The sequence below is a fragment of the Manis pentadactyla genome, chromosome 2 (assembly GCF_030020395.1).
Source record: "Manis pentadactyla isolate mManPen7 chromosome 2, mManPen7.hap1, whole genome shotgun sequence".
Classification (NCBI taxonomy): Eukaryota; Metazoa; Chordata; class Mammalia; order Pholidota; family Manidae; genus Manis; species Manis pentadactyla.
Genome location: NC_080020.1, coordinates 62760291 through 62832379, shown reverse-complemented (window position 1 = coordinate 62832379; position 72089 = coordinate 62760291). Strand labels below are relative to the sequence as shown.

General features: G+C 36.1%; 1 long non-coding RNA gene across 1 annotated transcript; it reads left to right on the top strand.

Moving 5' to 3' along the window:
* Positions 1 to 26319: 26319 nt before the first annotated feature.
* LOC130682699 (uncharacterized) lies at positions 26320 to 50953 on the top strand. The gene is made up of 3 exons (XR_008995989.1): positions 26320 to 26400; positions 48374 to 48461; positions 50857 to 50953. It is a non-coding gene; the product is annotated as an uncharacterized LOC130682699 (long non-coding RNA).
* The last annotated feature ends 21136 nt before the right edge of the window (positions 50954 to 72089 follow it).

Genomic DNA, 72089 nt, shown 5'->3' with positions numbered 1-72089 from the left:
TGGTTATCTAACTATACTCCTATTATGTTAATGTGTGTGCGCAATTTAAGTAGTAGTTTAAAACCTATACATGCTGAAGTTACTCTACAAGAAGATATGTCAAAGAAATAATCAATCTTCCCATGTTTTCTTCCGCCTGCTACTTCTATAGCTTTTCTTCTTCCTTCCTAATTACAGCCCTTAAATAGAATTCGTGCCTCATATCAAATTTACCGAGTATCATAATTCTTCCAAGTGGTAAAGATACCTCAAGACAAATGCTGGGCATAGAAGCTACAGGGCATAAATATGCAAAGAAGTAAAAAGCTAACCATTTCAAACAATAAGGCTTCTCTCTCACTTACCAACTTCACATTTCCCTGTATGGCCCTGGAAGATGACTGGTTAGCCAGAGACGGGTAAGATTCCTCAAGGGAGGTACAACCTAAGACAGGCACAGTCGCAGGGGGGCCATCAGGTGAGAAATTGGGGATCAACAGAGGTGAGGCTTAGAACCTCACACCCCCTGTTCTGAGAGAATTCTTCTGCTTCCATGGATGTTTTATTGCCCTTGTCTAGCTTGGATTAACACATAGTCTACAGGCACACACCTGATCATCTACATTTGCTCTCTTACAACACTAAACTATGTTTTCTACCTTTATCTTCTACCTACCACTTCAGCATTTTATTAAAAATAATTACAATAAAGGGAGAAATGTGGTATCCACATATAAATCTAGTATAAAAATCAAATGAGTATTCATATTTGAACTGTTTATAGTTCATAATGCATGAGCAAAACTGAAAGTTTCTGTGATGACTGCCCTTGTACTGTTCACCATGTAACTTATTCACTATGTAAGAATTTGTTCTCCATGTAAGAACTTGTTTGTTATGCTTCAGAAGATTGGAGACTGACGAAAATTAGGCTTGGGGTGGAGTAATGATTGTGCATTGAGCATTGACTCCCCTATACAGAATTTTATTGTTGTTAACAACCATTTGATCAATAAATATGAGAGATGCCCTCACCAAAAAAAATATATATATATTTTTAATACAGTAAAACTATTTTGCAGTACTGGCTTCATTTACATGTCATTGTAATGAATTGGGATGGCGTTTCATGCATATAAAATACAGGAATACATAAATTCAAATTTAAGAGTAATATAAATTATTTTTATTTCAAAATATTCCTTAGTTGCCAAGTGCAACCCTTGAAAATACTGCACTTTCTGCTCAGTACTCCTGGGGCCATGGATCGGAACCTGAAAGAAGCAGGAAAAACAGGTGCTTGGCAGGATTAGTTAATGCTACTTTGTTATGCAAGAATTGATTGCATTCCAATAATTTGATAGGAATTTTCAAGCAAGGGATTTTTCAAGTAAATTAATTTGTCCATTTTCATATTTAAGCACTTCTGTCAATCAGCTCCTCCTTTTCCTGTGAAGGTGCTCATCTCTGACACTGACAAGGGTACAGCCCACAAACATTCAAAGCATGTTGAGACTGATGACCTTGGCTTCAAAGACAGAACAATGAGTCTGTTCGAGGTGCCTGGAAGGTGTTGGTCATGAGAGTGGATGTTTAGGTTGCAGATCTCTCTGTGCTAGACCCTGAGTGACAGAGGAGTCCACGTGTTCTTTAATAGAACACGTGTAGAGTCATCTAAGAAAGGAACCCTTTCTGCCTGAGTCTAAGAGCTATGCTATTCTCAGTTGACAGGTTTCATTTTAAACATTTTCTCAGAGGCTGTCATAATCACTCAAATAGCTCAAATCTCATACGCAGTTCCATGACACCCTAACCTTTCCCGTTTATTATAACAGTTGTGCTAATAAGTTTTTGTTTAAAGTTCATGTTGGCTGTTATTACACAGACTTCATATCCTGTTCACCATTGTACCTTTAATACTGCATTGCCAAAAACATAGTAGGTCCACTATGAGTATTTGTTGCATTGCACTTAAAGAGAATGATGTGTATTTCTTGTACCCAACTACTCATGCATTTTTATTGCTATTTTATTTTTTAAATGAATTCTTCTAATGGGAATTACTGAATCATTATAAACATTTAAAAACTCTTGCCTTGTTGCTAGATTCAACTCAAAGTGTGAGCCAATTTACATGTAATAAGCATGTATAGTAGTGTCTATTCATTATACTTCTTATTCCTTTACATATTGTATTTTTACTTTATCAGTTTGATAGAAAAAGTATTTTTTTATTGTAGTTTTTATTTGCATCCATTTGACTTATTAAACTTAAGGTTCAATGTGTTTCATGACAACACTCTATGTTTTACTTATATTTTATGTTGTGCGTATCTTCTTATTTATTCTACTGTGCTGTTTTTCTTTGAAATAATAAAATAAATAACCAAGCTTGTAAGTATCCTTGATGCGTTATAGATAATAAGTAATTATTTCCCATCAAAGACTGAAAATACCTTCCTTGATTACTGTTTTCTTTTCAAATTCTGCTTTTGAGTTTTTAATGACAAGAAATTGTAAGATATAAAAAAATACTTCAATATTTTCCTTTATGGTTTTTAAATAGTTTAATACATAGACTTATTTTTTTTTTTCCATTCCCAAGAAAGGACTGTCATTGATTTCACACCAACAAACAGACAGTCCTCTGTCTTTATTCTTTTTTTTTTTTTTTAAATAATTATTTTTTATTGAAGGGTAGTTGACGCACAGTATTACATTACATTAGTTTCAAGTGTACAACACAGTGATACAACATTTATATACATAATTCTAGGTTCCAGCTATCACCCTACCAAGCTGTTACAATATCTTGACTATATTCTTTATGCTATACATTACATCCCGGTTACTTATTTATTTTACCATTGGAAGTCTGTCCTTTTTTTTTTTTTTTTTTTTTTTTGTGAGGGCATCTCTCATATTTATTGATCAAATGGTTGTTAACGACAATAAAATTCTGTATAGGGGAGTCAATGCTCAATGCACAATCATTAATCCACCCCAAGCCTAATTTTTGTCAGTCTCCAATCTTCTGAGGCATAACAAACAAGTTCTTCCATGTAGAACAAATTCTTACATAATGAATAAGTTACATAGTGAACAGTACAAGGGCAGTCATCACAGAAGCTTTCAGTTTTGCTCATGTATTATGAACTATAAACAGTCAGTTCAAATATGAATACTCATTTGGTTTTTATACTTGATTTATATGTGGATACCACATTTCTCTCTTTATTATTATTATTTTTAATAAAATGCTGAAGTGGTAGGTAGATACAAGATAAAGGTAGAAAACATAGTTTAGTGTTGTAAGAGAGCAAATGTAGATGATCAGGTGTGTGCCTGTAGACTATGTGTTAATCCAAGCTAGACAAGGGCAATAAAACATCCACATATTAAACTCTTGGAAGAAAACATAGGCAAAAACCTCTTAGACATAAACATGAGTGACCTCTTCTTGAACATATCTCCCCGGGAAAGGAAAACAACAGCAAAAATGAGTAAGTGGGACTATATTAAGCTGAAAAGCTTCTGTACAGCAAAAGACACCATCAATAGAACAAGAAGGATCCCTACAGTATGGGAGAATATATTTGAAAATGACACATCCAATAAAGGCTTGACGTCCAGAATATATAAGGAACTCACACGCCTCAACAAACAAAAAACAAATAACCTAATTAAAAAATGGGCATAGGAACTGAACAGACAGTTCTCCAAAAAAGAAATACAGATGGCCAACAGACACATGAAAAGATGCTCCACATCGCTAATTATCAGAGAAATGCAAATTAAAACTACAATGAGGTATCACCTCACACCAGTAAGGATGGGTGCCATCCAAAAGACAAACAACAACAAATGTTGGCGAGGCTGTGGAGAAAGGGGAACCCTCCTACACTGCTGGTGGGAATGTAAGTTAGTTCAATCATTGTGGAAAGCAGTATGGAGGTACATCAAAATGCTCAAAACAGACTTACCATTTGACCCAGGAATTCCACTCCTAGGAATTTACCCTAAGAACGCAGCAATCAAGTTTGAGAAAGACAGATGCACCCTTTGTTTATTGCAGCACTATTTACAATAGCCAAGAATTGGAAGCAACCTAAATGTCCATCAATAGATGAAAGGATAAAGAAGATGTGGTACATATACACAATGGAATACTACTCAGCCATAAGAAAAGGGCAAATCCAATCATTTGCAGCAACATGGATGGAGCTGGAGGGTATTATGCTCAGTGAAACAAGCCAAGCAGAGAAAGAGAAATACCAAATGATTTCACTTATCTGTGGAATATAAGAACAAAGGAAAAACTGAAGGAACAAAACAGCAGCAGAATCACAGAACTCAAGAATGGACTAACAGGTACCAAAGGGAAAGGGAATGGGGAGGATGGGTGGGTAGGGAGGGATAAGGGGGGGAGAAGTAGGGGGGTATTAAGATTAACATGCATGGGGGGATAGGAGAAAAGGGAGGGCTGTACAACACAGAGAAGGCAAGTATTGATTCTAAAACATTTTGCTATGCTGATGGACAGTGACTGTAAAGGGGTTTATAGGGGAGACCTGGTATAGGGGAGAGCCTAGTAAACATAATATTCGTCATGTAATTGTAGATTAGTGATACCAAAAACAAAGCAAAAAAAAAAAAAAAAAGGGCAGTTCCTGTGTGGTAACCTCCAACGAGTTCTACACAAGGTATAAAGGGCATATAAAAGTGTAGGCAAAGCGTCTGTTTGTGTTTATACAGAGGATCAAAGCCTAAATGGGCTACCCCGAAAATGAACTAAGATACGATATGAAAAAGAACTTCCAACATCAGCACTCTCTGGAAGACTCATGCCAGAAGATGATCATCAAAAAACCCCAACAAAGATCCACGCACTGCTACAGCTGTAGATGCACTCATCCCACCAGTTCCTGGACTTGCCATGGGAATGAGGAAGGAGATATCTAAGCTGACCTGTGCACACAGTAAAACAACAAATTTGACTGGATCTGTACTGTTGGAACTCAACCAAGAATTAGGAGAAGTGCAAATTGTAGCGCTCCAAAGTCTTACAACTACAGACTATTTACTGTTAAAAGAACATATGGCATGTGAACAGTCCCCAGGAATGGGTTGTTTTAATTTGTCTGATTTGCCTCAGACTGTTCAAGTTCAGTTGGACAATATCCACCATATCATAGATAAGTTTTCACAAATGCCTAAGGTGCCTAACTGGTTTTCTTGGTTTCACTGGAGATGGCTGGTAATTACAGATATGCTTTGGATATGTAACTATACTCCTATTATGTTAATGTGTGTGCGCAATTTAAGTAGTAGCTTAAAACCTATATATGCTGAAGTTACTCAACAAGAAGATATGTCAAAGAAATAATCAATCTTCCCATGTTTTCTTCCGCCTGCTACATCTATAGCTTTTCTTCTTCCTTCCGAATTACAACCCTTAAATAGAATTCGTGCCTCATATCAAATTTACCTAGTATCATAATTCTTCCAAGTGGTAAAGATACCTCAAGACAAATGCTGGGCATAGAAGCCACAGGGCATAAATATGCAAAGAAGTAAAATGCTAACCTTTTCAAATAATAAGGCTTCCCTCTCACCAACTTCACATTTCCCTGTATGGCCCCGGAAGATGACTGGTTAGCCAGAGACGGGTAAGATCCCTCAAGGGAGGAACAACCTAAGACAGGCACAGTCGCAGGGGTGCCATCAGGTGAGAAATTGGGGATCAACAGAGGTGAGGCTTAGAACCTCACCCCCCCTGTTCTGAGAGAAATCTTCTGCATACGTGGATGTTTTATTGCCCTGGTCTAGCTTGGATTAACACATAGTCTACAGGCACACACCTGATCATCTACATTTGCTCTCTTACAACACTAAACTCTGTTTTCTACCTTTATCTTGTATCTACCTACCACTTCAGCATTTTATTAAAAATAATAATAATAAAGAGAGAAATGTGGTATCCACATATAAATCAAGTATAAAAACCAAATGAGTATTCATATTTGAACTGACTGTTTATAGTTCATAATGCATGAGCAAAACTGAAAGCTTCTGTGATGACTGCCCTTGTACTGTTCACTATGTAACTTATTCATTATGTTAGAATTTGTTCTACATGTAAGAACTTGTTTGTTATGCCTCAGAAGATTGGAGACTGACGAAAATTAGGCTTGGGGTGGATTAATGATTGTGCATTGAGCATTGACTCCCCTATACAGAATTTTATTGTCGTTAACAACCATTTGATCAATAAATATGAGAGATGCCCTCACAAAAAAAAAAAAAAAAAAAAAAGGACAGACTTCTAATGGTAAAATAAATAAGTAACCGGGATGTAATGTATAGCATAAGGAATATAGTCAAGTTATTGTAACAGCTTGGTAGGGTGATAGCTGGAACCTAGCATTATGTATATAAATGTTCTACCACTGTGTTGTACACCTGAAACTAATGTAATGTAATACTGTGCGTCAACTACCCTTCAACAAAAAATAATTATTTAAAAAAATAAAAATAAATAAATAAATAAAACATCCACGTATGCAGAAGATTTCTCTCAGAACAGGGGGGGTGAGGTTCTAAGCCTCACCCCTGTTGATCCCCAATTTCTCATCTGATGGCCCCCCTGCGACTGTGCGTGTCTTAGGTTGTTCCTCCCTTGAGGAATCTTACCCGTCTCTGGCTAACCAGTCATCTTCCGGGGCCATACAGGGAAATGTGAAGTTGGTAAGTGAGAGGGAAGCCTTATTGTTTGAAAAAGTTAGCTTTTTACTTCTTTGCATATTTATGCCCTGTGGCTTCTATGCCCAGCATTTGTCTTGAGGTATCTTTACCACTTGGAAGAATTATGATACTAGGTAAATTTGATATGAGGCACGAATTCTATTTAAGGGTTGTAATTCGGAAGGAAGAAGAAAAGCTATAGAAGTAGCAGGCGGAAGAAAACATGGGAAGATTGATTATTTCTTTGACTTATCTTCTTGTTGAGTAACTTCAGCATGTATAGGTATTAAGCTACTACTTAAACTGTGCACACACATTAACATAATAGGAGTATAGTTAGATAACCAAAGCATACCTGTAATAACCAGCCATCTCCAGTGAAACCAAGAAAACCAGTTAGGCACCTTAGGCATTTGTGAAAACTTATCTATGATATGGTGGATATTGTCCAACTGAACTTGAACAGTCTGAGAGAAATCAGACAAATTAAAACAACCCATTCCTGGGGAATGTTCACATCCCTTATGTTCTTTTAACTGTAAATAGTCTGTAGATGTAAGATTTTGGAGCGCTACAATTTGCACTTCTCCTAATTCTTGGTTGAGTTCCAACAGTATAGATCCAGTCAAATTTGTTATTTTACTGTATGCACAGGCCAGCTTAGATATCTCCTTCCTCATTCCCATGGCAAGTCCAGGAACTGGTGGGATGAGTGCATCTACATCTGTAGCAGTGCGTGGATCTTTGTTGGGGTTTTTTGATGATCATCTTCTGGCATGAGTCTTCCAGAGAGTGCTGATGTTGGAAGTTCTCTTTCATATCGTATCTTAGTTCATTTTCGGGATAGCCCGATTAGGCTTTGTTCTTCTGTATAGATGCAAACTGACACTTTGCCTACACTTTTATATGCCCTTTATACCCTTGTGTAGAACTCATTGGAGGTTACCACACAGGACCTGTCCTTTTTTTTTTTTTTTTTTGCTTTGTTTTTGGTATCACTAATCTACACTTACATGATGAATATTATGTTTACTAGGCTCTCCCCTATACCAGATCCCCCCTATAAACCCCTTTACAGTCACTGTCCATCAGCATAGGAAAATGTTGTAGAATCACGACTTGCCTTCTCTGTGTTGTACAGCCCTCCCTTTTCTCCTACCCCCCCATGCATGTTCATCTTAATACCCCCCTACTTCTCCCCCCCCTTATCCCTCCCTACCCACCCATCCTCCGCATTCCCTTTCCCTTTGGTACCTGTTAGTCCATTCTTGAGTTCTGTGATTCTGCTGCTGTTTTGTTCCTTTAGTTTTTCCTTTGTTCTTATATTCCACAGATAAGTGAAATCATTTGGTATTTCTCTTTCTCTGCTTGGCTTGTTTCACTGAGCATAATACCCTCCAGCTCCATCTATGTTGCTGCAAATGATTGGATTTGCCCTTTTCTTATGGCTGAGTAGTATTCCATTGTGTATATGTACCACATCTTCTTTATCCATTCATCTATTGATGGACATTTAGGTTGCTTCCAATTCTTGGCTATTGTAAATAGTGCTGTGATAAACATAGGGGTGCATCTGTCTTTCTCAAACTTGATTGCTGCGTTCTTAGGGTAAATTCCTAGGAGTGGAATTCCTGGGTCAAATGGTATGTCTGTTTTGAGCATTTTGATGTACCTCCATACTGCTTTCCACAATGGTTGAACTAACTTACATTCCCACCAGCAGTGTAGGAGGGTTCCCCTTTCTCTACAGCCCCGCCAACATTTGTTGTTGTTTGTCTTTTGGATGGCAGCCATCCTTACTGGTGTGAGGTGATACCTCATTGTAGTTTTAATTTGCATTTCTCTGATAATTAGCGATGTGGAGCATCTTTTCATGTGTCTGTTGGCCATCTGTATTTCTTTTTTGGAGAACTGTCTGTTCAGTTCCTCTGCCCATTTTTTGATTGGGTTATTTGTTTTTTGTTTGTTGAGGCATGTGAGCTCTTTATATATTCTGGACGTCAAGCCTTTATTGGATGTGTCATTTTCAAATATATTCTCCCATACTGTAGGGATCCTTCTTGTTCTATTGATGGTGTCTTTTGCTGTACAGAAGCTTTTCAGCTTAATATAGTCCCACTTACTCATTTTTGCTGTTGTTTTCCTTTCCCGGGGAGATATGTTCAAGAAGAGGTCACTCATATTTATGTCTAAGAGGTTTTTGCCTATGTTTTCTTCCAAGAGTTTAATGGTTTCATGGCTAACATTCAGGTCTTTGATCCATTTTGAGTTTACTTTTGTATATGGGGTTAGACAATGGTCCAGTTTCATTCTCCTACATGTAGCTGTCCAGTTTTGCCAGCACCACCTGTTGAAGAGACTGTCATTTTGCCATTGTATGTCCATGGCTCCTTTATCAAATATTAATTGACCATATATATCTGGGTTAATGTCTGGATTCTCTAGTCTGTTCCATTGGTCTGTGGCTCTGCTCTTGTGCCAGTACCAAATTGTCTTGATTACTATGGCTTTATAGTAGAGCTTGAAGTTGGGGAGTGAGATCCCCTCTACTTTATTCTTCTTTCTCAGGATTGCTTTGGCTATTCGGGGTCTTTGGTGTTTCCATATGAATTTTTGAATTATTTGTTCCAGTTCATTGAAGAATGTTGCTGGTAGTTTCATAGGGACTGCATCAAATCTGTATATTGCTTTGGGCAGGATGGCCATTTTGACGATATTAATTCTTCCTAACCACGAGCATGGGATGAGTTTCCATCTGTTAGTGTCCCCTTTAATTTCTCTTAAGAGTGACTTGTAGTTTTCAGAGTATAAGTCTTTCACTTCTTTGGTTAGGTTTATTCCCAGGTATTTTATTTTTTTTGATGCAATTTTGAATGGAATTGTTTTCCTGATTTCTCTTTCTGTTGGTTCATTGTTAGTATATAGGAAAGCCACAGATTTCTGTGTGTACATAGACTTATTTAACTTAAAGAAAATTAATATTCTGTATTTTTTCTAGTAGTTTTTTGGTATATTTACTTTATTTAACTTTTAATCCCATCTTTATTTTCTAGAAACCTGTGAGAAAATGATTTAGTTTTTTTTCTCCAAAAGGTGATGTGATTTTCTAAGCACTAATATTGACAAATTCTTCCTTAGAACCCTGTATTTTAGAAGACAGTCATACTTACACACATGGCCTACAAGACAGCCTCAAACTCAACATTCCAAATGAGCTATTTTCAAGAATTTCTATAACCTTTTAATACAGAAGAATTCATTTTTATCTCATCCTAGAACATTTCTCTTTTTAGATTGAAAGATAGGTTCAGCTCCTCCTTATCCTGTGAAGGTGCTCATCTCTGACACAAATGCATGCCTCTTAATTGTACAGTGAATGTTGATGAAGGGATACGAGAATAATCCAACACCCAAAATCAATGTAGCATATTTCTAGCACTCTCAAGAAACCCCTTGCCTCCTCCAGTCAATACTGGTCTCTCAAAGAAAACCACAATCACAGAGTTCAGTTTTTCCTGTTTTTGAACTTTATGAAACCATGCAATATAATATTTTGTATCAGGGTTCTGTAGCTCTATTTTATGTCTGTGAGACACATAGTTGTTCTTTTTTCATTGTTATATAGTAATTCATTGTGTAAATGTATCACAGTCTAACTGATTTTATTTTTTATGGACTTTTAGGCTATTATAAATAAAGCTGATAAGAACATTCATATGTGTTCATATATATGATATGTCATTTAGTAGACATATACACTTTTTTCTTTTGAGCACATATCCATACCCAGAAGTAGAATTTCTAGTGATGGGGTGAAAGTATGTTTAGCCTTAGTAAAACGCTCCTAATAGTTTCCCATAGTGTTTGTACCAGCTTATACCCATACCAGCAATGCATGAGAGTAACTGCCTTGTCTTTCCTTGGGTATACGTCTTTTACAAATAAAAAGAATTTCATTAAAGCTTTTAGTTGGAGCATTGAATTTGTGTGTGTGTGTGTGTGTGTGTGAGAGAGAGAGAGAGATCGTTTCAGGGGAGTGAAGATTGGGCTTCTTCAGGAAAGCTTAGCAAAACGGTCATAAAAGAACCAGTTTCTAACTAAGCTCTTAACAACTGCATGTGTGATCTTGAGTAAGATATTTAAATTATGTAATTGTTGCTTTCCTCATCTGTAAAAAATTAGTGAATACTCTAGAACACATTCATTGAATAATATTTTTAAAATTCCAATGAAAAGTAAGATACCATACTAGATTAATGAAGTAAAAGATGATGATGATAATAAATCAGTAAATTTCTTATGATTATTGTCTTTTATTTTTAACTGTACAGTTTGAATAGTCAGGTATAGTACTGTCTCCAAAAACACTGGAATTTAAAATAAGTTTTGACTGGCTCTATATACTCACACTGATCACATGAACATTGAACTACTATTCAGTTTGGATTGACTCATGAACAATTCATTGCATGTAAAGTGGCAACCCAAACGATCTTAAAAATACTATTTGGAAACATTATAGATGTTGAGTATTTTATCTAAAAAGAACTGTGACCAAATGCTTAAGTTTTGTCTAATTATTATTTTAAATTCTATAATAGAATGTGTTAAGAGAACTGCATATACAGGGGCTGCTAGTGGAGATAGATGTCAGAGGCAGAAGCAGAATACAAAACCAGGATAGGTGAAAAAAAAAATACTGGATAGGAATCTGGTAAGGAAACTGCACGTCTAAGAAGGACACAGATATCAGCGAGCCCTCCAAATCAAGAAGCAGTAGTCAGGAATCAGACATTGTATAGAAGGCACTGACCATGCCATCAATTCAAAAGCTAGGCAAACAGTTAAGGGCCAAGGAATATACCAGAGCTGCTCAAGGGCGATGGAAAAGATGAAACGGAACCGTCTTATTTGTGTACTGCAGGAACGAGAGCCAGAGACTCTTGCCCAAGATCAAAGATTAAAAAAAAGTTTATCCTGGGTTATATGCCTGGCAATAATGTTAAACTTGTGAAGTCTGAGTCTTATTTTCTTGTTTCTCAGTTTTTTATTTTCTTAGTTTCTTCTGTTTTCTTAGTTTCTTTACTAAAACTTGTGTAGTATGAGTCTTATTTTCTTTTTTCTCTCCCCTCTCATTTTTAAAGTGTAGTTACATCAAACCAAGCTTTCCTTGAAAATGTCCTCTGTGATATTAGTGATTTTAATAGATAATGGATTTTATCAAACTAGTCAAAGTCAAGTCCTCTTTATTTTGCAAGCATTTCTAGTTGAAGTTAAGAGTAGTCATAAAGAAGTTTCCTTAGATGCTCAGTGCTAAATGCAAAGACATTTTTATATATCATTGATTCTGGTCTACTTTTCCCTTCATTTCATCAGAATTTATTCTAACTCTTCACAGGTCTATTTGACTTAAGGGGAAAATACATGAGCCCATCTTCACAAATTGCTAGAGGGTAATATTAAAATTTTTGGAACTCCCTTCTATTATTACCCACCTCCCCTCCCCCTACTTCTTTTCTTTCCATTAATAAGTAGATTTAATAAGTGAATAGTGAAATTATGTCCCTCAGAAGAACAGTTAGGTTATACCAATATGTTTACTTTGTTGCTAGAGAACAGCTAAGCCCTTTGTTTCTAGTAAGACCTTCACAAATTTACTATTGCTGTTGGGTATAAAATGTAACAAATTTGATTACTTTTAACACCAAGGTTATCCATTTGAAGGTACATAAAGAATAAATGACAGCAGAGCCTTTTTCTTTTCTATCTTGGTCTATTGCTCTGTTGGCTTTTTTTTTTTTTGGACAATCTCATTACTTTGTAACATTAATTGATTCTTTTGAGGTTGATGCCTGATGATAAACAAGAATCTTGGATGAATTTTATTTCTAATATTGCAATTTTTACAGCAACATGCAGCCACTTCTTTATTATGTGGAAAAAGAATAACATGGCAAAGTGAAATTATAGGCAAGGTGTATTGGGAAGAGCATGAAACCAGGAAACTGGAAATCAGTCAACCCGTAACTAGTAGGGAACACTGGGTCTAACTCCCTGGGGCTCAATTTTCTTATTTGTAAGTGGAGAAAAATTGTATATGGTGACCTCTGGACCCTTCCAAGTAGAAATTAGTTCTTTTATATATCTTTATTCATTTCCAAGTTCTTTAATCAGTACTTTCCTTGAGAATGGAAACAAAAAAAGGAATTTAGTTTTAGGTGTTTGTTTTGTTTTCCCTATTTACTCTAATAATAAATTAAATAATTCCCAAAAGGTGACTAGTAAGGGTAAAGAGATCAGTATAGAATTGAATAATTCCTAAATTGGAATATATGAATTTATTATAAGAAAGCTGCTCTGTTTCTGACCTTAGCTATTTATTTTAAATAAACAATATGAATTGCATTTATAATATCTGTATTAAAGGAAATGTTTATTTTTATGATTGGAAGATCATCTCTAAATTTTTGAAGAAGATACAGAAAGAAATACATTTATTTTGTGTGTGTGCTATGCAATGCATTGTCTCCCTCTTTCAAACTGGATCACACACTTAATGTTTGAATGGCATTCGTTCAAACTACATTTGGTTGTATATGCTAGTTTTTATGTTCAACCTTTGACTCTTTTTTTAAGGAAAGGAATAGGTTGTTTTTGCATTTATTTGCAGATGACTGTATGGGGAAAGGATAGGAATATACCATAAAAGTTCGTTTACATTTACTCTATTCAGATTTAATGTATCTCACTTTCAGAGTGGTTCAAAACTTTTTATGTAAGATTTGAAAAGACACATTCAGTACCATCTATAATGTAAATGGATAATAAATGTGACAGAAATAAAACAAATAAATTATAACTACACATATATTATCCAAATGTAATCATAGCCATAATTTTTGGAGTATAGCTATTAACTGCTGCAGTAAGGATGGAAGGATATGCCTGTAATAGGCCTGCCTGGCCTGCTCCCTACCCATCCCCATGGTCAGTGCCCTCCTATCTGTGCTCCCCAGAGGCGTGAACCATTTTAAGTTTCTTGAATACACATGATCTTTCCTACATCATGATCTTTTCCCAAGCTTTACCCTCTTCTTCAAATCATCGTCTGTTCCCTTTTTGCCTGATTAACCACTTCTTATGCTTAAAAACTCAGTCATCATTTCAAGAGGTTCTTTAGACCAGGGTTTCCCTCTATATAATCTCAATATTACCCAATATACCTTTTCCTTATTATCAAATAAATCGCTAAGTAATGAGTTATTGAATATCTCCTTAGGCTGTGAGCACTTAAAAAGGCAGGTAACTGTCTTGTTTCCCTCTCCATTTCCAGCACCTAATAGAGCATCAGCATCTTATACCTAAAAGATATTCAACAAATATTCACAGGATGAATGAGTGCAATGAAATTTTAGCTACCATATTGGAAAAATATTCATGAGCTCATGTGTTTGAACCTGTGTACATTAGTAAATAACTCACTTTGTGGGGAGCGGGAAGGGGAGAACTCTGAAAGTTTTATTTAAATATGTTTTATTTAAATTCAAGTCCCTCACAGGGCCCTAATAATTCATTTCTAATTTATAAGCATCCTTAAAATCTCTTAAATTAGAAACTGTAGAATTCTTTCATTTCAGTTTAATCTTCTGAATATCAGACTAATTGGTCATACAAAATGTATCCTAATTGTTTACTTATATTTTTTCTTGATTTACATTATTTAAATTTCATTTTAATTATTAAAGTTAATGGTACTTTAGCCAAGTATAAATGGTCATGTCCCCTCCTTTTTCACATTTAAACATTTTTATTGAAGTACAGTTGACATGCAATATTATATCAGTTTCAATCTGATATATTGTACACTATGTTGCTCAGTCATATATGTACAGTATCATGATTCAACCTTTGTATACACTGCAAAATGATCACCTTGATAAGTCTAGTTACCAATTATCACCATACACAGTTAATATATATTAATTACTGTATTCCCCATGATGTACATTTTTCATCCCCATGACTTATTTATTTTATAACTGAAAGTTTGTACTTCTTGATCCCCTTCACCCATTTCACCCCCAACTATCCAAAACCCCTTCCCTCTGGCAATCACCAACCTGTTCTCTGTAGATGTTGGTCTGGGTTTTATTTTGTTTGTTTATTTTTAGGATCCACATGTAAATAAAATTGTGATATTTGTCTTCCTCTGTTTGAATTATTTCACTTAGCATAGTACCCTCAAGGTCCATCCATGTTGTTGCAAATGACAGTAATTCCTACTTTTTATGGCTGACACACACACACACACACACACACACACACACATCCTCCATCTTCATACATTCATCCATCAATGGATACTTAGATTGCCTCCATATCTTGGCTATTGTAAATAATGCTGCAAGAAATTATTTGGTGCATATATATTTTCAAATTAGAGTCTTCATTTTTTTTTTGTATAGATACCCAGAAGTAGAATTGCTAGATCTGGTAGTTCTATTTTTTAAGTTTGAGGTAGCTTCTTACTGTTTTCAGTAGTGACTGTATACCAGTTTACATTCCCACCAACAGAGAACAATGGTTCCATTTTTCTCTACATCCTTACCAACACTTATTATTGCTTTTTTTTTTGATAAAAGTCATTCTGATAAATGTAAGGTGATACTTCATTGTCATTGTGGTTTTGATTTGCATTTATCTGATGATTCATGATGTTCAGCAATTTTACTTTATACGTCTTTGGAAAAATGGCTATTCAGGTCCTCTGCTCATTTACAATTGGATTGTTTGTTTTTTGCTATGGAGTTGTATGAGTTCTTTATATATTTTAGAATATTAACCTCTTATCAGATATATGATTTGCAAATATCTTCTCCCATTCATTAGGTTGCCTTTTCATTTTTTTTTTGATTTCCTTCACTGTGCAGAAATTTTTTAGTTTGATCTAGTCCCATTTATTCTTGCTTTTGTTGCCTTGGCCTTTGGAGTCAGATCCAAAAAAGAAGTCTCTAAAACTGATGCCAAGGAGCCTTCCACCTATGTTTTCTTCTAGGCTTGGGTTGTTTCAGGTGATATATTTAGGTTTTTAATCCATTTTGAGTTTATTTTTATGTATAGTATAAGAGAGTGATCCAGTTTCATTTTTTTCCATGTAGCTGTCCAGTTTTCCCAATACTAGTGATTGAAGATACTGTCCTTTTCCCATTGTCTATTCTTTCCCCTTTGTTGTACATTACTTGACTGTAGACACATGGTCTTATTTCTGGGCTCTTTATTTTGTTCCACTGATCTATGTGTCTGTTTTATTCTATTACCACACTGTTTTGATTACTATATCTTTGTAGTACAGTTTGAAGTGTGGGAGCATGATACCTCTGACTTTTCTTAAGATTGCTTGGGTTCTTTGGGGTCTTTTTGTGGTTCTGTGCAAATTTTGTGATTATTTTTTCTAGTTTTTTGAAAAATGCCATTGGAATTTTGATATGGATTTCATTGAATCTGTAGATTTCTTTGGGTAGTATGACCATTTTTAACAATATTAATTTTTCTAATTCATGATCATGAACTATCTTTCCATTTATTTGTATCATCTTCAATTTCTTTCATCACTGTCTTATAGTTTTCAGTATACAGATCTTTCACTTCCTAGGTTAAATTTATTCCTAGGTATTTTGTTATTTTTGATGTAATTGTAAGTGGGATTGTTTTCTTTATTTCCTTCTGATATTTCATTATCATATGGAATTGCAACCAATTTCTATATATTAATTATGTATAATGAAACTTTACTGAATTCATATATTGGTTCTAATAGTATGTCAGTGGCATGTTTAGAGTTCTCTACATATAATACCATGACATCTGCAAATAGTGATAGTTTTACCTGTTCCTTTACAATCTGGATTTTTTTTTCTTGCTTATTTGCTGTGGTTAGGACATCCATTACTATTTTGAATAAAAGTGGGGACAGTGAGCATCCTTATCTTGTTCCTGATCCTCATTCAGTATAATATTACCTGTGGGTATGTCATACATGGCCTTTATTATTCTGAGGTATGTTCCTTCTATTCCCACTTTGTTGAGAGCTTTTATCATAAATGGATGTTGAATTTTATCAAATGATTTTTCTGCATTTATTGAGATAATCATGATTTTTATCCTTCATTTTGTTAATATAATATATCACATTGATTTGATGATGTTCAGCCATAGCTGAATCCCTGAAATAAATCCTACTTGATCATAGTGTGTGATGCTTTACTATATTGTTGAACTCAGTTTGCTAATATTTTGTAGAGGATTTTTGCATCTATGTTCATCAGGGATATTGATCTGTAATTCTCTTTTTTGTGGTATTCTTGTCTGGTTTTGGTATCAAGGTAATATCAATCTCATAAAATGAGTTGGGGAGCATTCCCTTCAGTTTTTTGAAAGAGGTTGCAAAGGATAGGTATCAGATTTTTGAATATTTGGTAGAATTCACCAGTGAAGGCCTCTGGATGGGACTTTTATTTGTAGGTAGTTTTTTTTTTTTTTCAATTCAAACTTTCTACTAATAATCAGTCTACTTAGAGTTTCTATTTCTTCCTGATTCAGTCTTGAAAGATTGTATGTTTCTAGGAGTTTATCCATTTCTTCTAGGTTGTCCATTTTGATGGTATATAAGTGTTTATAGTAATCTCTTTCATCCTTTGCATTTCTGTGGTATCAGTTGTAACATCTCTTTCCCTAATTTTATTTATTTGGCCCTCTCATTTTTTCTTGGTGAGTCTAGCTAAAGGCTTGTCAATTTTGCTTATCTTTTCAAAGGACCAGCCCTTCATTGATCTTTTCCTGTTGTCTTTTTAGTCTCTCTTTCATTTATTTCCACTGTGATTTTTATTATCTCCTTCCCTCCTTCCTTCTACTAACTTTCATCATTGCTTGTTTTTCTTTTTCTAGTTACTTTAGGTGTAAACTTAGATTGTTTATATGAGATTTTTCTTGTTTCTTGTGGTAGGCCTGTATCACTGTGAATTTTCCTCTTAGAACAAGTTTTGTTGCATACCATAGATTTTGATATGCCTCTTTTCAGTTTTCATTTGTTTCAAGGTATTTTTTGATTTCTTCAATGACACGGTGGTGGTTCAGTAACATGTTGTTTAATCTCCACATATTTGTGTGGGGTTTTTTTTTTTCCAGTTTTCTTCTTGTAATTGATTTCTAGTTTCATACCACTGAGGCCAGGAAATATGCATGACATGATTTAAATCTTGAATTTATTGAGACTTGTTTTATGGATAAATTTGTGATCTACCCTGTAGAATAATCCATATACACTTTAAGAATGTTTATTCTGCTGTCTTGGGATGGAGTGTTCCTTGTGTATCTAAGTTCATTGGACATAATGTGTTGTTTAAGGCTAATGTTCCTATATTGATTTTCTGTCTGGATTATCTATCCATTGATATAAGTGGGGTGCTAAAGTCTGCTATTATTACTGTATTTTGCATTTCCTCTTTTACATCTATTAATATTTTAAAACATATTTTAGAGGCCCTATGTCAGGTGCATATATATTTATAAATGTTAGATCTTCTTGCTGGATTGACCTCTTTATCATTATTAAATGCCCTTCTTTGTCTTTTATTACTGTCTTTGTTTTAAAGTCTATTTTGTTTTATATGGGTACTACTATACTAGATTTCTTTTCATTTCCAGTATCATGGAACATCTTTTTCCATCCCTTCACTTCAGTCTCTGTGTGTCCTTACATCTGAAATCAGTCTTTTGTAGGCACTATATGGATGAATCTTATTTTTTTTATCCATTCATCTACCCTATGTCTTTTGATTGGTGTATTTAGTACATTACATTTAAAGTAATTATTGATAGATACATACTTATTGCCATTCTGTTAGTTGTTTTCTGGCTGCTTTTGTAGCTCTTATCTGATTTTTTTTCTTCCCTTGTGGTCTTTCTTAATTTTAGATTCCTTTCTCATTTTCTTTTGTGTATTTACTACAAGTTTTTGCTGTGTGGTTACCAAGTGGTTCACATACATCTTATGTATATAGCCTTCTATTTTAGGTTGATAGTAACTTAAATTTGAACACATTACAGAACTCTACATTTTTGCGTTTCATCCCCACCCCTGTGTTTAATGTTTTAATGTCATATTTTACCTCTTTTTATTTCTTGTATCACTTAACTAATTATTGTAGGTTTAGTTTGTCTACTTTCTTCTTTTAACCTTCATACTAATTTATATGTTATTTATTCATTATCTTTACTATATATTTAACTTTCCAATGTGACTTTTTTACTTTTGTATATTTTTTGTTGTGAATTAATTATTTTCTTTCAGGTTAGAAAAGTCCCTTTAACATTTCTTATAAGGCCAATTTGTGGTGATGAACTCCTTTAGCTTTTGCTTATCTGGAAAACTCTAGACACATTTCTCTTGTTTTATCAAGTGCAATTACTTGTGATTCCCAGCTAGGACTTTGTTTGGTCCACTTTCCTAAATCTATTTTTCCTTTCTTCTATTTCTAATTGCTAACTTTGCCCACTTAGCCACTTTGCTATCATTCACTATAAGAAAACAAGTTGTCTCTCTTCCTGTCATTCTTTCTTCCCCAACTGGAACTTGCTTTTACATTTATGTTGTGCCCAGAGAGGCAGCTATCTTTGCTTTATTTTTATTTCTTTTGAAATTAAGATGTAATTCACAGGTAACATTGTATAAGTTTAAAGTGTACTATGTGTTGGGTTTGTATATTTACAAATTGCAATATGGTTATTACCATAGCTTTAACTAACCCTCTATTATGTCACATAATTATCATTTTTTTTGTGGTAAGAGCATTTAAGATGTTCTTTGTTATTTTCTCTTTTTACTTTCTGTCAGATATAATTTTCAGTCTGTCAACTCTTTCATAAGATTTATCTAAATGGGATATTCTTCCAAATATTCTTTCATCAAAGTTTTGAAAGACTTATTATACAGTAAGCACAAATAAGATATATTCCCTGCCACTAACAGTTTTCCACTTAATGTGTAGGAGAAGAAAGACAATACACAGATAATTACACTGTGTAACAAACTTTAAGATAAAGGTGTGCACACATGTTTATGAAAACTCATTGAAGGAGTTTCTAAACCAGCCTTGCTTGGAATAATTGGTTAGAGAAGGCATCCTAGAGGAGGTATCACCTGAAAAGAGTCCTAAAAAACAAAGGGTGATGGGATAGGGATATAGGAAAGAGAATACAGGGTAACCTGAAGTTCAGTGTTAAGAAAGATAAATAAATTCATGTTCTCGAGATGCAGTTAGTTCAGGAAATTAAGGTTGGATGTAATTGAGGATTGGACTAGAGGTGCGACTGCAAAGGTAAGCAGAGAACATATGTTGGATTTTCTGTGTCATGCTAAAGAGTTTGAGTTATGTCAGGGACTTGATATAATCAGGTTTGTGTATTATACAGATTACTCTAGGAATAATAAAGAGACAAGATTGAAAAGAGCATAATCAGAATCAGGCAGAACACAGCTGCTATTGCTAAGATTTAGATGAAAAATTATGAGGTAATGAATTACAACAATGGAAATTTGGAGAAGAGATGAATCTGTAGTACAATTGTCATACCCATCAAAGTCAGCACTTAATAAAACAATTCTTAATAAATGAATCAAGAAATCAAATTAAGAAATTTAGACTAGAGATATGGAAGGGAGTCCAGCTTGGACAATAGAATGTCTGACTGTAATAATGAGAGTTGCAGTGAAGAAAACTTTGACTCAAGCACAAGTAGAGGTAATAAAGCCAAATGACAGAAGACTAAAAGGAGCAGGTTTCAAGTGAATGAAAACTCTATCATTATAGAGATCCAGAAGTAATTTTTCCAGACATAAATCATAAGAAAATTAGTCTTACATTTCTGATATCTGATTGGGTAATTCATATTATACTACTACAAAAATGTAGATTTCATGTTATTTCCACCAAAATGTTTCTATTAACAAAAAAATGTTTTAATGTGGTATATAAATTTACATATTAAAAAAATATTGTATTGCAAGTTTAGCATATGGTACTCCTCAGCTTTCTTCCTAGCCCTCCTCTACATCTTTTTCATTATCCCTTAAACCCATGAACATTTTGCCATGGGCTCTACTGGTCTATCCTGAATGTAACTTGAAGGATTACAATCTGTGCTTACAACTTTTAACCTGTTAGAGTAACTGGGGAAGAACCAGATCATATGTTCAAGTCTCTTCTTATTTGCCAAGATGCCAAGTCAGTTAAATTTTACAATATCTGAAGGTATGGGTGAACAGCCTGGAGACACCTATGCCCACCAAGTCCTACCCTGCTCCCATGTTCCCAAGCATGTCTCAGAGAAGGGCAAACTCACACATGGAAAACCATAAAGAATTACAAGTCCTACCCTGGAAGGCAGGAGAATCCAATGTGGATTTGCCAGCAACTCTTCACTTTAAGTCTCTGTATTATCAGCAGACACATTCAAAAGGAACTCTGTGAAGATAAATTCTTAGATTTACCCTAGTCTTCATGTACTTTCCAGTTCTATAAAATGTGTTCAGGTTTTCTGGCTTTGTATCTGCTCTGTTGTTGTGCTTGTGCCTTATTAATTTGGCTTCCTACAAGGTTTTATTTTCTGGTTTAGAACTGGTCTTCTCCACTCTCCTTAGTTTGATCTCAACAGTCATTCCCTCTTCTAATCTCTGGCTTGGATTTGCTCTTCTGTGGGCTGGCTCTCTCTTAGGCCAGTCTGCATTTCTGCAGCTACCCTCTGGAGGGCAATGTAGGACAAGAGCATCATGGGAGTGATGATAAGGAAAGGTCTTTTACTTACACGGACTGTCTTTTCAAAGTATTCTTCATTCAGATGCTAATCACTGAAGGAAATAGAAGTAAAGGAAATAAGAAATACCAGTTAATTATATTTGATTAGAACGATCCAAAATTGAATAATATATTTGGTATTGATATTAGCTAATCGCTTAATTTGAAAAAATTCAACCATGTATTTATTGTCTGATTGACATAATCTTACCTGTATAGCTTATATTTTTAAAATCATTTATAGATAACGAAATTAGTCTGAATATAATATATAAATATTTTAAGTTTACTTAATATGGTTTACCTCCCCAACTCTCCAAAATAAGAATCTATTGACCTGAGTTCGAATTCCAGTTCACATACACTTTATCATGATCTGTCAGACTGTATATATAATCAGACATAATGTTTACTGTCAAATGTAGTTTAATATTTAATAATTTTCATAATTTAAAATTGATGTAACATTTTGTACATATGAGTTATTTATAGAAATAAGATTAAATTTATTTCAAAACCCTAAAATCATAAACAAACTATGATTTTACTCTGAGCATTACAAGACAACAAAACAATGATTAAGAATTTAATCTGGAACTTAATTACCTAGGTCAGTTTCTGGGGTTGCTGTCTGCTAACTGTGCGACTGTGGGCAAGTTACATTAACTCTCTGTGTCTGCTTTCCTTCATTTATAAATTAGCAATAATTAAAGGATCTTTATCATTGGGCTGTAAATATCAAATGAACTGCAAATATCAAACCACTAGCACATAGAAAAAAATATCTAGATGTGTTTGTTGAATAATTTAGAAAATGCTGTGCCAGTAAAGTGTTGTACACAATTAATAATTAGAGATATTCTGTCAAAGAACAACTGTAATTTCCTTCTACTTGCAATAATACTCAGGTTTCCAAGACTGATAGACAACAATATAAGGCATTTTAATAAAATTAGAATTTCAATGTTATTTTCTTTTAAATATATCAATTTTATGTCTTAGATTACTATGAGTCTTTCCTATATTTTTTATTGTCTGTTCAAAAATAATATATTGTGAATTGTTCAAAGACCAAATAAAAATGTTAATGATATGGCCAGCAAAACCAATAGGACTGAACACATTGCATATTTATAAAGTATGATTTATAGCAATTGTTATCAGTGTTCAGTTTCTTATCTTATCAACAAATAGTATGACTCCTGGAGGTCAAAAGTGAAATAAAAAATATTTTGTGCATCTGCTATTTCATTCTATTTTAAATGGCAAAATGGCTGGCAATTGCTTCATTGAAAATTTAATTTCCGTTTCATATCTTTCATCCTCTGTGGTTATATAAATGACCGTATTTGCAATCATGGTTTTCCACAGATAAAAAAGCCCTTTGGATTCAGTCACTGGTTGAACTTTTAAAATAGATATTGATGAAAGAATTCTCTGTGACATATTTTCCCGATTTACTTATTCTTATTATGGCCAAATTCTTTATACTTTCTTAAACTCAATTTTATCAAATCTTTTTACATTGCTGCTGTTTTAAATTTGTTTTCCCAAGTTCGGTGCTGTACTGACTTGATGAAGAACTGTATAGAAAAAATATATAAAATAATGTGGTTTTACGGTGAAAAAATTTTTATATTCTTCAAATATCAACTAATTGAATTTTCCAGATCAAAATGTTTTCTGTATGCTATGCAGCACTTTAAACAGATACACTCCTGCTTTTCAGGAATTATTCTAACAATAAATATAGAATATGCATACGTATTTATCTATCAAAACATTTCTGTTGTGTTAGAAAATGATAGAGAAAAATGACATTTTAAAATTGTCCTCCCTATAGTTAAAATGTGAAAAGTTTTATCTAAAGCCTTTTGTTTTTTAATTATGATTACTCAAAATTCACTTGATTTTTTTTTTTCTCATTTGAATGTTACCATAACATGTGGGTTATCTAAACAGAATAGGGTTTGTCTAGACATCTCTTATAACTGGTGCTATTACCTGGTTTGTCCTTTCTCACACACCGAACTTCATGGTCACTTTAATTTTAGCTGATATACCTAATTGTGGTTGTTAGGCAGAGAGAGGCACAGGAGCTAACTCTTAAAAATAATCCACTTTCTGTTTATTAAATAGAAAAATACTTTTATATACAAACACACTGACATCAGTTGATACCTTATATGTGGATCTTTATATGCTCTGTTTCTGGTGTTTTAATTCCTCTTTATAAAAGAAGTATCTGCCCTCATTGGATATGGATAGTATGGAGTCTCCTTACAACATCTGGTTCTGCAGCATTTTTCTTTCATGTCTTTGTTTAATCCTGATAGGGCTCATTGTGAATGAAATACACAGTTTCTTTTATCAAGGTTCACATGCTAATTGCATAGAATTCTGAAGCTATGAAATTTCCTAGACTTTCAACTTCGAAGTATAGAGTAACATTCTGCAACTTTGTTCAACAGGATCCACATCGGGATCTCTCAGTTAAGTTTGGGAGCTATAAGATATTTTATCTTCATTTCGGGTATCTATAATTCACAGAAACAGCTTAATTTTGTTTACATCAGTGTTTTCCCATTTTTAGACTATGATATCTTTATTTTTCTTTCTTTAACTATTAGGTGGCATTGTCAATAGGTGCTCTATAGAATAGAATAGGAAAATGTAATTTCTTTAGCTCTACTAATGATATTCTTACTAATACTCCCAAGATCCTTATAATGTTGCAACCTAATGGGCTGAGATTCTCTCCCACTGCCCACTGTCCACAGTGTGCCTGCTGCAGCTGCCTGAGGATGGATGCCGCTTTTTTTTTTCAGCAGTGGTAGGAAGTTATATAAACCACTTTGACTGTAGGAAAGGATTGATGTCAGGCTAAGTAATACTTCAGTAACTCTTCCTTGCTTAATCAAAATAATTATTTTGGTTACTCCATATTAATTAACCTTACATTATGAATATTATCACTAGAGTTTTGCTGTTTCATTATGTCATGCTAAGCTTTTCTGTTTGAAATGACTGAATTGACTGAGTGGTTGACAAAAATATATATTTATATTATATATACACTTTTACCTATGTATATACACATATTAATAACATTCAATGTGAAATATCTACCAGGTGTCAGGCAAGACAGGGCAGGCTTATCTTCATGGAGTTTAAAGTCTAGAATGTATACAGTTGCCTCTACTTGCCTGTGTATGGTATTATAGTCACAAACCTCTACTTAGCTAGATATTGGAGGAAGATCCTAGAACCAACATTTTAACTTGGTGAATAGTCCAGGAGAAACACAGTCACAGAAGGAAAAAATTAGTCAGACCTCTTTTCTGAGGCAAGCATGTAGGGTGAGACAAGTGTCCCTTATGTAGCTTTGCATGTACTCTTGTTAGGGACTTGGGGTCATGGGGCAGTAATGCAGAGCCGGACAAGGGTCAGCAGAAGTATAGTGTTCCCACTGTGACAGTGCCAGGGACAGGCCCCTAGTCTGCCCCTTCCTTTGGTAAGAATGGGGTGTCTGTTCTGTGGCTTAGTCACCACCCCATCTTTGTTTTCTCTTATTTCCTGGGCCTGTTCACTGGCTGTTTATTCAATTCTGTGAATTGCCTGCTATCTTTGACATGATACATTTGCCTCCTAAATTAGAGTTGTTTGTATAGCTTGATTGATAGCTCTAAGGTGAAAGGCCTAGGGTAGAGGGGAAAAAAGGAAAATTAATGTATATAAGAAGGGAACATCTGACTGGCTGTGAGAATTAAAACCTCAGGAACAAATCTCCAGCTATCAAAAGAAGACTTAATTTAAAGTACACTATTTGAAATGAGCTAAACTATTTAGTTTCTATAGGTTCTTTTCTCTGAGGGATTGAAAGGCATATGTGCATAAGTAGCATGTATACTCTACATTGACCCTCCTGGAATTCTCTGACATTGACAAGAGCAAGGGTGATGGTGAAATTTCATTTATAGCATTTGGATAATGTGTTATTTTCACAGCTATCTATCATCAAGTTAAGCTATTATAAGCATACTGCATTTACATTTTATAAAAGGGAAATTTAGATTTTATATCTTTTTTTCTCCATGCTTAGCAGTATTTTGTGCAGTCACTGTGTATGGACCACTCCATTAGACTGCATCGACTTTTCTTTCCTTGAATATTTTGCATGCGTAAATAGGCCTAAGGTGTATTATGGGAGGGGAATTGTGATTTACCAACTCTGGTACCCTCTCTTTTGCATTCTTTTTCTGCTTAGGGTATCTTCAGTCTTAGCTATGCTCCTTATAAAACTTCAGTTCCTCTTTGACTCCTCCATCTCTGTGTGAAGTCAGTGGTAGATAGTACAGGGGCACGTCTCTCCTGGAGCTCAGCTGGTCTCCTCTTACTCTGACTGAACCTTCGTGACTTTTACACTGTGCTCCCTTAAGAACCCCTTAGCTCTCCCACTTCCCTGCATGTGACAACTTACATTCCTGGTTTGCCACTTCTAGTCCTTGAGATCGAACTCCCCAGTATGTCCCACCTGGTCCTTCCCAGTGCGACTCAGACTCTGTGTCCAAGCTGGTGGCCCTCTGTAGTTCCCTTATGATTTTTCTGTCCTATATTCACACTAACCCTCATGATTAACCACAATGTGAATTCCATACTTGTGTGATTTTGTTGATGCAGCTCCTTCTGCCAGGGTTCAGAACAACTAACGTGTAAATTACTTACTGTTTTCCAGGCTCTCTTTGTTTCATCTCACATATTCCTCATAACAGCCCCGGAAGTAGAAACTGAAATCATACTTATTTTATAACAAAAGACACAACATGTAAGTAACATGCCCACGGCTGCACATCTAATAAGTGAAAAGGCTAGAATCTGATCCCAGAGAGTTTGAACCAGCAGCATTAATAAACATATGCTAAGTAGACAAAGGTATTTGAGAGGACAAATTCTTCTGGTATGATGACCATTCCAAGTGATTAGTAAAATGGCATCTTCTTATTGACAATAATAAAGAAAAAGACCCCTTTTCTAAATACCAAAGTTTTACTCACCCTTTAAGTTCCACGTCAATTGATACTACTTCAAGAAAGATTTTCTTGTCCTCCTCCTCTGCAGATGAAATCCACACCCCCCTTTTCAAAGTCCCACCGTTCCTTCCTCGTATTTCTCTATTCACTCCACTTTATTCCAGCAGGAGCTAGGGGGCTTTTAGTGGCTCACGTGCTTCCATGTTGTTTCCATGAGGCTGCGAGCTGCTCAGGCTCAGGTCTTCCTCGTCCTTTTGTTCCCTGAAAATAGTACGTGCTCAAAAATAATTGTTTCAAGTTTTTATGGACACAGAATTATAAACAATAATAGCTAGATTTTAACTGCCCTTGATACCTTTGATGTCAAAAACTAAAGCAATGTTATTTTTTGAGAAATTATCATATTATAGAAGTATATCTTAACATCCATTCACATTTATGAAAATACACTGCATGTTTTTCTTTGACTTTCATGATTAAAATATGGGTTTGTTATAACAGTTTTCAAGGAGGGGTCCTGCTTTTAGGTCTCCAGCAACAAGTTTAATGTCAGGCTTCAGCTATGAGTTGCAGGAAGATGTTAAAGCCAATTTCCATATATATGATCACATAATCAAGAAGAATACAAAATTATCCACATGCAGTTGACTGAGAAAACCCATGTAGATTTGAGGGTGGGGCACAGGCTATGTTGGGCAAATCTTCCAAATGTGACCTGGGTTGATGGTTTCAGATAGTGTATTTGTTTCAAGCTATGCTACAGAATGAAAAGTAGTAATGCTGGCAAATAGGCATTAATCCAAGAGTGGCTGGAGGCAGGAAAGCAGCCATAACAGCTGTATCTCTAGACTGTTAGTATGCTAAAATGAAGAGTAGGTAGCTGGGTGAATGCCTTCTATTTTTTTCTCTGTGTATGAAGAATTGGCACAGAACAATGTCACAGTGGGGTGTAGCTTTGACGTTAATTTCTCCATTTTTTCTGACATGTGTGGTTTATCAAATCGACCTTTCAAGTGAAGATACATAAAAGAGGCAAAGAGCATTTTCCTTACAATATTACAGTAACACTGCTACCCTGTAGACAACAGGGTAAAGGATAGTTACATATTGTTTCTGCTGTTTGTTCTCATCACAGTCACAGCATCTGCCAGAGGGTAAGAATGCCTTGGACAGTTTCATTTTTTGACATTCTTGCTTAGAAACAAGAAAGAAAGAAAAAGACATTGCTAATGCAGGCCGAAACAATAGACAAAATTTTTCATTTTCGTCTTAATTGCCATGGATTTGTGTTAAATTATTTAAACATTAAAGTTTTATAGAAAGGCAATAAAGAGAAGAGAAATGAAGGGAAAGGAAGGAAAAGTTGAAAGACCTCTCTTAGAAGAAAAAGCATCTTGGTGTTCCTGAGAAGTGTAGAGAATGCTGCTTGGCAAATAGGATGAATTCTGGAAAATGTTCTATCCAGGCACATCTTAGAACAATGGCAATCCATGGTGACCTTCAAGAGTTAGATCCTTTGGAAACTCCCCTCTACTGTCAAACTTTGAGGAGCAGAAGTTCCCATGAAGCACAAGGGCCCAAAATGGGAAATTATGCCAAGATTAGTGTGAGCTTCTTAGTACTAGAAAGACTGGAAGTGACTGGGAGCTTGAAGTATCAGCAGGTAAACTAGATGGTGATGTTTGAACTGAAATGTCACTGCAATTTCCCTTGTTTGCTTCAAAGTCTCCAAAGTACAGTGGCCTTGACAAACAAGGATTAAACTCATTTTTATGTGTTAAAGTCTTTGAACATTTCCCCTAAATATGTTATTGTAACTCCCAGAGGGAAACCCTGGGGCAAAATACCTTTGAAACCGAAATCAGTCAAAAGGAGAAATAAAGTGAAAGAAACCTGTTTATTTCTTACAAGCAGTCCATTTCTGCTTTCCCCTATCTCTTGCAACCCAGCTGCAGGAGAAGAGGCCCCACCCACCCTCTCTGGTCCTGATAAGCCCTAGCTCACCCTTGTAATTACCTATTGATAAGGAGATGGCTACTTCTCCCCACCCCTTGGAAACATCTATTGATATGGAGATGAACTAAGGCCAGTGAGAGTTTCTGGAAATATTGCAATTTTACTCACAGTTATCATCCTGGTTAATTAAATAATTAGAATGTGATGTTTTCAGTGCTATACAAAAAATGAAAAGTATTTAAAAGAAAACTACAAGTATGAGGAAGCAGCTGTCAAGGTGTTCCTGGAACCATTCCAGTTTTTGCACTGCAGATCCTGCATCCCAAGAAATAGTCCCAGGCAAACCGAAATGGTTGATCACCCTAGGGAAATGTTAGTAGAGTAAAACCTCTCTACTTTCAGAGGTAATTTTTTTTTTCTCAAGAAGCCCTGTCTCCTAAGCCTCTAAACACAGGTAGTGCTTTCTCAATTTCAAGACACCATTCCAGGTCCATCTGTTTAGACAGGCTTTTTCCTCTGTTGATGGGGGAGAGAAACTGTTATTCCTCCTTTGCATTTATGAGGCTCTTTCCTCCGTATGCATAAAATGCTTTCTAAATATCTCATTAATCCTCACAACATCCCTGTTGGTAGGGGAGCAAGCATTACAGCTTCAGGTAGTGAAGATTCTTGTCACTCTAATAATGGCATTTTATTACTTAGCTTAATGCAATTTTATTGCAGGTTCCTGGAAGTTTGAAACAGAATGGCTTTTGCAAATGGGAATAGTAAATAAAGAAAAACGTCATCTTGAATATAAATCCTTGAGAATGAATGTTAAAGATTGACAGTGAGGTTTGAGATAGCAGAACACATTTCTCTTCCATTTTTGGTTTGCATTCGGCTTTTCTACTTCGAGTTTTTTAGTTTAGCCAGCTTAAAATGGTTTTCAATGTAAATATTCAAGACTTTTCAAGCCTTTACTATGTTTTAATGTGGAAATAAACAATTTGAGAGTTGGAGAAAATGCTAAAGGTCACCTAGTAACCCATGTTAATTCAACTTGTTAGCTTCTCTCTCAGATGAGGAGGGAGGGCATGGTGAGCTGGCAAGAATTCTAGACTGAGTTTCCACCTGTTTATGCCTCTGTCAGGCTATGGGACTGTCAGCAAGTCTCTCATTATCTCTGAATCTGTTTCTCCATCTTGAAAATGAAAAAGTTGAGCTAAGTAATTGCTGGAGTTCCCACAAGCTCTGAGATAATGGAGAGCAGATGCTCAGGGAGTTTGTGACTGAGCTGGGCTCACAGAGCTAGGACCCACACCCATACCTGTTCCAGGGAGCCTCACACCAGGCTAATCTATCTATCTTTGCAAAATTTTAAGTTGTTTTTTTAAGAATCCTACTTTACCTCCCTTGAAATACAGGTGTATTGAATATTTCCCTGTGCTTTTCTGCCTCTACTGAGACTGGAAACACAATGAAACTTGCTTAGGGGACTGTGTGGCTTCATAGACCACCTGCCTAAACAAATTTGCCAAGCACTGATTCTGTTTCCTAGAGGTGTGCTGCATCTGGTGGCCACCTGCTTTATGGGTCTGTGAGCAGCATACCAAGTGCATGAGGTGGCAAAGTCAGAATTTTTTGTAGAAATGTAATAAAAACCACAATCCCCCCAAAATTGTAGGAAATTAAGCCTTTAACACTACAAATATCTCTTGCTTAACAAAAATTCTTTCAGTATAACTTGTACCTTGATAAATTCATGAATCAAATTTCTATTCACCCTAATAAAACAGTAATTCTGACCTCTTTATCATACTATTTCCCCCCACTTATTTGTATTGAGATAATCTATTCCTTCTAAGGAGCAAAAATTGCTATACTTTATGATTGCTTTATTTGCATATGATCTCACAGAGTGTGAAAACATAATCATTTCCATTTTACAATCAAAGGAGTGTTGGCCATGTGAGTAAATGATGGAGACAGGTTAAGCAGGAATAGTCTCTGGATTCCCAGTCTGGTATTTTATGTATTAGAGTGGTTCTCAGTTCAGTAATTCATGTCCACCTCTGGCAGGTTTTACAGCAAGCATTCTGTCTTGGGCAGTGGTACCATTTTCATTGTGCTATATAATTAAAATAGAATGGTCACAAGTGATTTGCAGGGCCTTTAGAAATGGTAATTAAAGTTGCTACCCTCACACTGTTAGGCATTTATTTTTTTCCCCCAAAATTAAATGAAACAACCTGTTTAATTGCCTGAAGAGCTATACTTGTCTCTTGAGAATTAAAGTTTACATCTAAGTAAAGGTGAAAGTAGCCATTTTAAACAAGCTACTGGACAAGCACAAAGCTCACCAAGTAAGAATTGTGCCACTGATCATGTGACTAACACATCTTAAATAATGACTTCACAGGTCTTATAAGAATGTTTTCACATTATTCATACTCTACTTTAAATTCTTCTTTGGGTCACAAATTCCAAAATAAATTGGGGCTATATTGTTGGCTATTATAATTAGTCTTACTATATTTCATCAAATCTAAAGCAAATTGTATTTTGTGTATGACGCAGAAAATAAAAAAATCCTTCCAATCCAGATTTCAGAGATTACAAAGCCTGAAAAAGTGTATCGTAGAAATAATGCAATGTAGTTAGTAGTTCAAAAAAATTACTATTTATTGCCCCAGATTGTGTGGACTTGTAACTTTTAAGTAAAACTGCTACCAGTTAGTTTTGCCAAGGCCCAGTATGAAGGACTATTATAAGGGACTGTTATTTCAGACAGGAGTGGGAGAAGCAATGTTAGAGTGATTTTTTTTCCCCAAATACTATGGACTAGAACTAGCTATTTTATGCATAGATAATTCAAAGAGTTTCCAAGGGATTTACTTTCTCTTGAACAACTCATGTTAGATCTGAAAATACTTCATAATATTCCAAAGATATTTTAGATCTGAAAATACTTAACGATATTCCAAGGGAGAAGGCATCATTATTGTAAACAGGTCTTAAACAATGCCTGAAACTTAATGCAACAAATCTTTCATTCCTCCTTTCTTCTGGTTCACAAAGCTGTTGGGTAGGGAATACACAAATCCAGGAGCAAAGCATTGCTGTTGTTTGGTGCTGACATTTGTATGTGAGTAACAGCAGCATTTAATATTTTCTTCAACCATCAACCAAATGCTTTCTGACATTATACTCTAATTCTGCAAGATACAGAATCAGGTGTCATAAATGACAAAGGAGGTGAGCTGCAAAACTCAGTTTAATGTCTCATTTTTCTAATTTCCCAGGGGTTGAGGTAGATAGAAACATTCTGAAAAATTCACTTCTATGCATATGAATCTTCATAAATGCAAATTCTATTGACTTTAACATTCAATTTGCTAGAAAACTTGAAAGGTTTGAAATTGCAGTTGAAAATGCTTTCTTTTTTGGCAGTCAACAATAAATATTTTGCAAGCAGTCAATGACATTAGGATTAAGTCAGAATAAAACTACCATTTAATGCATGAGATTAAATGTAGACTTCTATTCACAGTTGGCAGTATCATCATCTCTCTAAAATGGCAAATAAGGAAGCTTTTGACACCATTTTTTGCTGTCTATCCCTAGCAACAAACTTGCCTGACAGACAGTGTTCACTAAATACGTATTTGTTGAGCTAAACATATTTTCACTAAATAAATCCCTAATTAGTTCATTCAAAAAATTATCTTGATCACTTACTTTTTTCCAGTTCCCCAAGGAAACATTACAACTGCTTTCAACTTTCTAGCCCCCCATTTCTGTACTTTGCACTTTATATATTTTTCTCACTATAAAATAGACTTGATTATCTTCAGCTTGGCTGCTAGTACCTCATTTTCACTTGATTTCCCATTTCCAGGATCGAGTACTTTTCATCTGTCTAGCTATTATTGTCAAAGCTGCCTTCTTCATCTGTCACACTGACCCATCTTTCCCTACCTAAGGCCTTCATCAATTTTCTGTTACACTGAACATCACGTCTGCAATATTCTCATTATTCCTAAAGCCTTTCACTGGGAAGATCAAAATACTTTGCCTCTTTCCATCTTCACCTCTCCCAGTCCCTTTTGTCTGCCTCAAATTCACCTTATTGCGTGTGTCTCATTTAAATTATCAACATTTTTCTTTCATTCTTTTGCAGAGCACAGTGTAGCTTGCTTGGCATAACCTCCTATTCTAGCACACGAACATTATTTAGGTAATTTTAACAGCTTCTGAAATTCCAGTGTTTTCACTAAACCTTCATAGACTCTTCAAATTAGTAATAGCTTATAATTATCCTAGCAAAGTAATGAGATTTCCTTTTATTTTAACATGATCTCTTCTGTAGTAATAGAGAGTACTCACCCCAAATATGTTACATAGAGTATTTTATATTTCATTCAGTTCTTGGTGTAGTAATTTATTCCATTGTCTGTATATCTTATAGATAGTTTCCCATGTCTATGCTTTCTTTCTGAAGTCAGAAATGGTTTAAATAAATTTATCTGAAAATATAAAACTTGCTAGATTCCAATTAAGTGCTTAATTTTGACTGCTTCTGGTATTTTTTAGTTATTCTTAGAACAAAATATATGATAACCATACACTCAAACTATATATTGAAAAGAGCTCAGAAATTGGTGTGATGAGATTTTATTAAAAAATATAAAAATAAAAAAATTACATTTCTAATTCTCTAGGGGTGAGGGAGAAAGTCAATCATTTATACATAAAGAATAAAGCTGTTTCCATAGCACTCGATAGTTTTTATTTTTCTCCTCTAAAATTGTGGTTCTAATACTTTGATGTGTATAAGAAAATATAAGAGAATTTATTAAAATTACATTGTCCCAGACCCTAGCAGTAGCATTTTAAATTTATTTATCCTGGAATGGATCCCAGGAACACACAATTTCAGATTAAAAACTTATCTTCTGTTATGGACTGGATGCTTGTGTTTCCCCAAAATTTGTATTTTGAGGTCAACATACCTAATGAGATACTATGTAGAAGGGAGCGTTTGGAAGATAATTAGGTCTAGGCTATGTCACGAGGTAGGGAGGGCTTCATAATGGGATGAGTGTCCTTAGGAAAAAAAGAGTGTCCAGAACTCTCTGCACATGCAGTGAGTACAGGCCCTCTGAGGACACAGTGGGCAGGCAGTGTGTACAGGCCAGGAAGCAAGCTCTCACCGGAAACCAGTCCTGCTGGACCTTGGTCTAGGGCTTGTTATTCTCCAGAGCTGTGAGAAACGAAATGTCTATCGTTGAAGCCCCCTAGTCTGTGGCATTTTGTGATGGCAGCTCTAGCAGACTAAGACAGCTTCTTACTATGCTTTCTGATAGTTTGATCTTTTTTATTAGCCCATGTCAGCAGGTTGACTTAACCCATTATTGGCCTGCAAAAATGCCTCACTGAAACTAGAATTGTTCTACATATTTTTTATTACTTTACATTACTATTGTCACTTGGATAATGAATTCACATTGTACCGTTTTACCTTTTTATTGGAATTCCTGTAAAAAATATGATGCTTTCAACATTTTCTGCTTCAGACATTCTGTGGTAGACATTGGTCTCCTGAAATACAGTGCTTTCTTTTGACCTTTTTTCAATTTTGAAGTGAAATTGGTTATTAGCCCTAGTGTATCATTTTATAGATTCAAAACAGTCTTTGCGAAAGAGTTATCTGGGCCACTTATAACAGTAATGTGATGTGCAACAAATAGAAACTTCAGAGAGAACTAATTCTTTTTGATATTGGACAGAGGTGTCAAGCTATTTGGAAATTAAACATTGTTTCAGAAGGAAGACAATACTAGAGGGCACCCTTTTTAAATTTTGAACATAGTTTATAGAAATATTTTTTTCTCCTCCTTCTTTGATACCTAACAAAGGAGCTGATCTCTCACCCACCTCCCTACTTACCTACTCCCACTACCACCTCCTTAGCAACAGAACTGTACCATTCATTTCCAGCCTTTCTAATTTACCTTAACTCTCTCTGTCTCCTGTGCCTAAACAATTGTAGTTTAAACAAGTAGTTAGAATTGGAGAGACTTTGACATGTTGCTACTTAAAAATGTTTCTTTATGGTGGATATATGAGTGTTCATGATTTTATTTTTAGAATGAAAATTTGATTTTAAGTTAGTTCTAAATGATTATATTTTTTCATAGAAATCTTTAGTGGAGACAGGGATGACTATATGATATTCATAGTATTACCCTTGCTTAAATGCCATCTTCTCTGCTTTGGTATTATGTACTTCCTCAAAAAGACATATGCCTTTATAAGTCACAGCTATGGAAAGAAAGCTGGTTTGTGTAGAACTGGAGTTTAGGAATTTTGTTACCAATAGTCACATGGAGACATTAACCATATACCTCTTGTAAGAACTTACAAGTACAGAAAGTTCTACTCACAGCTTAAGAAAGAAAACACGTGAAAATGGGGAAAAAATGAGTAGATAGAAACTTATATAGAGAATTTCATAAAGTTGACATGTGCTATTTATATATAGCACACTATAAATATTTCAGTGAAATTCTGATATAAATTTTTAGTTACCCATTAATACACACTGGTGAAAATTCACAGCCAACTAATCCTTTGGAATTTACCTTAGTCTGGTTTGGTCTTCATATCCTTCCTTTACATCTGTCTAAATTCTGCATATCTTCTTTTATAGGTAGGTACTGTTCTCGATGAAAAAGTCAAGTTTGGAGGCAAAGCTACCTGACCTTGGCTGTGTGTAGACTTTGATGCTTGTTAACTATTCTACCTTAGCCCATTCACTACTTCTGAGCTGTAGTTTCTTTATATGTTTAATGGAACTATTTTGAAGAAGGGCATAGTCTATACAGAATAACATAGCCTTTTTTTAAGGACACAGTTATACAAAATAACATGTGTAGAGTGCCTATTGGAATGCCCAGCCCATAGCAGGCTCTCAGTGAATGGTGGCTGCTATTATGGTGGAGTTGATGGTGATCTACATAACTTTTTATTTTTATGTGTTTGTTTCTCTAAATTAACTCCTGATTTCAGAAAATAATTTTCTTCATAAATATGAGGGTTTAAAAATTTTTCCTCAACAGTTTAAAAGGACTTTTTCTTCTAACATTCTCTGCTAAATGCCTACCACATATTACACAAGGTGTTATTTCTTTTTCCCCTAATACCTCTGTGATCAACCTTTTAGTTCTAATAGTTGGCGGAGGTAAGTTACACTGCTCTGGTATTAATGAAAAGAGTGTCTTCTTTCCCTGGTTGAAACTGAGATGAAAGGCATCCCGTTGATATATGTAAACAGGGCTCCCAGAACATTTCCTGGGAGGCTTGATTTAACACCCTCATGGGGACAGCCACTGCCATTAGTGACGGCAGACAGTAGGGACAGAAGAGGGGAGCTGAATTTTTCTCTGCAGGAGAAGTCATTAAATGTCAGCTCTTTAGTAATGATTTAAAAAATTAATGCATTTGAAGACACTGGGTCGATTTTGGTGGGGAAGTTTCATGGATGGGGAAGTTTTACTCACATGACTTGTGAGTATCTAGTATTTAAAAGGGTAATATAGAGTTTTCCTTTACCAAGAGTGTGAAACAACAAAATATTATTCAAGTGAAATGAGCTAATCTTCCTTTAGTTGGAATATTAGTTTTTAAATAATAATCTCCAATTCGAAGTTTTATTTCTCTCTGGAAATATCTTGTTTGTTCCCAAAAGTCCAAGTGCCTGTTAAAAAACCCATTGCAATTCATAAACCAGGGTTCTAAGCAATGCAAGTCATTTTATATATTCATCTCTGGCAGTTCTAACAGTGAAGACTTAGTATCAGCTATGAATTTCATTACTGTAATTTTACTCCCATTCCAAATCATTAATATTGATGCTAAATAAATGATAGTGTTATCCAAGCTAAATAATATTATTCTAAACTGCTTAGAAAGGAAGTACTCACACAGTTTTTCTCACTGCTTTTGCAAAATGAGGAGGAACTGAAATATGACAGAGCTTTAGCAATTGTAATGCTGACGTTCTGGTTTTTTCCTTTAATATTTGTCAAATTCACAGAAAACTAAAAGACAATGGTCTTATTGTTGAAACATTTTATTCATAAGGCAGAATAACATTGATTTCCAGTAAGTGTTCTATTAGAATACTTTGAAGAGAATATGTAGCATATACATGGCTCCCAAACTAAATGACTTTTACAAATGTATCTATTCAAATTAAAGAGTACAGTTAAAACTCCTAAACTGGCTTTTTCCCCAACACCATTTAACTTCAACCTACAGGCCAATTAACATTCACCTACATTTTTAAACACCCCCTTTGATGATCTATTTACTTTGAAGCTCCGAGAAAATACATGAAGAGATCTATTTTGGTAGAATGCCTTTCTGTGACATGCATGCATGCGTGTTCACAGATTCTTCATTTCTTCTTAGTCTTTTATTGTGTTGCATGTATTTTTGTTCTTTGTTTCATTGCACACATTTTCTAGAGACTGGATTCTTTTGCGTCTTTTTAAAAATCACTTTATTAAGGTATGATATATATACAAAAGGCTGTAAATATTTAATGTGTACAAATGATGTGTTTGGAGATAAGTCCAAACCTGTGAAACCATTGTTACTTTTAGTGCTATAAACTTATCCATAACCTCCAAAAATGTCCTCCTACTCCCTTTGATTTTTTTCCTCTTGTGATATGAGCACTTAACATAAGATCTATACACTTAGCAAAAGTTTTTAAATTGAGTATAATTGATATACAACTTTACACTGGTTTCAAGTATACAATGCGTTAGTTCAACACTTACCCGTATTATTAAATCCTCACCCCCACTAGTGCAGTTACTATCTGCCAACATAGGAAGATGTTACAGAATCATATATTCTCCATGCTGTACTACTATTCCTGAGGCCAACTTATATTATGATTGAGAGTTTTTGTGCCCTTTTATCTGCCTCACCTTTCCCACCCACTCACCTCCACCTCTCCCCCATGGTAACCTCCAATCTAATCTCTATTTCTATGAGTTTGATAATTTCACATTCCACATATGGGGTCATGCAGTATTTGTCTTTCTATATTTGGCTCTTATCACAGCAGAATGTACTCCAGGTCCGTCAATGGCTGGATTTCTTTTTTTTAATATTCCAATATGTGTATATGTCACATTTACTTTATCCATTCATCTGTTATTTAGGTTGTTTTTATATCTTGGGTATTGTGAATAATGCTGCAGTGGACATGGGAGTACAGATATCTTTTTGAGACCAGATTTCAATTCCTTTGGACACATACCCAGAAATGGGATTGCTGGAATATATGATAGTACTATTTTTAATTTTCTTAGGAGACTTCATACTCTTTTCCTTAATGACTGTACTAATTTATATTCCCATCAACAGTGTACCAGGGTTCCTTTTTTAGACATCCTCAACATTTGTTGTCTTGTTTTTTGATGATAGCCATCCTAACTTGTGTGAGGTGATACTTCATTGTGGTTTTGATATGCATTTTCCTAATGATTAGTGATGTTAAACACCTTTGCATCTATCTATTGACCATTTGTATGTCTTCTTTGGAGAAATGTCTATTTAGCTCCTTTGCCCATGTTTTAATTGGGCTGTTTCATTTTTGCTATTGAGTTGTAGGAGTTCCTTATATTTTTGGATGTTAACTCTTTATCAGATATATACTCTGAAAATATTTTATCCTATTTAGTAGTTGCCTTTTCATTTTTTCAGTGGATGTGGCTCCAGGCTTCTTCTAAAACTCAAATTTAAAACACAAAGGGTTTGGGCTGTCCAAATACAAACTTCAATCTTCACAAGTATTATTAAAAATGTCTTTATTGCAAAGAACCCTTTAAGCAAGAGAGACAATGTTTAAGCTCTTCCAACAATAGAGTTCTATAACTAAGCACTTATTTCTTGATTTCCCCTAAATTGAACTTTACAGCATAGTCAAAGCAAATTTGGTTGCTGTTTCGTGACACCATTTCTTTCTCCCTCTATTCCCTTGTTCCTTACTCTTTATTAACGTTATCTGAACATTAGTTTTGTTCTAGACTCTTCTTCAAGATCCATTCCATAGAAACCAAGAGCAACCCATCTCTGTTTAAAAACTGTGCAGGCAAAGAGATGCATGGAATGGAAATCTAAGGTTATGAACTATACCTTACATTTAAGTAGAGACCTAAACACAATTTGCAGTTTGAGACTCTAATCCCCAGCTTGTCAGTCTTCGTACAGATTATTGCAAGTGATAACTTTTCAGTCTTTCAAAAATATGGAATTCTCTTTATTGCCCAATTTCTACTGAACTAGGGCTGTCAAAGCAAAATTGCACTGGACAGAGTTAACAGACAAGGAAGAATTTATTCAGTGCTATTGCAATAGGGGAATTGAACAAAACTCCACTGAAACAAATGGTGGGAGAATTTCCATTAGCTGGGGTGAGTTAGTGGAGAAGTACTAGAGGATGTTAGGGGGCCATTGGTCAGTGTGATTAACCCATCTGTATTTGTTAGTTGGTGTTCATCTAAGTTAGAGTCCTATCTTCTCACAGAGACTGAGAGATAGGGGCTCTTTCTCATTAGCTGATTATATTTCAAAGGGATGGTTCCTCGGTCTTTGAAAAAGATATTCCTGGGTTGTAAAACTGGCAAGATGCTGGGAGAAGATTATCATTTCAAAGTGGGCAGAAAAGTAATTTATAATTACAAGATGTAACTCCGGGGGATAATCCTGGGGCAAAATACCTTTGAAACTGAAATCAGTCAAAGGGAGAAATAAAGTTTAAGAAACCTGTTTATTTCTCACAAACAGTTGTCCTGTCTCTCTCCTGACCAGGCTGCAGCAGAAGAGAACTCTACCCAGCCTCTCTGGTCCAGATAAGCCCTGGCACGCCCTTGTAATTACTTATTGATATGTAGATGATCACTTCTCTCCACACCTATTGATATGCAGATGAACTAAAGCCAGGCAAGAGATTCTGGAAATTTTACAGTTTTACCCATACAAACTTTCTAAAGTAAATTCTCTATGAAAAAGGAAATTAGAGGCCTCTAGTCAGGAAAAATCTGTCCAAAGTTTAATGAAAGAAGGGAGAACACTAAGGTCAACTTGGTGAAGGCAGTGCCAGTCTTCCATTGTAAAATCAACTGGTATAGTGAAAGTAATGCAGTCTTGGTAGTTCTTGCATAACATCTTACAAAAGGAAAAGCTGAATATATCCATCAAACAGAAGTATTTGTTATTGCTTTTTCTGTTTTATGAACAGATTGATTAGAAGGAGCTCATCCTTATTTTCCCAAGAATCATAAATTCTGGGTCAAGTTTGCAAAAGTTGTTATTATTCATTCGATAATAAGACTTGGGATGGTATTATTTTTCTGGAAGATTTAAAGATGATACCCATTAAGCTTATTCCTTGGCATGAATACAATTTGATGCACAGTATGCACAGATCAAAGGTTTAGGCTGGTGAACAGAGTATTGGTTATGACCTCTTTCACCTCCGTGTTTTCTTTGGTGTCTTTTCACCTGGGGTAATATGCCTAACTATGCAAAATCTCATTTCCATTTCTCTTTCCCTAAAAGTTGCATGTTGAACACTATGTGATTATTATAGAATACCCCAGTCTTTTAGCAGAAAGGTGACACATCAGTGCCATTATTACCAAAGGAAATCTGTGGAATTCTTTGTTTTCAGGCTGTATTGGCCTATTTATACTGTTAGGGGAGGAAAAATAATTTTCCCTTTATCCTTCTAGATTCATGGCTGAGATCACCCAGCAATAAAAGACAGATTAACAGGAGAAAAACAAACAGAAATTTAATAACATACATACCTCTTGTGTACATGAGAGATAGATACCCAAGAAAACTGAGTAATTCCCTGAAGTGGCCCAAGCCACCACTTTAATACATCTCCAGCTAAAGACAAAAGAAAGATGTTGGGGGTAGTGGAGTGGGGAAGGCCGGTTACAGGAGGGGACCAGGAAAAGTCTGTGAAGGAGGATATGATACTCATGCCTATTTAAGTCTTTGCCTTCTCCATTAATAAGAGTCTCTGGAGTCACCCTTCTCTTCTGGGTGTAGAAAGGGAAACACCCTTAAGATGGAGATTTCCCTTGTCAATGTAAATAGCTCATAGAAAAGGGTAACTTCTACTCCTGTGTCTGTTGTTTCTTAAAAATAATCACCCAAAAATAATCCTTATGCCAAAGAGGCGTATTCTGGGGTAACAAATTCTGCTCCCCTCCAACACAAGTCTTTTACATACACTACTAAAATTCAGTACGATGTATATAGGCTCTTTATATTCCTGATTTTACAGTTATTTGCAAAGGTCAACATTTCCATTACTCAGAAATACCATTTGATATGCTCCCTAAAGTGATGTGGAGGGTGGGGAACAGGAGGCATGGAAGAAACACAAACACAAAAAAAACCAAAAAATTTAAACTTTGTACCATTGTTGAAGGGTAAAATCTGTGTTTTAGAAAAATACATTCAAAAGCCTTTGCATCTTTAAATTTTGTTCAGTATTTGAAGGCTAGCCATAGAATCACTGTGCAATTTTACACCAACAAATACATCTCAGACCTTGACTTTTTCTTTTCTCCATGAAAAAAACCAGCCGCAGGCACAACAGAACAGTCCCAAAGATGCAATTAAACTCAATTGCTTGTTAATGCATCCTTCACTCTTTACAACTATTACATTTCCAGGGTAATACATTACTGAAAGTAAGTTAACCTACAGTTTGGATTGTCTTTCACTGAATGTTGTAATCACATGAATATTATTTACAGAGAAACAATAAAATATGTCTATTCAGATAGAAAGTTCAGAAAAAATGAATTTAACTTTGGTTTTACTTTTGATACAGTTTTAGAAAGTAAACTTAACTTTCCGTTTTAGATTGAGAGAAAATGCCAGTTCTTTTCCAGGACAATCATAGTAAGTGAAATAGAAAGTACAAATAGGATTCTGCTGTTTGGAAAGGTTATGACAGGTTCTGAAGTTTGTATCAATAGGGTTCTGGAGTGTTTGTCTCTGTACCTCTCTAGCAAGTAATTTCAAATGTGTGTTCCTTGTTTATAAATAAGTGAAAGTCCAAGGAGTTAGAACAAGAAGTACTTTTAGGTGTCTTCCACTGTGAGAAAAATAATACCTATCATGAAGGTCATGCTATGTATGGAGAGTTTTACAATGTTTATTGCTCAGCATACCTTGTTAGTTAGGAATATCAATATCCATATCCTGTTGACGTTTATGGAAACCTAAGCTCTAAGAGAGAAGCAGCTGATCCAACATCGTTCATTTGCAGTCAGAGGTCACATACAGACCTGTCTGGCTCCCAACACCATGCTGTTAATTCCTGCCTTCTGCTGTCTTCAAAGTCTACAGTACTGTTTCATGCAGTTACATTTGGTTAGATGGTATTTTGTTGCTGTTAGTATCAAAATTCAGCATATTTTTATCTTTTTTGGTTTACTTAAAAGAGATTCATTTTTCCCTTTCACAGTTAAATATATAATTAAAAGTTTCATATAAATGTAACCATAACAGTATCAAAATTAAATATGGGAGACACCAATAGTACATATTTTGAAAAGTGCATAACAAAGAATCCCATGGTTTTTCAATAACTAGATTAATTTTTGAACTTTTTTATAAATAAGAAAATTGACACCAGTGGATTTTGTGTATTGGCATATCACAGTGAAATCCCAGGGAACTCTATGGTTTGATCAAGAATATTTCCATTCAAATGAATCCTAATCTGCAGTAGGGTTCATTGGGAGGTGACAAAGTTGCTTTATAATGTAAAGTACCACAAGTAGGTGAATCTTATTATTGGAATCCTGGCATTGTGATTTGAGGAATACAGATTAAAATCAAGGCAACTCAAAAGAATTGAGCTGAGCTCCAGAAATGCAGAATCTCTTGTCCCATTCTAAGAGGGCTGAAATTTAATCTGCATTTAATCAAGATCTCCAGCAATTTGTATGCATATTAAATGTGGAGAAGCACTGTCTTAAAACAGGATCCAAGGGAATTTATTTATTCTTCTGAAGTAATACTTTGGTCCTTGGTCTATGTTGCTTATTAGAATCACCTGTGAAACTAAAAATTTTCAGCTACTGGATCCATGGGTATTGAATGGTTTGGGATGTTGGCACGTGGTAGAGGTACTTTGAGGGATATCAATCACACCACACCCAACACAGTTGCATAAACACATATGCGAACAGTCCTACCAAGATAAATATCTTTTTTAATGTATATGGATAATTCTGACTTGAACAAAATTTGAAAAAATTGTTTAGCCTATCTGATGCAAAACAAGCCATCTTATATAATATCTCCCTTCTGAGAAAGGAATATATCTTTTTTAGAAGAAAAAAGGATATTTTATTTTAAAAATCCAGAATGGGAATACAAATATAAAATATTTAGGTATAAACTTAAGAAGAAATGTAAAGAACCTACACAAACAAACCTTAGGTGAGGGTATATTAAAAAAGACTTATGTAAGACTTGTTCATTATGCTTCAGAAGATTGGAGAAAGGAATATTTTATCCTAACATTTACCATGATTCTACTGATTCTAAATTTATTGATTTTTTAAAGTTTGATAGAACACTACATCATTCTTAATGTCTTTTCTCAATGCTCATTCCTTCCAAAATATAAGTATTATTTTGTTTCTTTAAATCCAAGTTTATCTTTGTACCCTCCTTTGAAACATTTCACATCCTATTTTGTACATATACATATATGCATTGTTGATAATATATGTTTGTTTGATGGTCATTAAAATTCCCACAATACCTAGAAAATTATTTAAAATGTGACACAATCAACTGTTGAGAAATGAATGAGAAAATGGATGACAGCACAAGGGATAATAATGAGGAGAAATCAGTATAATGTAACCAAATAGTAGCTGAACCAAGAGTCAGGAGACTTAGGTTAAACCCCAGACCTGCTGTTAAATCAAATATGATCTAGAGTTCACCAAACCTCTCCTTTTTATCAATTCATTTCATGGACGTACTGGGTAAGATTTTTAATGACTCTTCCAATGAATATAAAATTTAAAACAAAACAGCCAATTATTTTCCTTGACTGAATTCTCTTATCATAAGTTTGAAAAGTACATTTCTATGTCACAAATTTATTTCTACCTGATTAATCAAGTCTTGATATTGTAGTCGTTCCCCTCAATAATTATTGTGATTAAAGCAAAAGACAAGGATGTTCAGTATCCACACTTTCAAGATGTGGCTGAATTATATTACATGACTGTACTAGTTGTCTATGCTCTATAACAAATTGTATAAACATAGTGGCTTTAAATTGTGTATTTATTATCTCATAGTTTGTATAGGACAAAAGTCTGGGCACAGTGGAGTTAGTTTCTCTGCTTTAGGGTGCAAACTTCAATTTAGTTGCCGGCTGGGGCTGTAGTCTCATCAGAGGCTTTACTTGGAAAAGATTTGCTTCCAAGTTCTCTAAGAGACTTGACATGTAACTGAAGGAGACAATTTCACTAAATGTCTGCTATTTCATAATCAAGATCCCCCTTTCTCAGTTTTCCAGTAACGGGTTTCTCCCTTCTGAGCCCTAAATGACTGCATCCTCAACATTCATATTTCTACTAACTAAGATGATTTTGGCTCTATTGTGCTTATCAAAATTCTTCCAGCTTCTTCCCACTCCTTGCTCCAGAGGCTCTCCTATATTTAATCATTTATTACATTATTAGCCAGTTGTGTTACTGAAATCTGTATCAATTTTCTATTGTTGTGTAATAATTTAGCATAAACTTAGCAGTTTAAAACAAAATGCATTTATTACCTCATAGTATGTGTGGGCCAGGATTCCAGACCTTAGCCATCCATCCAACTCCTGTCCTAGACCCTCTGGTTTCTGACTGTTGCTGGGCAGCTGCATCTGGGGAGGTCTCTCCCTGTGCACCAGGTGAAACCTCAACCTAGATGGGAGAGGGTTCTTGACTCTGAAGGAGAAATAATTCTTGAGCAGGTCGGAAGAGTATAGGAAGGAATTCATTAGAACAAGAGTAGAAATGAATGGCAGCAGGCTTTCAGGCAGCTGAGAGCAGGAAAATGCAGAGGTGTAGAGAAAAAGTTTGCTAATCCTTTTCTTGGTATAGAGCAGATTCCCTTGCCATCTTTTAAAGCCAGGGTCACTTGGCATCCCGTGTCTTCTTGGTTCTGCACTGAATGGGGACTCGCCCTTACTACCTTGGGATTTGGGGAGCCACAGAGCATGGGATGAAGTGAGATTATGTTCTGAGAACTTCCCAAAGACAGGAGATTTTCAGGCAGGCTTCTGCAGCTACAGTTCTATCTGGGTCATCCAGGTGACTGGAACTTACAGGCCCAAATCTGAGCTCTCAGCAGCCCTTCCCTACCTATCACAGGGGAACTTGGAAATAGAATGAAATAGCAAAAAGACAAAATGCAGTAAGCTGAGCAGTGAAAAGCTTTATTTAAAGGCATGCACTTAAAGAGAGAAAAAGTGTGGGCATGCTCAGGAGGTGCACTAAAAGACTGGGGGTTCTGTCTTTTCAGTATTTTTCAAAGGGCCAGGGGGTATAGACTTGTAAAGTGACCTCAGAATGCTTATCTCCAATGAGACTCAAGTCTCTCCTATTATCAGTCTTCCAGGTAATTCTGCAAAATTAATTTAACACAAGAAATTGGTCAGTTCTCTGCACTTGTGCTCTGGAAACATATCAATCAAGACCACCTGCCCTGCCCCCTATGTAGATTGAGTTATTGTCTGTTTGTTAAAGAATATTTTAGGAATCTTCCTAACTTCCTGGATTTTAAAATGGAATCTTAGCTTTGAGACAGGAACCATAGGCTTAGACAGAGAAGGGTGAGGGCCTCCGGAAAAAGCAAGGTAAGATATTTACAGTCAAAGTAATGTAACAATGTAAAGTCCCTACTGAAACTCTGTGTTCAGCATTATGCAAAGTCAAGGTCACACTAATTCTCTAGGGTAAAGATACTAGACTAGGAATATAGACATCTTCAGTGAGATCTGTTAAAGGTCAGAAGGCAGGAGCAACTTGGCCTGGAATGTTTGAGTGTTCTGCAAGTGTATCTCAGCATAACCCGTGACTTCACTGTAAGCAGCGCTAGCAAGCAGGCAACAACCCAGCCCACCTTGAGGGCAGGGCAGGTGATACAAGTCCACACCCTAAGCCCTCAATTCCCAAAAATCCTCAACTGCCTATAAATCCCCTAGACAGCGCACCACCATGGGCTCTCTTATCCCTTCCTAGCATGAGCCAGGAGCTCTATTCTCTCACTGTATCTCTAAATAAAAGCCTCTACCCTGGCTCTCCTACCTTGGGTGTTCGCTAAGTTCATTCTTCGACTCTGCAAACAAGAACCCCGGGCATCAGCTTTAAGATGGAATTCTTCCTGTTCTTACTATACTGTTTATATCTCAGCATTTTTCATCATAGGCAGGAAAAGTTAACTATGAGGCTTGTCGCAGGTCCCTGCCGTACATCATGACTACTGGCTTCTTTCCTGTCTACATGGCATGGGGGTCAGGATCTTACCCTCTGCAGGTTACAGCAGAGAACATACCTAATAAGATAGAGTATTTAAATTAAACAAAATCATTATTTACATTAAATATGACTGATAGAAATTTAAAAGAAGATTGTCAAATTAATAGGCAGAAATAAAAGAGCAGGAGCCCACAAAGAACTCAGAGAGTTAATCAGATTAAGCCAGAGAGCTAGAAAGGACTCATGCCCTTTGTAGTGTGAGTTCATTCCACATGCTCTAAATCTGGGCTGACCTTGAGACTTCCTCTAGCTAATGCAGGTGAGATAGGGCAGAGACAAGAGACAAGCATCGTGATTATTTTTCCTAAAAATGCTGAGACTAGCATAATAAGAACAGGAGCGACTTTTCTTAATGCTAAGATTCCCACTTTTGAACGAGAATTGGGAAGTTAAGACTAACATTCTTTGGTAATCAGCCAACGACTTAAAGCAGGGCAAGCAGTCTTAACTGATATGTTACCAATACTTGGGAGTGGCCACTATTTTAGAAAAGAACAAAAGGTTTGTCTTACAAAATTACCTGGAAGACTAGCTATAGACAATGACATATTGTGTCTCACTAGAAATAAACATTGTGAGACCACCTGAGAAGCCTATGCACACTCCCCCACCCTTTACCTTTATCCCATTCTTGAAAGCCTTCAAAGACAGAATCCTAAGCCCTTAAGCGAGCCTCCTCCTCACTGAGGTTGCCCACACTCCCTTTTCTTGGAGTGTATATTTTCAAAAGACTTTTTAATGCTCAATTTATTATCTTTTGTCTCTGTGCTCTTCCAGTGGCATTTTTGTCACTTTGCTATTCCATTTTATTTTCCAGACCTTAAGCATAAGTCTTCACTCTCTCTGTCCTACTCCAGATAAGCAAGTAAACCTGCCTTTATCTCCCTTGACTCTAGTCCATTCCTCCCTCACAGCATATTCAAATAAAACTTCATTCTGCTTCACTACTGTGTCTCTGCCCTTTAATTCTTCATTGAAGTGGGGACAAGAACTGAGGAGAACAAAATCAACTTTTAAAAAGACAAAATTATGTCATGTGCATTAGATGCCAAATGTAAATATAAATATAGATAGGTACTTGTAAAAGATTGGAAAAACATACACCATTCAACATTAATCAAAGAAAGTTGTCATAACTATAGTACCAGAAAAAAATGTATTACAGAATAAGAATATTGCCAAAGGAATATTAAATCATTTTCAAGTAGTCAGTTTATCAAGGAAACATACATCCTAAATATGTATCACCTAACCAATGCATTTAAAAATTCTATGAAGCAATTCTGAATTATATTCAACTATATTTTGAATATATTGAATAGAATTTAAAAATATAATACATTGAATTATATTTCAAATTATATGAAGCAAAATTTAACAAATATTGTTCAACTAAAAGGAAAAATAGGAAAACTTATAGGTATACTTGGAGACTTTCTCACTTCTCTCTCAGTAATCAATATAAGAAGACAGAAAATCAGTAAGGATTTAGGGGACCTGAACTTTCAACCAACTTGACCAAATTGAAATTTATAGCACATTCTTCTCAATAGCAAAACATACATTTTTTTCAAGTATGCATGGTAGATTGACCATTACAGAAAAAGAATATTGCCAAAGGAATATTAAATCAACACAAACTATAATTTGGCTTTTTAAATTTGATTTTCACAGTGAAAAAAAAACTTATACAATCTCACCTGCTTCTTAAAGCTTAATTACTTTAATGAGAATAACAATAGGTGAAACTAGCTTTTGTGCCATAGTAACTATACAAAGCAGAGGATTTCCAGCTAACCATAAATATCACGAGGATTAGTGTGCTTAAATAATCTGCATACTCATTAAAAATGGCAAGAAACTCAAGGAGCTTTCTTTTGATTCTTTCTTCTACATAGTTTGAAAGCATTTCAAAAATATTCTTTTAACTTCAGCATTAAAAAATAATCCTGAGGTCTCAAAATTGTTAAAAATATCCAATTCTATACTTGAGCTTAAATTGACCACCATAATTATCAAATTTCAGTGTACTTATTTTCTAAGAAAACAAATACAGTTCCCTTTTCTTAACTCTAATTCCTCTTTCTCAATTTTTTAAGAAATATAGAGGGGGAGAAAAGTTCAATTATGTATTTTTCTCCTAACATTATTCTTTCATTGGCAGCTGACTGGTTCTGAAGTTTTATGAATCCTCTTTGGACATATGTATTCTGGAAATGGATTCTGCCTTGAGCAATATGATTCATCAAGAGGTAGGAAAACTTCTAAATGAATGTTCCTTTCATCTCTCCTCACTCTAACACTTGGATTTTTGTTCTTTTTTCATCAGTGATAATGAAAAGTGATGTCACATTCTATATCTGGACCACTAGATCGTTTTATGTTTTAAGTTACATATATTATGAAGCCTTACCAAACTACATTTTTAGTGTTTATAAATCTTTAAAATCAATGCTTGAATATAAAAGACCCAAATGCATTTTATTTCTTAAGTCTATTGATAGGAGGTAGTGATTAACTGAATAATCATCACATAATGCAGCCTTAAAAATACACCATACATGCCTCAAGTAAAGATTAAGCAACTGATTGAATCTATTCAGTTGAACTGTGGACTTTATTATCTTCTTGGTTCCATATTCTTCATATTCCTCTAGAAGAGGGCTCTAGATGATTTGTGTTTTAATATAGGATCTGGTGAGCTTAAGGGCTTTTCTGTGTGTTTTTTTACTCCACTCTAAGCTTTCTGTTATTCTTCTTCACTTGTTCTATAGGGAGGGGACCTATTCATGTGCTTCTTACTCTACCAACAGCAGGCTATTATGCTTGTTGCTTATTCTTAGCCTTATGATAAAGGCAGGGACAGATCTCTGCTCTCTTCTTGTCCACTTGAATCTTAAACAAACCTTGTGCTCCTGGGCAGCAGGAGGAGGTTTTCTCAGAACCAGCCTTTCTTAAGTCTTGAGTAGGAGGGAGTTTACTAACTCTTGTCCTGAGGTTGTAAACCTCTGCTTGCAACCAGGGCAGAGGGTTTTTGCATCCACCCCACTCCTAGCATCAATGTATTATTGCTGGTGGCTAGGACAAGAAAAGTTTCCCTGTGCCTGTGCCTTCTGCAGAAGCACACATCGTTTTCCTTTACTTCTCCTTCAGAAGCCATCCTTATCTGAGTTCTTGGAGAGTATTTGTTGCATCTCCCCCAAAGGCTTTTTTTTTTCTATCAGTATTGCTAAGGGACCACTAGTGTCAACATAGTGAGAACTAAAAATAGGTTAAGAATTAGAAAACCTTAATTGCATAGAATGATAGATACAGATAAAGATAAAAATATATCTATCTTCCGTCCTCTCTTTTTCTTCTCTCTCCCCTCTTTTTCTCTTTCTGTATATGTATACATATATTTTTGTGTGTGTGTGTGTGTATACATATATTTATCAGAGAATTCTCTAAGCCTTAGGTGGATTTAACAGAGAATTCAGCTGATAATTTAGAGAGGAAATACAGCCAATCTTACACAAACTACTTCATAAGATATAGAAAAACATCTCTGTAAATGGATGTTTGCTATGTGAGAAAATATGAAATAATATTAAAAGTGCTGCATTATTTTCTGTTTTACAACATTTTCCTTAAAATTCTTAATTCTCAGTATTTTTGTCATTAGGGTTTTTAAGAGTTTCCAATAGGTGGAAATGGAGATCAAGAATTTTTATTAAGAAATTGCTTTTCCTGAAATGAAGCAACCATCTATCTGTGTGGTGAATAGGTCTGAATTTTTACGCTATCTGGCAGCACAGATGGTTCAACTACTATCACCACCGATACTCTTTTGTTTTGTTCTTACAGAGCGTGTTGTGGCGAGTACAGTATTAACAGTTGCCTTACAACTTAATTCTAGTGATGAGGATGTGTTCAGTGTAGTGTATCAGGGAAGTAGGATTTTGCAAAGCTGGATATTGATTTGGGAGGATTATCAAATATTTTTCATTTTAGGTTTTAAAGTGTTTCAGGTTTTGCATTTTGTGATTACATTTTCTGTTCCTTTTTCTGCCAACTAGTTTCTTAGAAGTGCAAGAAAAATAGAGATTTGGCAAAGCAGGTGATGAGATCAAGTTTTGTTTGCTAATACTGTTATTCTGTTGGGTTAGACATTGTGTGAAATAATTTGCTCAACTCCTGCAGAGAGATAAACTATTCTTTTAGGGTCTGTCTAATTTCTGCATTCTTTAATTGCCGACCTACACTAACATTTTAAATTCTAACAGAATCTCTATAATGTCAAATTTCAAAACTATATAATGTAATTAAGGAATTGAATCATGGAGACCAGACAAAATTCTGTCATGTAGACTCAGAATTTAAGGGAATTTCTAGAGGGAATATGATGATTCTCAGATTTCTTTCTTCCTTCTTCCCTGATGATTGTGTTATATGTCAACTGATGCCCCTTCTATTGGGCTTCTTTTCTCACAAGGATATTTACAAATTCTATCTTTAATGACTCAAATATTCACTATTAGTATTAGTGTTAGTGAGTTTAGTGTTAGTGAGTTTACTCATATTTTCAGTGCTTGCTGGACTTAGCCTATCTGTTCAGACTCCTATTCTTGGTATTTCTTATCTGTCTTTCTCTGTCAATATGCAAAGGTGAAATTAGAGAAACAACTAGAACCAAAAGGAAAACAGGAAAAGCAAGATGTGGAACTCAAAAAGGAAGTGCTAAACTGTTCTATGTTGTCACTGGATACAAAGTTTTACATTCCAGGTAAGTCTTGTCTTTAGTTAAGCCAGGGCCAAAGAAGTGAAAGAGTATATCTCAAGTAAGTTTTTGTCTGGGAAACTAAGGTTTAAAAAGAAAATTTCCTACATATATTTTATAAGACCTACATTACGTTTTTTTAAATTTGAAGTATAGTTGATATAAAATATTACATTGGTTTTAGGTGCACAGCATAGTGATATGACAGTTATCTACATTATTAAATGCTCACCCCAGTAAGTGTATTACCAACTGTCAACATACAAAGATATCACAGTTTCATTGACTATATTCCCTGTGCTGTACTTTCATCTGGTAACTAATTTACAATATAATTGGAATTTGTGCCTTTTTATCCCTTCATCTATTTCACCCACCCTACTGCATGTCAACCACCAGTCTTTTCTCTATGAGTCTATTTCTGTATCATTCATTTGTTTTTAGATTCCACATATAAGTGAAATCATGTGGTATTTGTCTTGCTTTGTTAAGTTCATTTAGCATAATACCTTCTAGGTCCATCCATGTTGTAGAAATAGCAAGATTTAATTATTTTTTTAATTGCTGAGTAATATTCCATTTGCATATGTACCACCTCTTTATCCACTCACCTCTTTATCCACTCATCTATGACAAATAGTCTGGTTGTTTCCATATCTTGGCTGTTGTAAATAATACAGCAATAAACATAGGAATATGAGTGCATAGTCTTTTTGAATCAGTGATTTTCTTCAGGTAAATACCCAGAAGTTGAATTACTGGGTCATACAGTATTTCTATTTTTAGTTTTTTGAGGAACCTCCATACTGCTTTCCACAGTGGCTGCACCAATTTACTTTCCCACCAACAGTATAGGAGATTTTCATTTTCTTCACATCCTTGTGAACACTTGTTTTTCTTGTCTTTTAGATAGTGGTCATTCTGACTAGTGTGAGGTGCTATCTCACTGTGGTTTTAATTTGCATTTCCCTGATGACTGGTGATGTAGAGCATCTCTTCATGTGTCTGTTGGCCATCTGTATGTCTTCTTTAGAAAAATGTCTTTTCAGGTCCTCTGCCCAATGTTTAATTGGGATTTGCATTTTTGGTATTGAGGTGTATGAGTTCTTATATATTTTGGATATTAGCCTGTTACAAGATATATCATTTGGAAATATCTTCTTCTATACAGTAGGTTGCCTTTTCATTTTGTTGATAGTGTCCTTTTCTGTGCAGAAGCTTTTGTGTGATGTAGTCTTATTTATTTTTGCTTTTGTTTCCTTTGCTTGGGGAGACATATCCAGAAAAAAATTACTAAAGCTAATGTTCAAGAGTTTACTGCTTATGCTTTCTTATAGAATTTTAAGATCTTATATTTAGACCTTAATCCATTTTGAGTCTATTTTTGTGCCTGGTGTAAGACAGTAACTCAGGTTCATTCTTTTGCATGTAGTTGTTCAGCTTTCCCAGCACCCTTTATTGAAGAGACTGTCTTAGCCCCATTGTATATTCATGGCTGCTTTGTAATGTGTTAATTGGCCAAATATGTGTGGGCTTATTTCTGGGATCTCTATTCTGTCCCATTGATCTATGTATCTATCCTGTGCCAGCACCATATTGGTTTGATCACAGTAGCTTTGTAGTATAGCTTGAAGTCAGGGAGCATGACACCACTAGTTTTGTTCTTCTTTCTCAAGATTACTTTGGATATTTGGGGTCTTTTGTGATTCCATGCAAACTTTAGGATTATTTGCCCTAGGTCTGTGAAAAATACCACTGGTATTTTGGTATGATTTGCTTTGAATCTGTAGATTGTTTTGAGAACTATGGTCATTTTAACAATATTGAGTCTTCCTATCCACGAGCATGGAAGAGCTTTCCATTATTTGTCATCTTCAAATTCTTTCATTGATGTTTCATAGATTTCAGAGTACAGGTTTTTTTCACCCCCTTGGTTAAATTTATTCCTAGATATTCAATACTTTTTGATGACCATCTAGGCTGAGGAAGAGCTGGAAATGTGGTGTTCACCAGCCCTTTCTTCCCTGGAGAGAGCTCCTTCAGACCCTACCCCTCCAGAACACTTCCCAAAGATAATACATCTCCTTTCAAACTGCTGCTTCTGTGTTGGGTCTCTGAGTGATTGACAAGGCTCACTGATCCTCCATGAGTATGGACTTAGCTTCACAGAGCCCTCCAGCTCTCCCTGTGTCTAGTCCTATTGATTTTCAAAGCCAATGTTATAGGGACTCATCTTTCTGTAGTAGATCCCCAGGGCTGTGTGTACTGGACTCCTGCACAAGTATTTCTTCTCTCTCTCTGTCCCTCACTCCCTCCTTCTTGTGGGTTGGGATGGGGAAAAGGCTTGTATTCAGCTGATTGTGGCACTGACACTTTACCCTTCTCAATGTGCTCTCTTCTTTTCCTTATGTGTAGAAGGTCTGTTCCACTGCCCTTCAGGTCATTCTCAGAGTTAGTTGTGTTAAGCTGTAGTTTTTCCCTAGGTGTGTACATGGGAGGTTATCACCGTGACCTCCTGCCCTACCCTCTTCCTAGAATCCTGCATTCCACAGAGTTCTTAATGTTAGTAATACTGCTCCAGAATATTACCTCAGAAATACCAAGTTATTATTGAGTATGCTTAACAGTCTGGGTGATGTATTGCCTTGGGTTCCCCCAAAGACCTCAATACAACAATTTGAAAATAAGTCTTATTGGGAGGAGCTGTCAGGAAGCACTGACAGTGAGAGCAAAGCTAATGAAGAGTATGTTACTGAATGGACAGCTGATGATTGTCAGTCTTCTCTGAAGACTCTGACAAATGTGTGGAACATATCTCAAAATTGTCACAATAAGGAATGATTAACTTACATTCAAGATTTACCTCCCTCACTGTGTGAGGGCTGTTTTGGAGCATAAGTTTTTTCCATATTTGTCCTGTTTCATAAGCAAGAATGCTACTGAATCCAGAGAATAAGAGGTTGTCTCTATGTGACATTGATGGATAGATGAGGAGATATTAGCAGGGTACCAATAGCATTTATTTCACAGGATATAAGCAAACAAAAAATCATTATGCATCTAAGTCCTCTGCCATAGAAAACAAAAAGCTTGAAATTCTTTAAAATAAGTAAGCAAAATTAAACCAGTTTTTTCCAATAAATTTCCATGCTAAAATCCATCTTGATGGCTTATCAAGGTGCTTTCTGTCTATAATATTATTGCATGGCGCACCTATGTCCCAGTATCTTTTCCAGGAGAGTATGCACTAGAATGGTTGCTCTTTTAATGTGGTGCCCACTACAGAAATGCTTTCAGGTGTCCCTCTCACAATGTGCAGGCAATGATCAGCACTGAGACATAAAAGGCTTTATTGCAATATTATCAAGAAAAATGGGTCTAAACAGTCCACCGGTACTATTTCTAATACTAGCATCAGTGTTCATATAGTATTTGGGAGTACTTGTATACAAACTGACATTTTATTTTTCCAAATTTGTTATAGCTCTATTGCTACAGCCAAAAGGAGGGACCATTTGTACCTAACTAGGGAAGAATCAGCTTTGTAGATGCAGAACACCTGTTAGGTTGCTTGATTCTTGCCACATCAAAACATTTTCGAAACTCTCCTTACCTTTTCAACTTCTTTTGTTAGGCCCAGAAAGGAAGCACAGCCTCTCCAACAATTTCCTCTGGGTTATGGATAGTAGCCAGGTTCGGTAAGAAAAATCCCTTATTAGGCATTTGTGAGTCATTGGTCAAACTTTAAATAGCGCAGGGTATTCTGATTTGGCTCATCACTTTAGTATTTATGAAAATCGAGATGGGGTCATGCTTAACTAGTACAAAACCACAGTTGCTTTTCTGCCTTTGCTTTCAGAGTCATTTCTGGGAAAAATTCCAAACCTCTACCATCTGTGGTTCCTTAGCAATATGTAAAAGAAAAGGGTCTGATTATTAAATGAGCTTCAGTGAGCTCTCCACCAGAGATTCAAATTCTGGCTTATTTGTTTTATTTCTAATGGAAAAGAAGCCTGAATTGTCCAACCATTTTAGAATAACCAAGTGCTCCTCCTCCAAAAATCACAGTGCCTGTAAACTCACAGATGCTTAATACAATGGAATGTGACACAGCTATGATGTTTTGCTTTGTTTATGGCATATAGTTACCTTAGAGTTGAGTATCTCAGACAGGAAAACAAGAACATACATTATGCTCTACACTAAAACAGTTGCATTAATAATGTATTTTATTAATTTGATTTCTGGTCATTAAGAAGGAAAAATTTGTAGACAAATGTAGCATCCATTCTCAGGAAACTAAATATGATCTAAACAAGCTGTTTTCCCTACTGTCTTCAGTGAGCATAAACAATTCTCTGAATCCTTTTTTTAAAATAATTTATTTAAGAAATTGAGATCTCACATAATTCTTCCATCTTTTCTTTTTGATGATAGCCTCTATCTTACACTTGTTCACAATGTATTTTTTTATTGTGATTTTTCTGTCACATTTGTATTTTCTCTATAAGACTTTTACCTAATATGATTTCAATTTCTAGAGAGATGAGTCTAGCCATTAAAGACAACTTCATTATTGTAAAGGTTTTGAAACAGGAGATGTTACCAAGATCTACAAAATATTTGTCAGGCTATACATAGGATAGTGTGCAATTTTATTAATTTTACTTCTACTTCTTATCATAGTGACCTAAAAATATATTGGAGTTTTTTTGTTTGTTTTTTGTGTGTGATATATTCTCATAAACAGACTATAAATTACTTTTTGGAAGGAGTTCTCTTATCTTGTACATTTTGCAAAGTAGCTCTTATCTTTTCCTTCATTTTTCTGAGCCTCCATTTGCTCAAGGACCTACTCATTCTTGTCTGAGCATCAACTCCAGACTCTCCCCTCCTTTCCTTCTCTATCCTACTGCCAGGACTTCTTACAGAGCTCCTGAGTATACATAGCTTTCTTCTTCCATTGGCTTATCACTGTATCCAAAATTCAATTTCACCATCATTGTCTGGTTAAATGTTACTAATTCTATAAGTCTCAATTTAAACATCTTCTTCCTTGAGGTCCTCCCTGACACGCTAAACTAAGTCAAATTGATTTGCTATATACTCCTGTGGCATCCCACACTCTCCTTTGCCTGTTTGCTTTTAATACTCATCATACTAGCAATACCTTATTTGTTGTTTGTCTTTCTCCACTAGATGGTTTCACAGGGCAGGAATCATGTCCTATTTACTAATGAATCTTGAGTGTTTAGCAAAAATTCTGTGGTGTATTATAGGTGTTGAATAAAAATTCTTTGAATATTTATTGTATGACTTTGACTGACAATAGGAGTTTCATCCTAGAAGACCACTGATGGAAATTCCAAACAATGAGAAAAAATTCCCACATTTGTAGTTTTGAAGTAATACAAGTATGTACACACTAATTAGTAGATATACACGTATAAAGAAATGGACTCCCATGTCCACATATTCTTTCAATGTCCAGCTCTGAGTTTCATTTCATCACTATTCTCGCTAACCAGTAAAATATGCAAGTGGGCTAAATGAGTGGTGTTCATTGGTAGGGAGGATGCTAAAAATAATCTACTTTCATACAACTAAGATTAAAACATAAGGTGTAAGTTATAACCAGATACAGTAGAACCCATCTGTCAGATGTAGTTTAAATTCAAGCCATCTTAATATGAAATGTAATTTGAATGCTTTGTGTGGATTCGCATGTTTGGAGATGCCTGTGTTTTGCATTCTTAAAACATATTTCTAGAAATTTCTAATTACTTCTAAATTTTGAAGGTCCCATTTCTTATCAAACTTTTCTTTTAGACTTTACAGAATTTTTCAATATCTGAGAGGTTAATGAAATGAATGGCCTTTCATTTTTTTCCCCCACTTCTTAAATATGGTTACTATCTTCATTAATTATTCAATATGATTATTTGTTGTTTAAAAAAAGTACTTTTGTCAAAGGGGAGCATATGAAAGAAAGTTAGGATTGGGTATGGATAGGAAAGTGGGTGATTTTATGCAGTTTCAGTATTTCAAATCATGACAAATACATGAACTTATTATGTAAAAAGACATCACTATGATTAATTTGGTATAATACTATCAAAAATATTTTGGGAAATTATTTATACAAGTTTAATTACTCTAGTATATAAACTACTCCAGAGAGTAAATCAGATGCTTCTAGAACTATGCTAACTTTTTAAGATTACCTAGAATGCATTGGAGCAGTTATTCGTCAGTGTTTGTATAATATTTAAAAATAACTTTTAATCATTTCCTCAAAATGTGTTTCAAAATCAGGGCCAGTAACAACACATTCACTTATATCTAAGTTTTCTTTAGACATTTAGTAATGGATCAAACTTCTGAAGGAGTTTTAAAATGATAGCATACCAAAACAATTATTGTTTTTTACTGATTTATCTGGACAAATTGCTTCCAATGTACAAACCCATATTGTATCAATTCTTTTACATCCTTTTTTCATTAAAGGATTGGTGATAGAACACCTCAGTGCCCTAGCTCAGAGGACTCTTTTCCCATCAGCTGAAGAACAAGCATACTATGTATTAGAACAATTCCATGTACAAATTTTAAAATCAGTTTCTGTCCTAGGGTCTTAGGAGTGTTCATGTCCATAGGCAAAATATGAATTTAATCCTTTTATTTGACTTTTAAAATTAAAGTAAGTCTGTGCTAAGTTTAGGGAGGTAATAACACTGCAGTTATTGAAAAAGTCAGGAACGGAACCCAGTTGGATTTAGTTGATTTTACTTCCTTTGTGCTATGCTGGGTTTGGAATTCATTCTCTTCACAAGTCGAGTATCTACAGTGTGAAGGCCCCGGGAATACAGAGGTAAATAAGTAAAAAATAGTTTGTATCATCATGAGTATTAAATTTTAGTTGGACATATGATATTTGATCTATTTTTCATTTTTTCATTCTTTATATGTTACATATTCATTTTATAACATATTGATTATGATAAAATGGTGTATGCCATTTGTAAGTAATTCAAACATTAGAGAAAAGTTTTAAGCCACTATCTGTGGCTTAATTATTATGATGAACATCCTTCCAGATATCTCACGTGTCTGTGGGCACACTGTTTCAGAAATAAAATCATACCATTTTGTCAACATATTTCTCCTCAGGGAATAAATTTTCAAATCACTATTTGAATATATTGATTAAGATGTATGTTTACTCTGGATATTTCACATCAAAGTCTTATATACCATCATTTTCTAATAAATCTATATCTGGACCATTCAAAATTTCATGACATTAAAATTAGTATAACTCAGGATATCTTCTCTATGGCAAGGGGAAAAACTGCATATAACAAACTCAGGTAAAGGGACCACGCACTTAACAGCAATGGAATGAATGCAGAGAGCTGAAAACAAGTGTATTAGTTTGTTCAGGATGCCACAACAGCATAACATAGAGTTAGTGACTTAAGGGATAAATATTTCTTTTCTTCCAGTTGTGGAGGCTAGAATTTCAAGATGAGGATGCCAGCAGAGCTGGTTTCTGGTGAAGCTTCTCTTTCTGGCTTGCAGGTGGCCCTCTTCTTGCTGGGCCTTACCTGGTTTCACGAGGTACAGAGAGAGATTTGTTGTCTCCTCCTCTTCTGATAAGGACACTAGTTCCTATCAGATGAAGACCCTACATTATGACATCAACTAATCTTAATTATATCCTTAAGGGCCCTGTCTCCAAATATAGTCACATTGGAGAACAGGGATTCAGCATATGAATTTGGGATGGGATACAATTCAGTCCCTAACAATAAGTAAAAAAGCACTGCAGACATATATCTCTTAACATCATTGAAAGGAATGTAAAGGGAACTGGGGATTCATCGGTAAAGCCATGCCCCACCTAAAAAAGCATAGACACTTTCGAGATCCAATAGGTTGTTGACAAGGAGAAATACCAGCTCTTTTGATTTCTATAGAAAATCTCCTGCTTTACTAAAGTTTGGCATGATTCTCAATTGTTCCAAATTATTTTCAGGCCAAACACAATAGTTTGTGGACTTCAGGTTGTTTGGCACAGGATTCTAAATAGTTCCAAATCATTATTCAGGCCAAAGAAAATAGTCAGTGGATGTCAGGCTGTCAAATTATGACCTTTGATAGAGTCAAAAGAGCCTATTTTTAGCACTGTATAGAGCTGGATTCCAATGCTGATTCATGATATAGAAGTAAATGTCCGTTCTACCCCACCCCACCCCTTATGCCTTAGTTTCCATATCTCCAAAATAAGCATAATAAAAAATCTATTTTTAATGGCTATTGCAACATTTAAATTATATGTGTATATAAAAATTCTTGGGACATGCACACTCACCCCGTAATGCCTTGGGTTCTTTGAAAGGGATTTTCTAATTGAACAATTTCGGGGTCAAAAATAGGAACAGAATTGCCTACTCTTCCCTTTTCTAAAACATTTTAAATTATCTTTGTAAATATATGAAAAGCAATCATCCTCTCTTATAAAGCCAGTTGTTACCCTGTGTAGCTGGACCCTTCTGTCCTTGGAAGCTAAGCAGGAAGTAGTATCTCTTCTCCAGAATTAGACAGTAGCTTTTTGTGCCTTGCTCTTCAAAGGCTGTAACAAGCCAGTATTGGCAGATGCAAAAGTCTTTGTCTCCATGGAAGTAATAATCCTTTTCCTTAGCCTAGGTCAAATTGAAAAGGATAATCTTGTAAAGGATGCTTTCCCCTTGGAAATAAAACTGGTTCCAATCTTCAAAGCTCAAGTTGGGAAACCAGCCTTGGTAGGATTTCAAGGACCTTTGACATTTACTTTTCTAACTCCTTCCAGGGCCATTTTGGTTTTGGAGAAGAGTATGAATTCATGCTGTGCACGAGCAGCTGAAAAGCTGCTCTTTGAGTGTAGACCTTCAGTTTGATGAAAGCTTGATAATGTTGGGCTGAAAGTGTCTATAGTGTGTTTTAATGGTCATGTGAAACCTGCAGTGCAAATTCCTGTAAATGAGAAATAAATGGGTTTAACTGCTGAAGTCCTGAAGATTTTCTAAGTCTTGCCTAGTCACCAAACCAAGACAAACCCATTTTATGGCAGTAATGGCTCATTCTTACCATTATGCTGAATAGATCATTTGTAGGGACCAATTTTCCTGCTTTCAATAAAAATTCAATAAAACTCTATTATCATACTTTTTCTAAATTTGAATTTCTGTACCACAGTTACTGATTTAAATAATTGCTGAGTCATGGTTATAGTGACTTTCTGTTTGTAATAAAATGAAGCTAGTTTTCTGTGAGAAAAATAAATCAGAGACAGTTTGTGATTTAAAACTGTGCATATGTATTTTTTTCTTTATCAGCAATACGTTTCATTTGGTTAATGGAATCTCAGTGCAATTGTTGCTTTTAAATTCAAAGTAGAGTGCATCAGTATGAAGAAATGTGTTTATATTTTTGAAAACATTGATGAGTAGAAACTCAGATTGAATGAGGACTGTGTACCCTTCTGAACTGGTGAAGATTCTGATTTAAAAATGAAATCTAAGAGATGGGCAGAAGATGGCGGCGTGAGTAGAGCAGCGGAAATCTCCTCCCAAAACCACATATATCTATGAAAATATAACAAAGACAACCCTTCCTAGAATAAAGACCAGAGGACACAGGACAATATCCAGACCACATCTGCACCTGAGAGAACCCAGTGCCACGCGTAGGGGGTAAGATACAAGCCCCGGCCCAGTGGGAGCCGAGTGCCCATCCCCCAAACTCCCTGCAGGAGAAGAATAGGCAGAGCGGGAGGGAGACGGAGCCCAGGACTGCCGAATACCCAGCCCCCGCCATCCAGGCCAGAGTGCAGACAGTGCGTGCACAGGGGGCCGTGGATACTAGGAAAACAGGGCAGCAAGAACAGTGAGCGGGCACTGGAGGCCGGGCGCTGGAGGACATAAGAAAAGCGAGCGACCAATTTTTTTTTTTTTTTTTCTGTTTTGTTTTGGCGAGCGCTTTTTGGAAGTCTTAAAGGGATAGGGACCCCAATACTAGGGAAACAGGGCAGCAAGACCGGTGAGCAGATGCCTGAGGCTGGCGCCAGAGAATAAAGAAAAACGAGCAGCCACCTTTTTTTTTTTTTTAATTCAAAAAAATTTTTTTTTTTTTTTGTGGTCGTTGTTTTGTTTTGGCGAGTGCTTTTTGGAAGTCTTAAAGGGGCAGGGAGGGACACTTAATCCAGAGGTAGGGAATCTGGGGAACTCTGGGCACCTTAACCCTGGGCTGCAGGGAGCAGGGAGGCCCCTTACGGAGATAAATAGCCTCCTAGCCGCTCCCCCTCCAACGTGACTCCACCACTTTGGAACAGCTGCCCAAGCCAGGCCACGCCCACAGCAACAGTGGAGATAAACTTCAGCCGGGCAGGAAGCAGAAACCCTGTCTGCGAGCAGCTGCCCAGCACAAGCCACTAGAGGTCGCTGTTCTCCCAGGAGAGGAGGGCCACAAACCAACAAGAAGGGAAGATCTTCCAGCTGTCACTCGTCCCAGCTCTGAAAACTATTCCTATCACCATGAAAAGGCAAAGTTACAGGCAGACAAAGATCACAGAGACAACACCAGAGAAGGAGACAGACCTAACCAGTCTTCCTGACAAAGAATTCAAAAGAAGAATCATAAACATGCTGACAGAGATGCAGAGAAATACGCAAGAGAAATGGGATGAAGTCTGGAGGGAGATCACAGATGCCAGATAGGAGATTGCAAAAATGAAACAAACTCTGGAAGAGTTTATAAGCAGAATGGATAGGATGCAAGAGACCATTGATGGAACTGAAACCAGAGAACAGGAATGCATACAAGCTGACAGAGAGAGAGATAAAAGGATCTCCAGGAATGAAACAATATTAAGAGAACTGTGTGACCAATCCAAAAGGAACAATATCCATTTATAGGGGTTCCAGAAGAAGAAGAGAGAGGAAAAGAGATGGAAAGTATCTAAGAAGAAATAATTGCTGAAAACTTCCCCACACTGGGGGAGGAAGTAATCGAACAGACCACAGAAATACACAGAACCCCCAACAGAAAGGATCCAAGGAGGACAACACCAAGAAACATAATAATTAAAATGGCAAAGATCAAGGACAAGGAAAGAGTTTTAAAGGCAGCTAGAGAGAAAAAGGTCACCTATAAAGGAAAACCCATCAGGCTAACATCAGACTTCTCAACAGAAACCCTACAGGCCAGAAGAGAATGGCATGATATATTTAATACAATGAAACAGAAGGGCCTTGAACCAAGGATACTGTATCCAGCAAGACTATCATTCAAATATGACAGTGGGATTAAACAATTACCAGACAAACAAAAGCTGAGGAAATTTGCTTCCCACAAACCACCTCTACAGAACATCTTACAGGTACTGCTGTAGATGGGAGAACTCCTAGGAAGAGCACAGAACAAAACACCCAACATATGAAGAATCAAGGAGGAGGAATAAGAAGGGAGAGAAGAAAAGAATCTCCAGACAGTGTATATAACAGCTCAATAAGCGAGCTAAGTTAGGCAGTAAGATACTAAAGAGGCTAACCTTGAACCTTTGGTAACCACGAATTTAAAGCCTGCAATGGCAATACGTACATATCTTTCAATAGTCACCCTAAATGTTAATGCGCTGAATGTACCAGTCAAAAGACACAGAGTAATAGAATGGATAAAAAAGCAAGACCCATCTATATGCTGCTTACAAGAAACTCACCTCAAACCCAAAGACATGTACAGACTAAAAGTCAAGGGATGGAAAAACATATTTCAAGCAAACAACAGCGAGAAGAAAGCAGGGGTTGCAGTACTAATATCAGACAAAATAGACTTCAAAACAAAGAAAGTAACAAGAGATAAAGAAGGACACTACATAATGATAAAGGGCTCAGTCTAACAAGAGGAAATAACCATTATAAATTCATATGCTCCCAATACAGGAGCACCAACATATGTGAAACAAATACTAACAGAATTAAAGGAGGAAATAGAATGCAATGCATTCATTTTGGGAGACTTCAACACACCACCCACTCCAAAGGACAGATCCACCAGACAGAAAATATGTAAGGACACAGAGGCACTGTACAACACACTAGAACAGATGGACCTAATAGACATCTACAGAACTCTACATCCAAAAGCAACAGGATACACATTCATCTCAAGTGCACATGGAACATTCTCCAGAATAGACCACATACTAGGACACAAAAAGAGCCTCAGAAAATTCTAAAAGATTGAAATCCTACCAACAAACTTTTCAGACCACAAAGGCATAAAACTAGAAATGAACTGTACAAAGAAAGCAAAGAGGCTCACAAACACATGGAGGCTTAACAACATGCTCCTAAATAATCAATGGATCAATGACCAAATCAAAATGGAGATCCAGCAACATATGGAAACAAATGACAACAATAGCACTAAGCCCCAACTTCTGTGGGACACAGCAAAAGCAGTCTTAAGAGGAAAGTATATAGCAATCCAAGCATATTTAAAAAAGGAAGAGCAATCCCAAATGAATGGTCTAATATCACAATTATCGAAATTGGAAAAAGAAGAACAAATGAGGCCTAAGGTCAACAGAAGGAGGGACATAATAAAGATCAGAGAAGAAATAAATGAAATTGAGAAGAATAAAACAATAGCAAAAATCAATGAAACCAAGTGCAGGTTCTTCGAGAAAATAAACAAATAGATAAGTCTCTAGCCAGAATTATTAAGAAGAAAAGAGAGTCAACACAAATCAACAGTATCAGAAACAAGAAAGGAAAAATCACGACGGACCCCACAGAAATACAAAGAATTATTAGAGAATACTATGAAAACCTATATGCTAACAAGCTGGGAAACCTAGGAGAAATGGACAACTTCCTAGAAAAATACAACCTTCCACAATTGACCCAGAAAGAAACAGAAAATCTAAACAGACCAATTACCAGCAACGAAATTGAAGGGGTAATCAAAAAACTACCAAAGACCAAAACCCCTAGGCCAGATGGATTTACCTCAGAATTTTATCAGACATACAGGGAAGACATAATACCCATTCTCCTTAAAGTTTTCCAAAAAATAGAGGAGGAGGGGATATTCCCAAACTCATTCTATGAAGCTAACATCATCCTAATACCCAAACCAGGCAAAGATGCCATCAGAAAAGAAAACTACAGACCAATATCACTTATGAACGTAGATGCAAAAATACTCAACAAAATATTAGCAAACCGAATTCAAAAATACATCAAAAGGATCATACACCATGACCAAGTGGGATTCATCCCAGGGATGCAAGGATGGTACAACATTCGAAAGTCATTCAACATCATCCACCACATCAACAAAAAGAAAGACAAAAACCACATGATCATTTCCATACATGCTGAAAAAGCATTTGACAAAGTTCAACATCCATTCATGATAAAACTCTCAGCAAAATGGGAATAGAGGGCAAGTACCTCAACGTAATAAAGGCCATATATCATAAACCCACAGCCAACATTATACTGAACAGCGAGAAGCTGAAAGCATTTCCTCTGAGATCGGGAACTAGACAGGGATGCCCACTCTCTCCACTGTTATTTAACATAGTACAGGAGGTCCTAGCCACGGCAATCAGACAAAACAAAGAAATACAAGGAATCCAGATTGGTAAAGAAGAAGTTAAACTGTCACTATTTGCAGATGACAATACACTGTACATAAAAAAACCCTAAAGACTCCACCCCAAAACTACTAGAACTGATATTGGAATACAGCAAAGTTGCAGGATACAAAATCAATACACAGAAATCTGTGGTTTTCCTATATACTAACAATGAACTAACAGAAAGAGAAATTAGGAAAACAGCTGCATTCACAATTGCATCAAAAAAAATAAAATACCTAGGAATAAACCTAACCAAAGAAGTGAAAGACTTTTACTCTGAAATCTACAAGTCACTCTTAAGAGAAATTAAAGGGGACACTAACAGATGGAAACTCATCCCATGCTCGTGGCTAGGAAGAATTAATATCGTCAAAATGGCCATCCTGCCCAAAGCAATATACAGATTCGATGCAATCCCTATCAAACTACCAACAGCATTCTTCAATGAACTGGAACAAATAATTCAAAAATTCTTATGGAAACACCAAAAACCCCGAATAGCCACAGCAATGCTGAGAAAGAAGAATAAAGTAGGGGGGAATCTCACTCCCCAACTTCAAGCTCTACTATAAAGCCATAGTAATCAAGACAATTTGGTACTGGCACAAGAACAGAGCCACAGACCAATGGAAAAGACTATAGAATCCAGACATTAACCCAGACATATATGGTCAATTAATATTTGATAAAGGAGCCATGGACATACCGTGGGGAAATGACAGTCTCTTCAACAGATGGTGCTGGCAAAACTGGACAGCTACATGTAGGAGAATGAAACTGGACCATTGTCTAACCCCATATACAAAAGTAAAATCAAAATGGATCAAAGACCTGAATGTTAGCCATGAAACCATTAAACTCTTGGAAGAAAACAAAGGCAAAAACCTCTTAGACATTAACATGAGTGACCTCTTCTTGAACATATCTCCCTGGGCAAGGAAAACAACAGCAAAAATGAATAAATGGGACTATATTAAGCTGAAAAGCTTCTGTAAAGCAAAAGACACCATCAATAGAACAAAAAGGAACCCTACAGTATGGGAGAATATATTTGAAAATGACACATCCGATAAAGGCTTGACGTCCAGAATATATAAAGAGCTCACACACCTCAACAAACAAAAAACAAATAACCCAATTAAAAAATGGCCAGAGGAACTGAACAGACAGTTCTCCAAAAAAGAAATACAGATGGCCAACAGACACATGAAAAGATGCTCCACATCGCTACTTGTCTGAGAAATGCAAATTAAAACTACAATGAGGTATCACCTCACACCAGTAAGGATGGCTGCCATCCAAAAGACAAACAACAACAAATGTTGGTGAGGCTGTGGAGAAAGGGGAACCCTCCTACACTGCTGGTGGGAATGTAAGTTAGTTCAACCATTGTGGAAAGCAGTATGGAGGTACATCAAAATGCTCAAAACAGACTTACGATTTGACCCAGGAATTCCACTCCTAGGAATTTACCCTAAGAGTGCAGCAATCAACTATGAGAAAGATCAGTGCACCCCTATGTTTATCGCAGCACTATTTACAATAGCCAAGAATTGGAAGCAACCTAAATGTCCATTGATAGATGAATGGATAAAGAATAAGTGGTACATATACACAATGGAATACTACTCAGCCATAAAAAAGGGCAAATCCAACCATTTGCAGCAACATGGATGGAGCTGGAGGGTATTATTTTCAGTGAAAGAAGCCAAGCAGAGAAAGAGAAATACCAAATGATTTCACTTTTCTGTGGAATATAAGAACAAAGGAAAAACAGAAGGAACAAAACAGCAGCAGAATCACAGAACTCAAGAATGGACTAACAGGTAACAAAGGGAAAGGGACTGGGGAGGATGGGTGGGTAGGGAGGGATAAGGGGGGGAGAAGTAGGGGGTATTAAGATTAGCATGCATGGTGGGGTAGGAGAAAAGGGAGGGCTGTACAACACAGAGAAGGCAAGTAGTGATTGTACAACATTTTGCTATGCTGATGGACAGTGACTGTAAAGGGGTTTATAGGGGGGACCTGGTATAGGGGAGAGCCTAGTAAACATAATATTCGTCATGTAAGTGTAGATTAGTGATACCAAAAAAAAAAAATCAGTTCCTGTGTGGTAACCTCCAATGAGTTCTACACCATGGTATAAAGGGCATTTAAAAGTGTAGGCAAAGCATCTGTTTGTGTTTATACAGAGGATCAAAGCCTAATTGGGCTACCCCGATAATGAACTAAGATACGATATGAAAAAGAACTTCCAACATCAGCACTCTCTGGAAGACTCATGCCAGAAGATGATCATCAAAAAACACCAGCAAAGATCCATGCACTGCTACAGCTGTAGATGCACTCATCCCACCAGTTCCTGGACTTGCCATGGGAATGAAGAAGGAGATATCTAAGCTGGCCTGTGCATACAGTAAAACAACAAATTTGACTGGATCTATACTGTTGGAACTCAATCAAGAATTATGAGAAGTACAAATTGTAGCGCTCCAAAATCTTACAACTACAGACTATTTACTGTTAAAAGAACATAAGGGATGTGAACATTCCCCAGGAATGGGTTGTTTTAATTTGTCTGATTTTTCTCAGACTGTTCAAGTCCAGTTGGACAATATCCACCATATCATAGATAAGTTTTCACAACTGCCTAAGGTGCCTAACTGGTTTTCTTGGTTTCACTGGAGATGGCTGATAATTATAGGTATGCTTTGGTTATGTAACTACACTCCTATTATGTTAATGTGTGTGCACAATTTAAGTAGTAGCTTAAAACCTATACATGCTGAAGTTACTCTACAAGAAGATAAGTCAAAGAAATAATCAAACTTCCCATGTTTTCTTCTGCCTGCTACTTCTATAGCTTTTCTTCTTCCTTCCTAATTACAACCCTTAAATAGAATTCGTGCCTCATATCAAATTTACCGAGTATCATAATTCTTCCAAGTGGTAAAGATAAATGATGGGGTTAGAAGCTACAGGGCATAAATATGCAAAGAAGTAAAAAGCTAACCATTTCAAACAGTAAGGCTTCTCTCTCACTTACCTACTTTACATTTCCCTGTATGGCCCTGGAAGATGACTGGCTAGCCAGAGACGGGTAAGATTCCTCAAGGGAGGAACAACCTAAGACAGGCACAGTTGCAGGGGGGTCATCAGGTGAGAAATTTGGGATCAACAGAGGTGAGGCTTAGAACCTCACCCCCGCTGTTCTGAGAGAATTCTTCTGCATGCGTGGATGTTTTATTGCCCTTGTCTAGCTTGGATTAACACATAGTCTACAAGCACGCACCTGATCATCTACATTTGCTCTCTTACAACACTAAACTATGTTTTCTACCTTTATCTTGTATCTACCTACCACTTCAGCATTTTATTAAAAATGATAATAATAAAGCGAGAAATGTGGTATCCACATATAAATCAAGTATAAAAATCAAATGAGTATTAATATTTGAACTGACTGTTTATAGTTCATAATGCATGAGCAAAACCGAAAGTTTCTGTGATGCCTGCCCTTATACTGTTCACTATGTAACTTATTCACTATGTAAGAATTTGTTCTCCATGTAAGAACTTGCTTGTTATGCCTCAGAAGATTGGAGACTGACGAAAATTAGGCTTGGGGTGGATTAATGATTGTTTATTGAGCATTGACTCCCCTATATAGAATTTTATTGTTGTTAGCAACCATTTGATCAATAAATATGAGAGATGCCCTCAAAAAAAAAAAAAAGTACACACTTCCAATGGTAAAATAAATAAGTAACCGGGATGTAATGTATAGCATAAGGAATATAGTCAAGATATTTTAAAAGCTTGGTATGGTGATAGCTGGTACCTAGAATTGTCATGTATATAAATGTTGAATCACTACATTGTACACCTGAAACTAATGTAATGTAATACTGTGTGTTAACTACCCTTCAATTAAAAAATAATTATCTACAAAATGAACAAAAAAGAAAAACCAAGGGGATGAAAAATGAGAGGAAGAAATTTATTAAATAAAACTCATGTTGTATCCTTAAAAAAAATGTAATCTTAATACAGTTCTAGGATGCTGGCAAGTATTTGATATCATTCAAAACAGCCTTCAGTATTTATAAAATAGAATACAACAATAGAATACAATTCTATTTATAAAATAGAATTCTAAAAATAATGAAATTCACTTGTAAGTGTAAGGTTGAAGGCACTGGCTGGAGGAGTGAGCACGTCTGATGACGTGCCAAAGTCCCCGGCTGCTGCCCCCTCCCAACCTGAAAAATGTGCCTTAGGCTAGCCAATCCTCGCGCCGCTGTAAATCTAAGCTCTGCCTCCCCCTACCTTCTTTAAAAACTCGCTGCCTGTCTGCTTTTGTTCCACTTCCCCAGCCTCCATTTCCATAGACTAGGTAACCTCACTTAGGGGCATTAAAATAAAGTACCTGGCCCTTTGTTGTCTCTCTTCACCTGCTTATTTCAGCTGGAATTTATCTTACAGTAAGTTTTGCTATGCTGTTGAAAATGTAGTAAGGTGTGTTTCTATATTATGGATAAGCAAAACTTTTAATAGATAAGTAGCTCCTGATAGTCTTATTTAAACTTTTCCTATTCTAGAATTGAGCTTGTCAAAATAGAAGTATAAATTTCAAATAATTATAGTATATATTTATAAGGTTTTGCTGTGATTGGGAAGGATAGGAGACAATTTTTTGTTTTAACTTCTTCAGTTTCTTAGAAACTGCCCATTAGCTTGTAGTGGATACCGCAGTGTTCTATCAACAGTGAGGCCCTCCTGCCTTCTAGAACAAGGTGCCCAATCTCCATCTTTCATGAATGTTCACAGCTAAAGTCTCACAGTTGAGTCTTTCCCTGTGTTAGAAATGGCATAAAACTAAAGGTGATTTATTCCCAGAGAAATTAACATTTAAACAAAATGGTACTGACAACAGGCCTATGTGTCAGAATGTGTACCAGGGAGTCACTCTAGCTGGGACGGGGAGGGAGATTGAGAAAGAGCAGGCTGTGTGTCACTAAAGAAAATTGCAGAAAGAGTTTTGAAGCAGCCAATAAAATTAAGACAAATGTAAAGAAAGCCTAATATGGATATAACTTGCTCAGATGACATCTGGGAAAGAATTTGAACCCTGTAATAGTCAGCCAATGAGGATCCAGGGGAGGGATTCCCATGCTACGGAATAAACTGCTTATTGTAACCACCCTAACTGTGCCTGCTCTCCAGACACCCGGTCTTGCAAGACCTCCATTAAAGTCTCGCTCCACTGTTCTCTTTGACTCTGTGTCCACTTACTAAGCTCAGACCAGTGAGCATATTTCTCACACTTAGGAATTGCCATCAGGAGGAAAGAGCTGTCTCACCCAAGGCTGTCCTCCAGAGGATCAGTCCATCCCAGCTTCAGAGCTCCTTTTGCAATGGGCTGAAGCCCCTGATGAAAACATTTAGTTCAATCTCTTTCTCTACCCTAGTGTTGCTTCCCTCACCCCCCCATTAGTGTTTCCATAGCATTTCCAGTAAACTCCTGGAATGCAAACTCCACCTCAGAGTCTCTTTCCTTGGAAACCTGACCTGAGACATCACTGCATTCACTTGTTTAGAAAAACAAAAAACACTGGCAGTTGAAGGCAAACATATTGGTACCTGAGAATTATATAATAACCTGTCAATTTTGATACTACTTTTGAAGTTAATGGCATAAAAGAATGACAATATCTACTAAAAAAAGAATTAAGGAAATACTCATTTTCTCTTAAAGTATGTGTCTTAAATTTTTTAATTCAATTTATTTGCAATGGGTAACAAGGAACAAAGAACAAGTACATTTTCAAAAGATTGTGTTGCTTTATGACTTCCTTCCTGCTTCACTCTCGCTCCCCAACCAAGCCTGACTGTAAAGATGTGCCCTTTCATTACTCTATTTACCTCCACCCAAGTCACGTGATAACAGAGAAGGCTGAGTGGAGAGCTAGGACTTAAATCCTCACTCCCCCTCTGCTGGCCTCCATCAGTGAGGACCATGTACAGAGCCTAGACTTCTGCCCACATGCTATAGCTTGGTGAAACTAAAGGGCATTATGGGAAATTAAAAAAACAATTTCAAAGAAATTTCAAAAAAAATAATCACAGAAAAAATGTTCAAAATGGGGGGATGGAGCCAAGATGGCTGCGTGAGTAGGACAGTGGGAATCTCCTCTCAAAAACATATATTTTTGAAAATACAACAAATACAACTATCCCTAAAAGAGAGATCAGAAGACACAGGACAACAGCCAGACTACATCCACACCTGCGAGAACCAAGCACGTGGTGAAAGGGGTAAGATACAAGCTGCAGCCCGGCGGGACCCGAGGCCCCTCACGCCAGCACCCAGTGGGAGGAGAGGAGTCAGAGAGGGGAGGGAGAGGGAGCCCAGGACTGTCAAACACGCAGCCCTAGCCATCCGCACCAGAGTGCAGACACAGTGCATGCATGGGGTGCTGGAAACTAGGAAGCAGGACAGTAAGACCTGTGAGAGGGTCCCTGCAGCCGGCGCATCTGGGACAAAGAAAAGCGAGCGCTTTTTGAGAGTCTTAAATGGACAGGGACCCCACTACTGGACAGAAGCAACCCAGGTCACAGTCCAGCAGCTGGAAATTCCGGGGAACTCCGGGCGCACTAATGCCCTGGGCAACAGCTCTGAGACCCCTCATGGAGTTAAACAGCCAAACAGCTCCCCATCCATTACCCCTCCGAGGAACCGCCATAGCAGAGCAGCAGCCTGAGGCTGGCCACGCCCACAGAAAGGGAGCTTCCTCCCTACCGGCCGGGCAAGATACAGAGACCCAGTCTACACGCAATTGCCCAACACAAGCCACTAGGGGTCGCAGTTGTCCCAGTAAAGAAAGGCCAGGAGCCAAGTGGAAAGAGTCTTGACTCTCCCAGCTGACAGACAAGTCAATAGCACACCATTGCACCTATCTACATGAAAAGGCAAAAAAATTTGATCCAGACAAGACTAACCCAGACAGCTTAGACATCTTCTACATCATCCCCTGAGAAGGAACCTGGGGAGATAGATTTAACCAATCTTCCTGAAAAAGAATTCAAAACAAAAGTCATAACCATGCTGATGGACTTGCAGAGAAATATGCAAGAACTAAGGAGGGAGAATACAGAAATAAAACAATCTCTGGAACTACTTTAAAACAGAATGGATGAGATGCAAGAGACCATTAATGGAATAAAAAAAAGAGAACAGGAATGCAGAGAAGCTGATGCAGAGAGAGATAAAAGGATCTCCAGGAATGAAAGAATTTTAAGAGAGCTGAGTGACCAATCGAAACAGAACAATATCTGCATTATAGGGGTACCAGAAGATGAAGAGAGAGAAAAAAAGAGATAGAAAGTGTATTTGAAGAGATAATTGCTGAAAACTTCCCCAAACTAGGG